Raw genomic sequence first — 72,089 nt, forward strand, 5'->3', positions numbered from 1 at the left:
AGTTTGAGTTGTACGACGTTTCGCTGGTAAATACATCCAGCATCATCGGGCAATTCGCCAGAATGGTAAAGCCCTCGCTTGCTCCCGGTTTTATATAGAGCAGCAGGGTGACGTCATCACTTAACTCATTATGAATAACTTAACTTATTATGAATAATATTGGTCGCGAAAGCCTACGTGTTAAACTGAGAAGGTGTGTACCGGATTCATTGCACTTGTGGCAAATTCTATGTTAGACAAACAGGAGAAATGATCAGCACTAGACTAAAATAACACCAAATAAATAGCAAATACTCCAAATACAACTGTCAGCAGTGGCAGAACACGTGTGCCAACAAGGACTCTCAATTGATTTTGATAATGTTGAAGTTAGTGAAAAGCTAGTTACTACTGGCCAAGACTAATTAAAGTATCTACCGAATTTTAGAGAAGTTAAAATATTTTTAACCCTTCGGATAGCTACAGACTTGGTGCTGCTTGGAAGCGAATCATCAAATAATACGTTGTTTAAATGTATGCCTATACAGGTCACCATGCTTCAATAGGGATGACCGTTGGTATGGCTATTTTAGCACACACAATCGACGGAAAGTACAAGAACAATTATTTGCATAATGTGCTTGTAAAATGTATGTTGATTACCTGATGAATTACCCAACCGGAAATGGATACCCATAGTCATTTATCTGCATTCATTAATCTCCTCCCACTTCTAGCAAGAAGTGAAACAAGTATTGCCATCACATGCACCCCTCTATATAAGGAACGAAACAGAAGGACTTCTCCACAAATCTGGCTGTTGCCTGATGAACCTGGTTGTAATTACTGGCGAAACGTCGTACTCAGATTGTAAATGTTGTCACTTTGTTCTTCAACACACGCAGAATGTAATTGATGTTGCCGTCCCATTTATACATTGGAGAACGAGGAGGTTACTTGGTGTTGAAGAGAGGGTCTGGCGACAGCAGAGTGCGCAGTGCCTGCCCTTGTTACCTTCTTGATGCTGTGCTCAAGCTGCTGACGTAGCATGCGGTCGTTTGGATCCCTTTGGTGTAGCTACATTCGCGTGGTGAAATTATCGAACAAAAAGTTGAAGGAGTCACTTTCCCGTACATGGACTGTGACATTGTTTGTACCAATTGGGACTGTCTCTGTTCTCCGATGCTGTTGCTAAATTGGTATTGATTCACACTGAAGAGTTGATTTTATGTTGCATTTATTAAGCATTCCCCGAGTTTAAATTTCAATTGTGGGAGGCATGTTCATGACGACCATGGTGTTTGGTTTCGATCATCCCCCCAAAATCACCCTTACGATATGGGGACTGCGAGAACAGAGTTCGCAGTCTCTGGCGAGCAGGAACAAGTCCACACGGGCAAGCTAGCCCCATAGCGTGGTTAGACTCGAGGGAGGATAAAATATTTTTTAAACCCAGAAATGTGTGCCGAATGGTCACGACTCACCTAAAAACGAATGAAAATATGGTTTCATACGTGACAAGTAAGAGTCACTTTTTGCGGAATATCTGTGGAAAATACGCGAGCATGACAAGTTAGAAGTTGGAGATCAGCCTGAACACAGGGCAAGGGTTACTCCTGGATAGCAGCGCCTCTGCACTGCCCTAGGATATGTGCTGTGGAATCTCAAAAACCAAAACATATTCGCAGGTCCTCCTTTATGCCCTGATAACAAACACACACACACACATATATAATGTGCAATTACCATTCAATAAGTGCAATCACAATTGTTTAAGGCACTTTAACATATAGGACACAATGACCAATATTTCGACTCATAATTTATTTTTTTGTCGATTATTGTTACAAAATATGTGTCATAAACCCTCCCTGCCTGACACCCCCATTTAATAGAGTTGTTACATGAACAATCTTACCAATTTATTATTGATTTAGCACAACTGCGTGGGAGAGCAATTCTCAAAGATTAACAACTGGGTTCCAGTGACATCATGGCCGAGTGAGTAGCGCTGAATGAACTGTTCATACGCCAACTCGTCTACTTAACGCTTTGTTTTCCCTCCAGAGTGATAGTTTACATGGTCGGTAGTTTATTTACTTATCCCTTCGGTCATAGAAGCCTGCCGGCAGCTTGAAAAAAACCGGGTTGCTTGTAAACGGAGCTCTAAACGGTGCTTAGCGTGCTCCCTAGGATTCGTGCCTAAGATTTGCAACTCGAGCTTGCCTCATAGCTTGGTTCAAGAAACCCCAAACCCTGCTTACTCGCTAGTAATGGATGGACAGGTCTCGCGGCAAGAGAGCTAAGTTTTCGTCTTCAATAAACTCCCTGGTTAAGGCTAGACCGGAGACATCAGTGGGAGGCAACGGGAACTTCGACACGCTGAAATGTGTTAAGTGGTGACTTTGCTTCACCACAACCTTTTGTAAGGGATGTCAGGACAGTGGAGCAGGAACAGTGGGAAGGGGAGGAGCAGGCGAGGAGATATGAGAGGGGGGCTGGGAGGGCACGGAGGGAGAGACTGGGGGGAAACGGATAAAGAAGGCTAGGGACGATTGTGGACTGGGGGAATCAATAAAAGATGAACCCCCTGCAACCTCGTGTCGGCTCTCCTTTACATCTGGTTGCAGCAATGGGATCGACAATGGCTACAAGGGCAACAAAGGGGCCTGCTCAATTGAGCAGAAGTAGGGTGTCCAGACCCCATGGAGCACCTCATGGAGAGGGGCTCACCAGTGCCGGAGACCCCCTCTCCCACTCGCACTACCAGAGGAGGCACCACGGGGCCTGGTGACCGACCAGCCGGCTGGGCATGAAACACAACTAGCGCTGTCACGCCAGCCACTGCCGCTCCTGCCAAGACCACCAGGGCTAGACACCAAATGGGGTGGGTGCAGGTGGCAGGATGGGCATGCCAGCTGGGGCCCGTCGAAAGATTCGTGGCTGAGGGAGGCACTAGGGAGGCGTTTGTCCGCCAATTCGAGGCTGCCTTCCACCCTCTCGAATGGTCAAACGAAGAGGCACTACGAGTGCTGCCATCCATTCTGGATTACGATGCACTCGCCTCTTACACCTCCCTTCCCACGCGCAACAAGACCGCGCTACAGGCAGCCCATGAAGCTTCGGGGGAAGTCTACTCTCCAGTTGAGGGTGCCTTCATACGGTTACAGGACCACCAGCGGGTGGCTAGAGAGTCGTTTTTAGACTACAGGGGGTGCACTGCTCGTTTTGTCAAAGAGGGCTTTCCCTCTCCTGGCCGATGAGGCGCTCGATGACCTCGTGGTCGAGCACCTCGTCGCCCTATGCTTGCCACGCTGCCGTTGTAATGCCGGTGGTGACACAGGCCAAGTGTATTCGCTGTGGGCTACCCGGATCCTGCAAGCCCATCAACAGGTCATGGGCCAGGTGCTATCAGTGGGTCAGGTGCTATCAGTGGGCCAGGTGGCTTGTGCTGCGGGGGGGGGGTGGGGGTAGCAGCCGGCCTGTTACAACAGTGCTACCAGGGTCAGCGACACCAATCGCCGGCCCTGCACCATGGCCACATGCTGTCTAAATGGCAGCTCAGAATGGACCTCCAGCAGCCATTGCTGTGGGAGGTCTACGCGGCGATCTGGGGGTCTGATGGACCAGAGAGACCAGGGGCGCGACCGGCCACCGCTCTGCTGGCAGGCGGCTCTACAACACCGCGCTGAGCCGCCCCAGACAAAACGCCCCATGGGGTCTGCCACCACTGTGGTCGAGAGGGGCACGTGGCAAGGGGGTGGCCCACATGGAGCCGAGGCGAAACACCAACAGGAAACCAGGCAAGCGACGCCGTCCCGACCTACTCGGCGCGCGAGTACATCGGGCTGGTCGGCCGGGCTGGCAGCTCACACTGCAGACACCGCGACCTTACCGGTGGCCCTCTCGGGGTTGGCGCCGTCGGTTGTCGGGCCCCGGGCGCCGCTGCCGCCGCCGCATTGGTCGGGTGAGGTGGGTCTCGTCGGGGTCAGGGTTCAAGTCCGGGCCGGGGACCGAGTCGCAACCGGACGTGTTGCCGCAGTTAGGAAGTGACGTCATGGTCGGCAGTGACATCGCCCGCGCTGGGTGATGTTGCTGTTTGCCGGCAATGCCGGTGGGTTGCCAGGGGCAGCGACCCCAGGCTGAGGCAATCGCCGGGTGTGCCGTGGAGCTGTCTCACGCACGTCACAAGGGGGAGGTGGGGTGGGGGGGGGGGGGTGGGAACCTTGCACTACATGTTGGAGCCCACCCCACGTAACAAGGGCGCATTAACCCTGCTGCAACCCACCCCAAGGCAGGGAACCACATCCCCGTGCCTATAACATCCAGGATAGCGAACTGCCGCCTGTGTTCACACCCAGCAACACAATGGAAGAAGCTGGTCGGTGCAATCACGGGAGTGTCGGCACGCACCCTGGGTGACACGGGGGCATCGGCCACGATCATCTCGAGCACCATGCACGAGATGCTGCCATATAAAAATCGGCCTTTATTCCCCATCAAGACAATGTTCGTCATGGCAAACGGAGGGAGTATGGGCTTCCTAGGCCAGGTTAAAGCCCAGATGCAGACTTGGCAGCTCTCCGTTGCAGGACCCATTCTTGTCTCCGCAACACTGCCCGTGCCCTGCCTGTTGGGGACGGACTTTCTAAGGCAACTGCCAATGAAAATCGATCCGGCTTATGAGTGGGTGGAAGTCCAGGGAACTCATCTCCATTTCCTGAAGGTGGAGGGGGCCAGTCGGGGGGGGGGGGGGTACCCTACATGCAGGCTCTGGTCAGTGAGTCTGGTCTCCATTCCCCCGGGAGCCCAGATGCTGATACAGCTGTGATATCGGTCCTCTCATGTGACAGCCCTGCCAGACTCACCCATCCGGGTGTCTCCGATGCAAGTCAACCACTGAGACTATTGTCCAGGGGGAAACTAGCATCTGTTCATTCAAGTGATGAACACCTCGAACAGAGCAGCGATGGTGCAGGTGAGAAAAAGGTTGTGGCCCACATCATTCCCTTGTCACTAGGAGTCCCTGGAATGGGGCCTGAGCTCGCGGGAAGCATCAGCAGGTCCAAGACCAGTTGGCGTAGCCTGAGCCGGATTTGCCCGCCGATCAGAAGCACAAGCTGCACTCATTACCGCAGGAGTTATCTGATGTGTTCAGCCGGGGACCGTTCGACCTAGTACGCACGCATATTATTGCAGCACCACATCAACACGGTGGACGCCACACCCCTGCTCCAAAACACCTTTTTGCATGAGCCCAAAGGAAAAAAAGGGCACATTCAACAAGCGGTGCAGGAGATGCTGTGGGCCGACATCATTTCCCCATCCTGAAATCCCTGGGGGGCACTGGTGATCCTACTCAAGAAGTCAGACAGTTCACTGAGATTCTGCGTGGACTTCTGTTGCATCAATGCTGCCACGCTTGCCAACGCATATCCCCTACCGTGTATCGACGACGCACTTGATGCACTGTCAGGAGAAAATGTTTTCAGTATGCTGGATTTGTTGTCTGGTTTCTGGCAGGTCCCACTGGACGCGGACTCCCAGCCCGAAACAGCATTCTGCACACCACAGGGCCTGTTTGAATTCAACAGCCTGCCTATGGGCCTCCAGATTGCACCGGCGATGTTGCAGTGCTTGATGGAGTTGGCCTTAGCAGGCCTATAATGGTATACATGCCTAATCTACCTGAAAACGTCATTGTCTTAAGCCAATCATTCGAGGAACACATTGGCCGATTACATCAGGTATTTCTGCAGTTCCGGAAGCTCAAGCGGTCGAAGTGCCAACTCATGCGGTCGTCAGTTCCGCTGCTTGGGCCACGTCATCAGTAAGTTTAAAGTGGCTACAGACCCGGAAAAGACGGCCTGCATGAGGGCCTGGGCCGTCTCTACGAGGGATCCAGGGGTACGCAGGTTTGTGGGTTTCGTGTCCTACTACCGCCGGTTTGTACCCAACTCTACAACCATTGCGAAGCCCTTGCACGTGTTGACGGCGAAGAACCAGAGGTTTTATTGGGGACCCCTGGAGGAGGAGGAATTCAAGCAGCTGCGCGCACGTCTGATGGATGCACCACCCTTGGCCTTTCCGGATTTCGGCCTCCCCTTTATCCTGGAAATAGACGCCAGCAATGTAAGCATCGGCAGTGTCTTGTTGCCAACCCAGCAGAGTCCAGAGGTGGTTATTGCCTGTGGCAGTCACGTGCTGTTACCAGCAGAGCAGCGGTACTGTGTCACACATAGGGAGCTCTTGGGGGTCATCCACTTCGTGCAGCAATTTTGACCCTACCTGTATGGTCGCAAATTTTTGGTCTGCACTGACCACGGAGCCTTGCAGTATTCGCTCCACATCGACCTGCCTTTGGGCCAGCTGGCCAGGTGGATAGACCACCTGCAAGTCTACAGGTACGAGGTGGTACATCACAAGGGGACAATATACGCCAACGTGGAAGCATTGTCCTGGTTGGCGCCCCAGGGCCCTTGTGCATGCACCGCAAACGCGGCACGCTGCAAGGAGGCAATGCCGGAGGGAACGGTTATCGCTCCCGTACACACGACAGAGGGCACACAGGGTGAGGTCCAGCTGACCGACCACGATCTAGGGCTAACCTTGGAGGATTGGAGATGTCTACAACAGGAGAAGGCCCCCTGCAAGCGCTGTGCACCTAAGCGGAGGAAGTGGGAAGGAGTATGTCGTATGGGAGGACCTCCTCATGATGGTTGGACCCAGTGGGATGCCAGTGATGCCTGGTGGTTCCGGATTCGCTGCGTCAACAATTAGTCATGGATGTGCACTGCCACCAGCTGCTACACCTGGCTGGGTGGAAGACACTGTCCACATTACAAGGTCGTTACTTCAGGCCAGGCATGACCACTGACGTGCACCGACGGGTTACAACCTGCGTCAAATGTGCACGGCGGAAGCCACAATTGCAGTAACCAGGGTCAACGAATTGGTCACGTTGGAGATCCTGGGACCGCTGACGGTCATGCCACAGGGAAATTAATACCTTTTCCTTGGAGTCGAGTACTGCATTAGGTGGCTCCTTATCAAACGGCACAGCGCCTCGATGATGCCTTGGTGGGGGGCTATGTTCTTGATAAGGGGGGCACCGGATCGGTTGCTCATGGATAAAGGCAGGAATTTCTCCTCGCAGCCACTAAAAGATGTCTGCTCTGGTGAAGATGACCGTTTGAGTTATGGTCGAAACGTCGTGAGAATTTTTTATTGTTTTATATATATTTTATTATTTTGTTGTTTCTCTTCAACGTGGTGACTTTACCGAAAAAACTAAGAATATGAGAACCACTCCGATTGGGACCTCCACATCCCATTGGTCTTAGCCGCGTACAGGGTGGCCCCGCACGCACCAACAGGATTCTCGACGTTTCCCGACGTACGGACGGGACCCCATCCCGACTATTGAGGTGCAGCTGATGGACATTCCCACACGAGCCAACGCATGGCCAAAGGCGCTAAAGGCCTCCCTCATTTATTTGAGGGAGGCCCGCCAAACGGCCGTGGCCACATAGCCCGACAACCAAGGGAAAGGACAGTGACAGCCAAGCCCTTTAAAGTCGGTGACTAGGCATGGCTACACTGTCCTCAGGTGCAGGTCGGCCTCTCATCAAAATGGCACCGACCCTGGAAAGGGCCGGTGAAGGTCGTAAAATAACTCCGACCTCAGTGCGTCCTGGTCCAACTGGGTTATTGACGATGGTTTGTGCACCCCATCTGCCTTAAGACATGCATCTCTCCACCTCCATCACCTACATCATCCTCTGCTGAGGAAATTCCATCGTCATCACCATCGTCACCGCCATCATCATCATCATCACCCCTACCCGGGGCCAAGGGTCGCCAGCCACTACTCCCCAACCTGCGGGGTCTTCAGTGCCCTGTGTTCCTTTGTCACCCACAGTGCCCCATGTGAGGCCTGACGGGGAGACAGCATGACCGGTGGTCGCAGGGGCCCGAGCGACAGCCGCACGGGACAATGAGACACCAGCGCCACCGACCCAAGGACCGTGATGAGAGGGGCTCTGACGGAGGTCATCTGTGGCCTGTGGATGTCCGGGCTGTTACGGTGCACTGGCTGGAGACCCGGGCAGACCCATTCAATTGATATTGTTGTTGTTGTTATATTATGTAATTGCTGGGGGTTAAGGGTTGTTGTTACTGTAAATGGGAGGGGGGGGGGGGGGGTGGTGGCTTATGGGGAGACTGAAATGTGATCTAAGGGATGTCAGGGGAAGGATTCCAGCCAAAAGGAGGGGGACAGTGGAGTGGGAACAGTGGAGAAGAGGAGGAGCAGGCGAGGAGATTTAGGAGGGGGGCTGGGGGGCAAGAAGGGAAAGACTGGTGGGAAATGGACAAAGAAGGCTGGGGACGAGTGTGGACTGGGAGAAGCAATAAAGGACGAACCCCCTGCAACCTCGTGTCGGCTCTCTTTTACATTTTTATCAAATACTATACACTGGATAAGTTGGTTTAGCAGTCCTGTCGACTTCAGTGGCTTATGCTACTGATTACTGATACACGGTACATGGACACTCACTTTCCATGATCAGTTAACACGGAGTGCTGTTGTATATGTGTGTTGAAATTTTAACGAAAATACAATTATAATGAAAAATACGAAAAATTATGTAATTAAGCAAATTTGTGTAATGATGTAAATCAGGTAAAAATTATACAATTATTAAATATGTGTGTAATTAATGTGAATTGATGTTAATCGTGAGTGTAATGGGATCAATCGTATGTGTGATTAGTTAAGTGTGAAATGTTACGTGAACATGTATGGGTATGATGTGTATTATCTATGTGTGTGTGAGTATGTGTATTATTAGTGTGTGTTTTTTTCATGATCAATAGGTGTGTGTAGTAAAGTGTATTATTATTATTGGCTCTTTCGTTGTCTACTGGGTGTATTCTGTGTGTGTGATGGTTTGTGATTAATGTGCGCGTGTGTAATGCTTAGCATCATTGTCGAGGGGTGTATTACCAATCGTAATAATACAATTGATCTCAGTTTAACTTTTGCTGATTATGATTCTGCGTAAACATTTACTGATTTTGATTTTAGCATAATTATGTCCGGTCTCAGGATTCAGATCTCGCCGCAGGATACAGTTTTAGTAATTAAGATAATTGCCCACGAACTCAGGATGGAAGCACTCAGACTCTTATGTATTAAGTAACTTTACTATCTATTAACACTCCAACTCACCTACCTACAAACTGGCCCGTTTTCTGTCTGATATATTGCTTCCATTCACTGACAAGACTACCTCAGCAGTACATAACTCCCCTCCTTTGGTCTCTCTAATCAAGGGCATTTCACTGTCCCCAGATGATTTTCTCGTCAGCTTTGATGTAGTTTCTCTGTTCACCAAGGTTCCTGTGCCTGACACCTTAGCAATAATTGAAGATTTAGTCCAACATGGACTGAACCCTGAGGTTCCTACTCGGGTTAGGCACTGTCTTACCAACACTTACTTCACCTGGAATGGTACTTTCTACAAACAAATTGAATGTACCCCCATGGGTTCCCCCTTATTACCAGTGATCGCGAATGTTTTCATGGATATATTTGAAACAGATGCCATCCAGACATCCGCCCTACGCCCTTCCGTGAGGAATAGATATGTAGATGACACTTTCGTCATTTGCCCACATGGCCTGCCAGCATTGAACCAATTTCTCAACCACATTAATTCCATACACCAATCCATCAAATTCACCATGGAAGTGGAGAAGGATGGTAAGCTACCATTCCTGGATGTTATGTTTGAGAATGTATCTGATGGCTCGTTGGGACACTGTCTACAAGAAAGCAACCCACGCAGATTGCTATCTGAAACCTGATTCCCACCACCATCCGGCACCGAAGAATTTCCTCATCAAAACACTACACCATAGGGCCCACTGCATTTCTGACCAACACCACATAACCAGCGAACTGGAACACGGACACCAGGCTCTTAAGATGAATGGGTACTCGGACCACATTATTCGCAAAGCTGTATCTCCAACCAGGGAGAAACAACCACCTGAGACACTGATCAAAACCATCACGTTACGATACCATAGCAGGCGTTACCAAAAATATTTCCAAAATCTTAAACAAACACAAGATCCAGGTCCGATTCAGTACAGTACACAAAGTCCGTGATCTAATCCCATGTGTGAAGGATGTCATTCCTGAAATGCAATATCCTGGAGTCTACAAACTAAGTTGCACCTGTGGTGGGTGTTACATTGGGGAAACGAAACGACATTTCTCGGACCGTGTTCACGAGCACAGGTCAGATCTGAAACAAGGCAGAACTAATACCTCCACCGTAGCTGACCATTGCTATAACGCTGTTTGCTCTCATTATATTGTTTTTATCCGAAACCAAGGTACTCTACAAACCTGCGGGCTACTATCAAAGGTTTATTCATGAAGCCATCCAGATATATAAACATAGACATAACTTCAACCGAGAAGATGGATACAAATTGAGCAATCATTAGAAGGATCTTATTAACCAGGTAAAACCTTAACTGCTTTATGGTGTTGCCTTCATATCCGCATCTCCAGTTTCTTCAGCCTCCCACTCCCAGCCCCGCCCACCTCCCCACCGATCCCCCCCCCCCCCCCCCCACAGGCATTTTGCTGTGCTCGCCCTTTAATCCCTCTAGCTAGCAGCACTCCACTCCCCCTACCCCACACGCCCCTCTTTATCTCTCCTCCCTGGGTCCTCCCCCCTCTTTTACCTATATAGCTTCTTGTTACAGCAGACGTTTTGTCCACTTCAGCAATTGTTTATTGCTGTGGTTGTCTCACACGATGACGGATGCTTGTGTTGTGCCTGAAACGTCGTGATTTAATTTATTTTCCTTTATACCTATGTGACTTTACCGAATTACCAAACAGTATGGATCCCTGCAGTCACAAAAAATTTAAATCTAGATAAAATGTTTAATCTCCCTCACCAGACTCTCACCATCTGACACTGTTTTAGCCCGATGTATGAGTGTCTTGATAAGAGAGGATTTATGAGCTGGGTGCTGATGTGAATCTGTATTCAGATAGGCATCAGTGTGCGTTTGCTTTCTGTAAACGCTGTGTGTTATTTTACTGTTTAGGCCATGTCCAAGCAAAATATCTAGGAATGGGAGTGTGTTATTCACCTCCATTTCCATGGTGAACTGGATGGCCGGGTTTTGTGCATTAAGATGATTTAGAAACTCATTAAGTGTATCTTTACCATGTGACCAGACAGCCAAAGTGTCATCAACGTCGTGATTGTTTTGTTTTAATATAATTTTATTGTATTTCTACATACGTGACTTTACCGAAAAAAACCAATGAGTAATTTTATGCAGTCACGAAAGTTTTAACACTTTATTGTCATCAACACATCTAAACCAAAAGGATGGTTTTAATGTCCTCAAGGCAAGTGCTCTTGTTTCAAAGTTTTCCACGTACAGATTTGCTATAGCATGAGATAAAGGAGAGCCCATTGCGGCTCCTTTTTGTTTAAAGAAATCCCCTCTCCATAAGAAGTAAGTGTTATTTAAACAATGGTCAGCTAGTTTCGGAATATTATTTGGTAAACCAGTATTCTTTACTAGTGTATAAATTAATTTAAGCGACTCGTTCACTGGAACCTTTGCGAATAGAACGGTCTGAGTATCCAAGATCTGTCTCCAACCATGGAGAGACAACCCCCTGAGACGCTGATCAAAACCATCACGTTACCATCCATACCAGGTGTTACCAAAAATATTTCCAAAATCTTAAACAAACACAAGATCAAGGTCCGATTCAATACAGTACACAAAATCCGTGATCTGATCCCATCTGTGAAGGAGGTCATTCCTGACATACAATACCCTACAAACTGAGCTGTACCTGTGGCAGCAGTTACACTGGAGAAACGAAACGACGTGTCTCGGACCATGTACGTTAACACAAGGCAGATTTGAAACACGGCAGAACCAATACCTCTGCCGTAGCTGACCATTGTTATAACGCAGTGGGCTCGCAATATATTGTTTTTTTCCGAGACCAAAGTGCTCTGCAAACCGCCGGGCTACCTTCAAAGATGTGTACATGAAGCTATCCAGATATATAAACACAGAGATAACGTCAACATAGAAGATGGGTACAAGCTGAGCAATAATTTGAAGGACGTTTTTAACCAGGTTGGTCGGAATTTGCTGTGATACTTCCATCCTTCCTGCCGTTTGTGATTTCCCACATTAACAGGGCGACCTCCCCATCCTCAACCTGTTCACCGATGACCCACCCCCTCTCACCCTCCCCCTTGCCTCCCCCCTTTCTTCCTTCTTTAGCTACAGTGAGGGAAAAAAAGTATTTGATCCCCTGCTGATTTTGTACGTTTGCCCACTGACAAAGAAATGGTAGGTTTATTTGAACAGTGAGAGACAGAATAACAACAACAAAATCCAGAAAAACGCATGTCAAAAATGTTATAAATTGATTTGCATTTCAATGAGGGAAATAAGTATTTGACCCCCTCTCAATGAGAAAGATTTCTGGCTCCAAGGTGTCTTTTATACAGGTAACAAGCTCAGATGAGGAGCACACTCTTAAAGGGAGTGCTCCTAATCTCAGCTTGTTAGCTGTATAAAAGACACCTGTCCACAGAAGCAATCAATCAATCAGATTGCAAATTCTCCACCATGGCCAAGACCAAAGAGCTCTCCAAGGATGTCAGGGACAAGATTGTAGACCTACACAAGGCTGGAATGGGCTACAAGACCATTGCCAAGCAGCTTGGTGAGAAGGTGACAACAATTGGTGTGATCGCAAATGGAAGAAACACAAAAGAACTGTCAATCTCCCTCGGCCTGGGGCACCATGCAAGACCTCACCTCGTGGAATTGCAATGATCATGAGAACGGTGAGGAATCAGCCCAGAACTACACGGGAGGATCTTGTCAATTATCTCAAGGCAGCTGGGACCATAGTCACCAAGAAAACAATTGGTAACACACTACGCTGTGAAGGACTGAAATCCTGCAGCGCCCGCAAGGTCCCCCTGCTCAAGAAAGCACATATACATGCCCGTCTGAAGTGTGCCAATGAACATCTGAATGATTCAGAGGAAAACTGGGTGAAAGTGTTGTGGTCAGATGAAACCAAAATAGAGCTCTTTGGCATCAACTCAACTCGCTGTGTTTGGAGGAGGAGGAATGCTGCCTATGACCCCAAGAACACCATCACACATGGAAGTGGAAACATTATGCTTTGGGGGTGTTTTTCTGCTAAGGGGACTATGGACGGGGCCAACTACCATCAAATCTTGGGTGAGAACCTCCTTCCCTCAGCCAGGGCATTGAAAATGGGTCGTGGATGGGTATTCTAGCATGACAATGACCCAAAACACACGGCCAAGGCAACAAAGGAGTGGCTCAAGAAGAAGCACATTAAGGTCCTGGAGTAGCCTAGCCAGTCTCCAGACCTTAATCCCATAGAAAATCTGTGGAGGGAGCTGAAGGTTCGAGTTGCCAAACGTCAGCCTCGAAACCTTAATGACTTGGAGAAGATCTGCAAAGAGGAGTGGGACAAAATCCCTCCTGAGATGTGTGCAAACCTGGTGGCAAACTGCAAGAAACGTCTGACCTCTGTGATTGCCAACAAGGGTTTTGCCACCAAGTACTAAGTCATGTTTTGCAGAGGGCTCAAATACTTATTTCCCTCATTAAAATGCAAATCAATTTATAAAATTTTTAACATGCGTTTTTCTGTTTTTTGTTGTTGTTATTTAGTCCCTCACTGTTCAAATAAACCTACCATTAAAATTATAGACTGATAATTTATTTGTCAGTGGGCAAACGTACAAAATCAGCAGGGGATCAAATACTTTTTTCCCTCACTGTACATGCTAATCTCTCACATTAATAGGGCGACCTCCTCCTGTCCTCATCACCTATGCCCACCCCCCTCTCACCCTCGCCTCTTGCCTCCCCCCTTTCTTCCTTCTCTAGCTCTGCCCACTTGCCCTTGAGTGGAGCCCACCAAAACCCTTTATAAACTGTTGTTGTCAGCAACTTTTTCTCCTATGTCAGCGGTTGTCCTGTTGTATCGGTGCCACCTGATGAAGGTCGCTTGTGTTGCCATCGAAACGTCATGCTTTATTTTATTTTATTTCTACTTACGTGACTTTACCGAAAGAACCAAAGAGTTCGGAATCCTGCAGTTATGAAAGCTTCAAATCAATACGATCACTACAGTAGTTTATAATGATTAACTAGTTTCTGCTCACTCAACAGTAGTATAAACTGACTATAGTAGTATTTACTAACTCGATAGTAGAATCTTCTGACTTGATAGCAGTATACACTGACTATAGTAGTATATACTAACTCTATAGTAGTGTCTTCTATCACTATAGTAATATCTTCTATCACTACAGTAGTATATACTGACGGTAGTAGTATCTACTATCACAGCAGTAGTATTTGCTGACTATAGCATTATCTACTTACTCTATAGTAGTATATATAATGAATATAGTATATACTGACTTTAGTCATATGCACCTTCTCTTTAATAGTATTCATCAACTCTATAGTGGTATCTGCTAACTCTTTAGCAGTATCTGCTATCACTACTGTAGAAAATGCTGACTATAGTAGTATACACTAATATACTAATTCGACAGTAGTATCTGCCTACTATAGAGTAGTGTCCACCGACTCTATCTTCGTATCTACCGACTCTATAAAAGTAGAAATAGATTATATAGCAGTATCTACTAACGCTACAAAGTGCTGTGGTGAGGCCAATTCCCATGGAGTGCCACCGGTCTTTCCCAGATTGCCCAGGTGGCAGAAGTGGCACCTTGGTAGGCTGGAGCTGGGCTGCTACCGCCCACCATCCCCCCGCCTCCTCTACAGTAGTAGTATCTATGGGCTATAGTAGTATTTACCATTTTTTTGGCATTTTGAACACCATTGAAAATCCTCCCCCGCTCCCCGTCCCCACCGATCGTGTGTGCATTGCTAGGGGCAAAGACCACGAGATAGCATATGCTGCACATGCATAGAGACGTGCTTTAAACTTGACGGATGAGAACATCGCTTTTTCGTCATGTGGCATATCGCGTGGTATCTGGGTACTTTTTTGATAAGTAAACCCCACAGTTTGTCAGTTAAAAGCGTCACAAGGGTGTGTACACACACAGACAGACAAAATTAACATTTATACTGTAGATATGATAGAATATTATTCATGTCAGCTGCAATGAGGAGAGTGAGATAGATTTTGCTAGCCCAATAGCACAGGTGTTGATGCAAAGCGATTGCTTAAACAGTAGCCAGTGAATAGTGAGGCAAGATTCTACGTCCATTTAGAATGATAAGCGGCGCATTTTTTCCGCAGTAATACTATATCTAATTGAAGAGGAGTTTAAATCCAGTTTTTCAAAATCAGGTTCCGGAGTAAATTATTCATGGCAATATAGTTGCTACCCAGAGCACGGACCACTTCCAGCCATCAGAACAATCTTCCACAAAGAAAGTAAGCAAAGGATGCATTCTTACCTGTCCAAGGTGCAAGATAAGGATACTCCTTCAATCTCTACTCTCACATTCGGCTTGGCCAATGGTTTTTCACTGCAAAAAAAAGGTCATTAGTAGCTTAAATTATCAAGAAATAACTAACATCACTTATATTTTACAGATAAAAAAAATACTACTTACCTAAAGTGCAATGTACAACATTCAGTTAGTCTGGCTGGTGCATATGGAGAAGGATTGCATGCAGCGGTCACATCACTTAAAAGTGAGTACAACTTGGTGCTACGCTGAGTGGAGCTCACGTCAAGGTGGGTTGCACTGCTGAAGGTAAGGTTGGGCTGCACACAATTTCTGCAACACACAATGTGGGTGCAGCTGCAAAACCTACGTTTGAAATAGTGGGCAGTGAGTTGAATTAAAAAACAATTGTATTCAGGTGTTCATGTGAAATCTGGCCTTTCGTGTCTGACCAAATTTAATCATTTGAGATTTCAAGAGTTTCGGTAATACACAGAGTATATATATTAAAGTAGTAAATTAATAAGCTCATTTTGTTTACGTGACAAACCTTACTGGCTGTGTCGGGAGGTGGAGGGTTACGGCACAGTTATACGTATGCGATCTTACCCAAAAAACTTTACTATGAAAATTGTTAGTGGCGAAATCCTACGTGTTAATTTGACTTTATTATGCATAACATGACTATATTATTACTATTACACTGATAAATTGGATTGCAGAATAAGTCATGAAAACAATTATTGCAATGACAATTACATGAATTATCATTTTCTACAAAATGAAAAGTTTAACGGTTTGTTCCATGTTCTAGTATGTCACCTGCAACCTGGCATTTAATTGGAACAAAGATACGTTATAAAACATGTCCGTACTGTATTAGTTTTGAAATTCGTGTTTCGATCAAATCGTTCATAATCATTTATAGAATGTAATGGGTCACAGCAATGCATTCCTATCGAGAAGACCCAACAAACAGTCACTGGCCATCAGAGTAATAATTCATGTCTCTGAGAATTATGGGGACAAAAAAAAAACACATCAGAAGGATAGAATCAATTCATACCAATATAGGATTCCTCGCAAATGACATCCATCCATCTCGATGGTCACTTCAATTTTGTTGCCACTCACTGTGTGGGCTGATGTCACTGGGGAAAAAGAGTAATGATTAATTTCAGTGATTTATGACGAATTAACTCATTTCAATTATATACATTTTAATACAGTTCTTACCTTGTGCAGCACAACAATATAATGTTACAAGTAAAGAAGATATTGTAAAAACTTCACGTGAAAACACGCATCTTATGACCCCGTCTTTCAAAATATGTGCTTGATGTAGAGGATTGTTCTTCCTTATTAGTGAGGGCCCAGGGATATGTGGAAGTCTTTCGACCACTCCACCAAACACGAACTCCAATGTAATAACTGGGCACGGGTTGATGATGGAGAAGCAGAAATTGTATTTATATGATTGGTATCATTTCCAAGGTATTAGAAATTATACAAGAAAAACTCAACAAATGTGAGTGATGGACAATTGAACGATATATCCTAATATATAAACACCCAGGTCTGTGATTCTGTCATTCTGTCATTATGTGATTAACGCGGCACGGATTGGTTGAAGTGAGTCACGTGACCGGGACCAAGCAGCCAACCAGAGGTGCGTCCCTCACAAACATGTACGCCCCCGAAACAGGCACGGGTAGGATGACGTCCCCGACGCGCACGTGATCACGCACGTATGGGCGGTGACGTCAGCTCTCTTTCACAACACCTCAGCCGCGTTCGTGTGTAATGACGGCATGCCTCCAGCCACGACAAGCGTACACACAGCCTGCGGTGGGCCTTCATCCAGCAGTGCATTTGAACACTAAAAAAAGTACAGCGCTCATGTACACTGCTGACTTTTTCCACTATGAAAGTTAAATTATGCAATAAACACACAGGTTAACGAGGAGTTTTACGGGCCGCCGTCATCAACAACAACGACAACAACATCCACAAGAACATCATTATCATCAACAACATCTACTAATAGGGGTTTCCCCTTTTTTTCTGGCAACAAAACTGACACCTTTTGCAAGGAATCATGTTTACATTAACCACAATACTTGCAGTCAGAATGCAAAAAAAAAAAACAGTACTCTGATAATTTATGCATTGTCCTTGTGCCTTTTGGCATCATCTGGTCAAACACCATATGAGACTAGGCTCCAAGGAAAGCTTTTTTCTGGTGTGGACCAATTAGTTTCAAGGACAATGCATAAATTATCAGAGTATTTCTAGATTTGAAGCTTTCGTGACTGCAAGGATTCATACTCTTTGGTTTTATTCGGTAAAGTCACGTAGGTAAAATGAAATAAAAGAAAACAATTGAATCACGACGTTTCGGAGGAAACACAAGCTTCCGTCTTCAGGTGGAATAGTCACAGCAGAATATCTGTGTCAAGTGCACAGCTCTGAGACGATCGGATTTATATATAGGTTAAGGGGGGGAGGAGCTAGAAAGGAACGTGGGTGGGTGGGAAGGCTGAGTTAAGCCGTTTTTGAAAACGAAAGAAGCAGCTAAAGTTTGGTATACCACCACTGAAAATTGCTGTACAATTAAAAGGCAGCTAACGTTTGACTTGATTTATGACATCTTTCCAATGGTTGCTTAATTTGAAACCATCCTCTCGGTTGAAGTTGTGTCTGTGTTTGTATATCTAGATGGCCTCGTGGACAAATGTCTGGTAATAACCAGGAGGTTTGCAGAGTACCTTGGTATCGGAGAAAACAATGTCATGATAACCCACAGTGTTGTAACAGTGATCAGCCACGGCAGAATAATTTGTTCTGCCGTGTTTTAAATCTAATTTGTGCTCGCGAATTCGGTCAGAGATATGTCGTTTCGTCTTCCCGATATAGCAGTCACCGCAGATACAACTCAATTTGTAAACACCGGGGTACTGTAAGTCAGGAATGACATCCTTTACGGATGGGATCAGATCACGAATTTTGTGTACTGTGTTGAACCGAACCTGGATCTTGTGTTTGTTTAAAATTTTGGAAATATTTTTAGTAACGCCTGCTATGTATGGTAACGTGATGATTTTGATCGGAGTATCAAGTGGTTGTTTCTGTATGGTGGGAGAAACAGCTTGGCGGATGGTACGGTCAGAGTATCCATTCTTCTTGAGGGCCAGATGTATATGTTTTAATTCAGAGGAGACAGCACAGGGCAGCCGGCTGTGTCGGGACCTAGCCCTGGACCCCGAACCCCTGGGAAGTTGTTCACGCCTTTGTATTGTTAAAGATTTGTAATAAACAATTGGCGGAAGCCCTTAACCTACCTCAGCCTCAGAGTGAGTCGTCGGGAACTTCTCAACTACTGGTGTCAGGAGTGGTTACGTTGCCGCCGCCATGCCTAAAACTGGCGGGCGGCGTGAGAATCCACCGGCGGGACGCCGGGAGAGTGCCGACGACGTTGGGGAGGCTCCGGCTGCGACCCCGGGGGGCAGTCCGGCGCCCCGGAGACGGACTGCCCCCCGTGGAGATGGACTCGGCGGGGCAGGAGGTGTCGGCTGCTGGGGGTCCCAGCGCATCACCGCCGCCGGTGGCGGGGGGTGGCGACGCCGAGGGGCGGTCGCAGCTGCTCCTGCGGGCGATGGAGCAGCTGCGACCGCCGACCCGTACCGAGGTGGAGGGAGCGCGGACGCGCCCACCCGGCCCACGCTCCGAGTGGCACCGCCGGATTCCCCCGCCGTCTCGCCGCCCGCCAATTTGGAAGTCGGCGGCCACGTTGGTGGGGGCGCCGCAAGCGGACGCAATTTCCGCTGCTGTACACGAGCCACCGCCCAGGGCACGCCTGGAGTTTTCGCTGCGGCGGCGGGAGGAGGGGGAGTCGCCATTGGCCTTCCGCCGCTCGCTCCTGGCCCTGGCACAGGGCAGGGCGCTGGACTCGATGGCCCTGGAACGGCTACTCGACCGACCTGGCACGTGAGCTGGGGATCGCTTTGTCCATCGGTAGCGATCGCCAGATCAACGTCGTTGGCGGTGGCCGAGAACATCCAGGCGCACCTCTCCCTCCGCCAACAGCCGCCGGATGGCGGCGTGCGCGGGGATCCCGGTGCCAGAAGGGGAGGCCGCCTCTCGGGGTGTGGACACCCTGAGAGGCCCTGGCGATCCCCGGTCGTCGCGGGAGGGGGGGGCGGGTGGTCGCCGTCCGGAGCAGCGGGGGCGGCCGGGACCTTCCCGCCCGCAGGACGCTGCCACGGTGACCTGCTTCCGCTGAGGTCAGCAGGGCCACATTGAGCAGGGGGTGTAGGAATGCCCCGGGGGCCTTCAGCAAGGGGGGCTCCAACTCCTCCCGGACTCTCGTCGGCATCGAGCCCAGGGCCCCAGGGCTCCAGGCGAGTCGCGACGCATCGCCCGCGCGGCCGCCCCCACTCACCTCATGCATCTAGCGGGGCTGGGGCCCATCGTCAGGGGGGGTTTGTCCTCGAGGGGTCGGGTGCACCACCATTGTCACCCACTGGATGGCCCAGGCGGACCCGCCACGCGGCCCTGCAATATTCGCCGAGGTGCTCCAGGAGTACCCCTGTGACGTTATCCACAGAAAGGGGGCACTGCATGGAAATGCGGATGGCTTGTCCAGATTTGCCGGCAGGCGGCGGGTGTGCTTGCACCCTGGGCTCTAGCCGTTGCAAGGCCCCAGGGGAGGTCGCGGCCCAGTTGGTCGCATCGGCCGAGACGGCCACCCCCCCCCCCCGGGTGTGGCGACGCTCCGCGGATTTCGGCCCGGGACTCCCCCGGGAGGTATGGTCCAGCTTGCAGTTGGAGGATTCCTCTCTGCTGAAGCTACGGCTCAGCTTCGTCGGCGGCCCCAGCGATCGCCGCGCATGACGGGACTCCTCATGCGTTGGGATGCCCGATTGGAACGCTATTGCGTGGTTGTGCCCACTAGCCTGCGTGGTAAATTAACCCGAGCCATTCACGAGAAGCTTATGCACCTTGGCTACCACAAGACCCTATTGACCCTTAAGCGGGACTATTACTGGCCAGGTGTGGAGGGTGACGTGGCACTGATTTTGAAGGGTAGCCACGACTGCGCGCGGAGCAAGGCCCCAGTTGTCCAGGACCGGGCCCTCGCTGCAGTCCATCCGGGTTTCTCGCTTTAATGAACTCGTGGCGCTCGACATCTTGGGCCCATTCCCTGCATCCCAACGGGGCCATGAATACCTCTCGGTGGGCGTTGAGTACCTCACACGTTGGCCTGTGGCGTGGCCTTTGGTCCATCAGTCGGCCTCTTCTACCACCGTGGCGTTCGTCCAGGGGTACACGTGTTGGACAAGGGCGCGCCGGAACAATTGTTGACGGATCAGGGGCGGAATTTCTCGTCTAAGCTGCTCAAGGAGGTGTGTGACCTCCTTGGCACCAAGAAAATCCGCACCTCGCGCTACCACCCCCAATCGGACGGGATGGTAGAGCGCTTGAACCGCACCCTCACTTCCATGCTGTGCCACCATGTGAACACGTCTCAATCGGACTGGGACCTGTTTGTCCCGGGGGTCTTGGCAGCGTATCGGTTGGCTCCTCACGCCTCAACGGGATTTTCGCCTTTTTATTTAATGTACGGGAGGGAGCCGGAGCCCCCCGGTGCACGTCCAACTGGACGTGGGATCCTCCAGGAAGGGGTCGGCTGTGCCGGTCCCTTTGAAAGTCGCACTTGACCGGCTGCGCGAGGCACGGCAGGCCGCTGCCGAGAATTCCGCCGGCCGGCAGGCGGCTAACGAGCGGCTGCCCAAACACCAGGCAGCGGGCCTCCCGTGGGTAGCGGGCCAGAAAGCGTGGCTGCATTGTTCCCCAAGGTCCCGGTTGGCACATCTGCCAAATTACACCGTCCCTTGGCAGGGTCCCGTTGAGGTCGTGGAAGTCCCCCGGCCGCAGTGCGTCCGGATTCGGTTCGGACGCCGGCGGTGGATAGTGCACCCGTCCCGGCTCAAACGCTATGCTCCATCTACCCTGGGGGATCCAACCCCAACTCCGGGGTGGCCGGCGGGCGATGCGTCCGTCGTGCCTGTCCGGCCGGGTCCTGTTGATGGGGGCGGCGTTTGCCCTGTTTGTGTGCCCCCAGGGCCCTTCCAAGTAGCGCCGGCGAGGACCCCCCGGCCACCGGAGGCTATGGCGGTGGGCCTGTTGCCTGCTGACAGCCCACCTGCACCGGCGGCGGACGCCACACGGGGAAGCGGGCCGGCAGCGCATGCCCGTTCAAGGGGGATGCGGCTCCGGTGATGGCCTGGGCAGCCGGTCGTAGGGCCCAGCCCCCGGCGCCCGCTCGGCACTGCCGGCCGGAAGAAGCCGTCTTACTTTTTCCCGTTCGTTTGGTTGTTGTTGTTGTTGTTGTTATTGTGATGCCTGGGATGCCGTGCTGCCCTAAGGTTGGGGTTTTCTAGCAGCCGGTTTTACCTTCGGGCACGTGCACGGTTAGTTGTTCGGCTTTCAATGGGGGGGTTGGGCCCCGCTGGCATGGTGGTTGCAGCCGGGTCGGCTGTCTGTGTGCACTGCTGTAGTGATTGCAGGTACCATCACAGTATACACTGCTGTAATCATAGCAGGTACCACCACAGTATGCACTGCTGTAATCATAGCAGGTTCCACCACAGTCAGTATGCACTGCTGTAATCATAGTAGGCACCACCATAGTCAGTTTGCACTGCTGTAATCATAGCAGGTACCACCACAGTCGGTATGCACTGCTGTAGTGATAGTAGATACTGCTATCAAGTTTGTAGATACGAAAACAGTCAGTATATACCACTACATTCAGTAAATACTGCTACAGTAAGTAGATACTAAAATACAGTCAGTAGATACTACTACGGTGAGTAGCTACTATAGTCAGTAGATACTACTATAGAGTCAGCAGATACTACTATACAGTTAGTCGTTGCTACTATAGAGTCGGTAGATACTACTGTAGGGCCAGTAAATACTACTACGGTCAGTAGTTGCTGCTACAATCAGAAAATACTACTACACAGTCAGTAGCTACTCCTGGCTCAGTAGATACTAACTATACAGTCAGTAAATACAACTACAAAGTCAATCGATACTATTTACTCTGTTGTATATAGGGTGTGTAGGTATATATACCTACGCGGGGGTAAATATTTTTTGACGGGGGGGGTTGAAAATTCTCACAAACCTTTTAGATCAGCCATTTACCCCCCACTTCTATAACCGGCTCACCGGGCTTTGACAATGCTGTACCTTAGTATCTGTGTATAAATATGTAGTGTTTTTTTAGAGAAGTTTTTAAATATATTTTTCGCGCAGGCAACGCCGGGGTACTTCCCGCTCGTACTCTATAAGCGCTGTAATATTAGTATCTACCGACCCTGTAGTAGTAAATGCACACAATGTGGTGGGGGAGTAGAGAAGACGACATGAAACTTTAATAAATTGACCTCAGCGTTGCGTATATATTTTTTTGCATTCTGAACACGAAGGAGAAATCACCCCACCCTCCACCGATGACGCACGTGCGTTGCCGATGGCAACTCCGGGCAGCTGTATCGGCTCGAGGAAATAATTAAATAATGCTGAATAGCACTAAATTGTTGATTAAACTACTTTTAAGTTCACGGATGGGAAAACGGAATAACCTATTCCCACCGCGGGGCTTAGGGCGTGCTGCCCAGCAACTTTTTTTCGACGTAAACCCCACCGTCCGAGAGCCAAATCCCTTGAAAGCGAGCATACGCAGGCAGACAGACAGACAAAAAATGCCTTTCATAGGTATGACAGATATCTAACTCAACAATGTCCACGTAGCACGTGGTCGTTTGGATCTCTTGGGTGTAGCTACATTCGTGTGGTGAAACTACCGAACAAAATGTTGCAGGAGTCACTTACCTGTATATAGACTCTGACATTATTTGTACCGTTTGGGATGGTCTCTGTTCTTAGTCGCTGCTGCTAAATTGGTATTGATTCACACTTAAGAGTTAATTATATTTCGATTTATTAAGGGAGGCGTGTTCATGATGAAAATTACCCCTACAATATGGGACCTTGAGAACAGAGTTCGCGTTCTCAGGCGAGTGGGAGCAGGTCAACACGTGTAAGCTCACACATGGCCTAGGCCCATAGTGTGGTGAGACGTAAGGGAGGCTGAGTAGGTGTCCTATTATCAATACAGCATATTCGTTTTAGATTTAATTTACCCAAAAATGTGTGTCAAATGGTCATGACTCACCAGTGCTAAAATTCCCCACTGAATGGCCTTGTCGTGAAGCCTTAGAGTCACTTTTTGCGAAAGATCTGTGGAAAACACGCGAGCATGACAAGTTAGAAGTTGGAGATCAGCATGAACACAGGGCAAGGGTTACTCCTGGATAGCAGCACCTCTGCACCGCCCTAGGATATGTGCTGTGGAATCTCAAAAATCGAAACATATTCGCAGGTCCTCCTTTACGCCCTGAAAACAAAAACACACATATATGTAATGTGGAATCACCATTGAATATGTGCAATTTTAATTTTTCGATTTAAAGCTTTCGTGACTGCAAGGATTCATCTTCTTTGGTTCTTTCGGTAAAGTCACGTAGAATGAGAATAAAATAATATCAGAGATTTGTCCACGAGGCAATTCAGATTTACAAACACAGACACAATTTCAACCGAGAGGATGGTTTCAAATTAAGCATTCATTGGAAAGATGTTCTAAATCAAACCAAACATTAAACTAATTTTCAATGCTACAGTATATTTTTTCAAGTAGTGGTATCCCAAACTTTCACAGCCACTTATTTCCCTTCACACCAACATTATGTAAACTCCTTCCCCCCCACCCCCACCGTGCCGGTCCTTTACATCATTGTTATGCTAATTCCTTTGTCAAGGCGTTTTCTGTTTCCTCCCACACAGCTTAAAGGACGCGACCTGGGCTTGGCTGTCTTCACTCCAACGCTGTCCTCTGGACAGTCCGGTCCCTTCACCTGATGAAGGCCACTTGTGTTGTGGCCGAAACGTCGTAATAATTTTATTGTGTTATTTTATTTTATTATTTTATTCTCATTCTACGTGACTTTACCGAAAGAACCAAAGAAGATGAATATGTGCAATCATTACTGTTTAAGGCACTTTAACATACAGGCCATCGCGACCATTATTTCAACTCATAATTGATCTTGTTTATAATTGTTTTCCAAAATGTGCATCACAAATCCTCCTCCACCTAACATTCCCAATTAATAAAGTTGCTACGTGAACAATGTTACCAATGTATTATTGATTTAGCACACAACTGTGTGGGAGAGACATTTTAATTGATTCTAGATTTGAAGCTTTCGTGATTGCAAGGACCATTACTCTTTGGCTCTATTCGGTAAAGTCACGTAGGTAAAAAAATAAAACAACAAAAATCACGACGTTTTAGCCACAACACAAGCGGCCTTCATCAGGTGAAGGGACCACCAGACTGTCTCGAGGACAGCGCTGGACTGAACACAGCCAAGCTCAGACCGCGACCTTTAAGCTGTGTGAGAGGAATCAAGGTGCCTTGACAAAGGAATTAGCATAAAAAAATAGCATTTAATTGGCGGACTTAGCATGATGAACGGTGTAGAGGGGGTGAATATGTGCAGGTCGGCGAGGGGGGGAGGTGTGAAAAGGAAAGCTGCGTAAGTTTTGGGTACCACTACTTGAAAAAAAAATATACTGTACCATTGAAAATTAGTTTAATGTTTGGTTCGATTTAGAACATCTTTCCAATGGTTGCTTAATTTGAAACCATCTTCTCGGTTGAAATTGTGTCTGTGTTTGTAAATCTGAATTGCCTCGTGGACAAATCTCTGATAAAAACCCGTAGGTTTGCAAAGAACCTTGGTATCGGAGAAAATTATATCGTGATCACCCACAGCGTTGTAACAGTGATCAGCCACGGCAGAAGAATTCGTTCTGCCGTGATTCAAATCTGATTTGTGCTCGCAAATTCGGTCAGAGACATGTCGCTTCGTCTCCCCGATATAGCAGTCACCGCAGGTACAACTCAATTTGTAAACTCCGGGGTACTGTAAGTCTGGAATGACATCCTTCACGGATGCGATCAGATCACGAATTTTGTGTACTGTATTGAACCGGATCTGGATCTTGTTTGTTTAGAATTTTGTAAATCTTTTTAGTAACGCCTGCTATATATGGTAGTGTGATGGTTTTGCCCGGAGTATCAACCACTTGATACTCCGGTTTTAATATAATTTTATTGTATTTCTACATATGTTACTTTACCGAAAAAAACAATGAGTAATTTTATGCAGTTACGAAAGCTTTAATTCTTTATTAACACACTTCTACGGGGAAGTTACCTTTGCAATTCTGTCCTAAATGTGCACCCCAAAGCCTACTCCTACCCCTTCCCCCCCCCCCCCCCCCCCGCTTCTGTTGATGTGCACGATGTGCTTATTTCAGCTGCTGCACCCTCTCTCTCTGGCCCCTGCCCCCAACTTTATTTCCTATTTAAGGCTTCTGTTCATCCCTCTGGCCCTCCTCTCTCTCTCTCTCCTTGCTTCTCTTTCCGTCTTTCCTCCCTCATTGCCCCTTGGTGGGCCTGTATATGTATTTCTGCTGACTTTGTACCTCGTATTTGTTCACTCTGTCTATGCTGGTATGTGCAATCCAAAGGTTGAACACGAAATGTAACACTCTTCTGAAATTCGTGGTCCGCCAGGAAGTGTCTAACTGTGTTGTTGGCCTGACTGGTTGTGCGTCACATAATTTTTCTTAGGTTTGTTGAATTCTCGTCTCTCATCTTCTTGTTGTATTTACCTCCATAATTTGTTCTTGACACCTGATGAAGATCGCTTGTGTTGTGATCGAAACGTCGTGATTGTTTTATTTTAATATAATTTTATTGTATTTCTACATACGTGACTTTACCGAAAAAAACAATGAGTATTTTTATGCAGTCACGAAAGCTTTAATTCTTTATTAAGGATTTTTAATCCAGTTTTTCAAAATCAGGTTCCAGAATAGATTATCCATGTAAATAGAATTACTACCCAGAGGACGGACCACCACCAGCCATCAGAACAATTTTCTCGAAAAAAAACATCAGCAAAGAACGCATTCTTACCCTTCCAAGGTGCCATTGAAGATACCTTCACCAATGTCTAATCTCACATTCACATTGTCAAAACTTGTTTGGTCCAATGGTTTGTCACTGCAACACAAATGGTCATTATCAGCTTGATCATCAATAAATATCTAACTTCAGTTATAATTTATAAAAAAAAAATACTTACCTTTTGAAACTAGACCGTATAATGCTTTCAGGTAAAGTGCATTGTTCAAAATTGAGTGAGTCCTGCTGGTGAGTGAGTCCAACTTGGTGCTATGATGAGGGGAGCTCACGCCAAGGTATAGTGCACTGCTGAAGGTAAGGTTCGGCTGCAAACAATTTCTGGACTTATAATGTGGGTGCAGCTGCAAAAGTTACGTATGAAAGAATGGGCAGTGAGTTGAATTTGAAACATTGTATTAATGTGTTCTTGTGATTATCTGGCCTTTCGTGTGTGAGCAAAGTTTATCATTTGAGATGGCAAGAGTTTCGGTGATACACAGAATTTATATTTTTGGAGAGTAAATTGTGGCTTTACCAACACACCTGCGGGCTGAAGTAGTAAACTTATTTGCACGCTTTGTTTACATGATGAACCTTACTGGCTGTATTGGGTGGTGGACGGTGAGGAAACATTCATAAATTTCGATTTAAAGCTTTCGTGACTGCAATGATTAATCTTCTTTGGTTCTTTCGGTAAAGTCACCACGTAGAATGAGAATAAAATAATAAATTGATAAAATATAATAACACAATAATATTCTCACGACGTTTTGGCCACAACACAAGCGGCCTTCATCAGGTGAAGGGACGAGACTGTATGGAGGACAGCGCTGGAGTGAAAAAGCCACGCTCAGATCGCGACCTTTAAGCTTAGAGTCGCGGCATACCGAAAGAGCTAAGACTATGAATCCATAAGATGCCTCTGAGAATGATGAGGACAAAAAAAACCCTTGAGAATGATTTGATAAATTCTTACCATTTCAATGTTCCACGAATATGAAATACATCCATCTCGATGGACACACTCAATTCGTTGCAACTCGTGGTGTGGGCTGTCATTGGAACAAAAAAAAAGTATAATGATTAATTTTAGTGATGTATGACGAATTGACTAATTTCAATTATGTATTTTTAATACAGAGCTTACATTTTGCAACGCAACAATATGATGTTTAAAGTAAAGAAGGCATTGTTTAAACTTCACGTAAAAACACGTTATCATGACCACGTTTTTTTTAAATTAACGCTTGATGTAGAGGATTGTTGCTCCTTATTAGTGAGGGCACAGAGATATGTGGAAGTCTTTCCACCACTCCACCACACAAGAACACAAATGTAATAACTGCGCACGGATTGATGGTTGGAGAAGTAGAAATGGTATTTATATGATTGGTATCATCTCCAAGACATAAGAAATTATAATAGCAAAACTAAATAAATGTGAGAGATGTACAATTAAACGATATATATGTGCCAAGGAGGGATGCATTTTAAACAAAAAAAACGTTAAATCAGGTGTTTGAAGAAGTTGTCGAGAATTTATTTATATTTTTTAATCTCTTTTTTTACATGTTGTAGTAATTTAAAATGTCTCGGTGCAAAGGACAGTGCGGTCAAAGGATGCCACGTGACATCACTTCTAGCGTACAGAGCGTTGGAGGGATGTCATTTCCCATTTCATCCACTCTCAATAGGCACCTTAATATAATGTATGTATGCCATCTACAATGCGACATTGCCTGGTGGTAAAATAAAAACGTAGACAATACAAATTTATCGCATGTAAAAAAATGCAAGAGTTGGCAGCGGCCAAGCTTATCATAAATAACAAGTTCGTTATTTAATTAAATACACTGATGTTAATTAGAAAACATCCATTATGTCATGGGAGAACTCAATCTAGTCATTGGCTTTATCATAGAATAAATATGTTTCTGCATTACAATCGACAACTATACATGTAAAAAAAAAAGGTTTTTTTGTCATTTTTCATTCTTCCAATGTAAGATTACTGTTGAAGACGCCGTTTTAGTTCAGTCGAAGGTCTCTTTATGATGTTAATTCTATTTGCATTTCAATTTGACTTTCTTGCATCCACTAGAAAAGATTTCTCGTTTGGCCTCCTGCCAGCACACAGTTTTCATGAGAAATTACAATGACATATCGTTTTGCTAATCACCTCATTTTTTTTTATACACCCATATTTATTAGTTAAATTTCAGAGCAGGACTCGAGAGAGGGACTCAATGATGTCCTGCAAACATTGTCATCAGAAAGGACTTCTTAACCCTGACAATCTGAACTTTGCAGCACAGAAATTATTTTTTTCCAAAAAAAGTTCAAAATTGTCAACATCAACATTCGCCATTTGCAAAGTAGATGATCATGTGGCTCCACAACAAATGCCCAAAATGAAACAAAATACAAGATTAATTGTCATTGACGTGGTGTTTGCTCTCGAACATCTCAGATAATTACCCCTACGATATGGGACCTTGAGAACAGAGTTCGTCTTTTGGCGTCTTCTGGTCCAACACCAATGGAGACTAGGCTCTAAGAAAAGCCGTCTCGGGTGTGGACCAATCAAATTCAAGGACAGTGCATATTATTATCAGAGTTGTCTTTTTTGTTTGCATTTTGACTACTTGTGTTGTGGTTATTGCAAACATGATCCCTTGTATAAAGGTGTCAGTTTTTGTGCCAGATAAAAGGGCAAAAACCTATTACTAGAGTTCGCATTCTCAGGCGAGTGGGAGCAGGTCAACACGAGTAAGCTCACAGATGGCCTAGGCCTATATTGTGGTCAGACGTAAAGGAGGCTGAGTAGGTGTCACATTATCAAATACAGCATATTCGTTTTAGATTTTATTTACCCAAAAATGGGTGTCAAATGGTCACGACTCACCAGTCTTAAAATTCCCCACTGAATGGCCTTGTCGTGAAGCCTTAGAGTCACTTTTTGCGAAAGATCTGTGGAAAATACACGAGCATAACAAGTTAGAAGTTGGAGATCAGCCTGAACACAGGGCAAGGGTTACTCCTGGATAGCAGTGCCTCTGCACTGCCCTAGGATATGTGCTGTGGAATCTCAAAAACCAAAACATATTCACAGGTCCTCCTTTATGCCTTGATAACAAACACACACGCACACACATGAAAAAATATTGTGCAATCACCAATGAATACATCCGACACGGCCAATCAGCAAAAAAAGTGTCACGTTGACAAAAAGACAAATAGTTCACTACTTTAGCCCACCGGTGTGTTGAAGAGTGAATCCACATTTACAGTTTGAGTACGACGTTTCGCTGGTAAATACATCCAGCATCATCGGGCAATTCGCCAGAATGGTAAAGCCCTCGCTTGCTCCCGGTTTTATATAGAGCAGAAGAGTGACGTCATCACTTAACTCATTTCAGGTGCAGTGATTAGAGGCGGAGGGGGGGGTATTGTAATTATATAATCGATTAGTAATCAGTCATTGGTTATGATTAGTAATGAGTTGTAGATTAGTAATTCTTTAAATCAAAATGTAATGTGTATTATTTAATAATACGCTTCCAGGCCGCACTAAGCCTGTAGCTGTCAGAGCTATTAAAGTTATTCTTGTTCCTCTCAATTTCAATGGATTCTCTAATTAGTCTTTGCCACTAATAATTAGTTTTACACACCACTGCAACATTGTCAAAATCAATTGAGTGTCCTTGTTGACAAGCATGTTCTGCCACTGCCGACAGTTGTGTTTGAGATAATTTAATATTTCTCTGATGTTCTTTTAGTCTTACACTGATGTTATGTCCCGTCTGCCCAATGTAGCAGCTGCCACATGAACAATTAATCCGATATACACCTTCTGTTGATAATTTAGTTTTTGAATTTTGTGTACTGTACCAAATCTTACTGTAATGTTTTGCTTTTGCAAAACACGGGCTAATTTGTCAGTTACTCCTGAGATATATATGAATTTTTATTGTTTTAACAATCTGGTCGCTTTCAGCAGTATTGCTTTGCGATCGTGATTTGGCATTCAGTGCTCTGTTAATTTGAGCATTATTGTAGCCATTCTGTCGTAGTGCGTCTTTAACATGTTTAATCTCTCTCACTAGACTCTCACCATCTGATACTGTTTTAGCCCGATGTATGAGCGTCTTGATAAGAGAGGATTTCAGAACATCTTGTGAATGTGATTAAAGATATTAAACTTACTCCTGATAATATTCTGGTAAGTTTTGATGTGATTTCTCTATTCACTAAGGTTCCAGTGGACGAATCGCTTAAATTACTTGATACACTAGTAAAGAATACCGGTTTACCAAAAGATATTCCGAAACTTGCTGGCCATTGTTTAAATAACACTTATTTCTTATGGAGAGGGGATTTCTTTAAACAAAAAGAAGGAGCAGCAATGGGCTCTCCTTTATCCCCTGCTATAGCAAATTTGTACGTGGAAAACTTTGAAATAAGAGCACTTGCCTCGAGCACATTAAAACCATCCTTTTGGTTTAGATATGTGGATGACACTTTGGTTGTCTGGCCACATGGTAAAGATACACTTAATGATTTTCTAAATCATCTCAATGCACAAAACCCGCCCATCCAGTTCACCATGGAAATGGAGGTGAATAACAAACTCCCATTCCTAGATATTTTGCTTGGACATGGCCTAAACGGTACAATAACACACAGCGTTTACAGAAAGCAAACGCACACTGATGCCTATCTGAATGCAGAATCACATCATCATCCAGCTCAGAAATCTTCTCTTATCAAGACGCTCATACATCGGGCTAAAACAGTGTCAGATGGTGAGAGTCTAGTGAGAGAGATTAAACACGTTAAAGACGCACTACGACAGAATGGCTACAATAATGCTCAAATTAACAGAGCACTGAATGCCAAATCACGATCGCAAAGCAATACTGCTGAAAGCGACCAGATTGTTAAAACAATAAAAATTCCATATATCTCAGGAGTAACTGACAAATTGGCCTGTGTTTTGCAAAAGCAAAACATTACAGTAAGATTTGGTACAGTACACAAAAGTCAAAAACTAGTATCTTGCACTAAAGACGCATTACCTAAATTATCAACGGAAGGTGTATATCGGATTAATTGTTTATGTGGCAGATGTTATATTGGACAGACGGGACGTAACATCAGCGTAAGACTAAAAGAACATCAGAGAAATATTAAATGATCTCAAACACAACTGTCGGCAGTGGCAGAACATGCTTGTCAACAAGGACACTCAATTGATTTTGACAATGTTGCAGTGTTGTGTAAAACTAATTATTACTGGCAAAGACTAATTAGAAAATCCATTGAAATTGAGAGGAATAAGAATAACTTTAATCGCTCTGACAGCTACAGGCATATTGCGGCCTGGAAGCGTATTATTAAATAATACACGTTACATTTTGATGTAAAGCTTTCGTGACTGCGGTGATTCATGTTCTTGGCTCTTTCGGTGGAGTCACGTTGGGGGGAAGCAATAGAATAATAGAATATATATGTTTGTTGTTTTGTTGTTTCACTTCGGCGTGGCTTTGCCGAGGGAGCTAAGAATATGAATGCACATTACAATTCCTTATAGGGGAAACACATACTAATTAACGGATTACTAACATAGCATATAATCACTAACACACATTACAACTAATCACTAATCTACAACTCATTACTAATTATAACCATTGACTGATTACTAATCGATTATATAATTACAACACCCCCCCCCTCCGCCTCTAATCACTGCACCTGATATGAGTTAAATGATGACGTCACCCTGCTGCTCTATATTAAACCGGGAGCAAGCGAGGGCTTTACCATTCTGGCGAATTGCCCGATGATGCTGGATGTATTTACCAGCGAAACGTCGTACTCAAACTGTAAATGTTGTGGATTCACTCTTCAACACACCGGTGGGCTAAATTAGTGAATTATTTGTCTTTTGTCAACGTGACACTTTTTTTGCTGAGTGGCCGTGTCGGGTGTTGGCGGGTTACGACACAATTATAAATAACGCGATCTAACCCAAAAACCTTTATTATGAATAATATTGGTCGCAAAAGCCTATGTGTTAAACTTATTATGAGCTTTGCATATTGTACGGTCAGAATATTCGTTCATCCTTAAGGCTTGGTGTACATGCTCTAGCTCACTGGCTAGGTGGTGCTGGTCGGAGATGCAACGGGCCCTATGGTGTAGTGTTTTGATGAGGGAATTCTTCTGGGCTGGATGGTGGTGGGAGTCAGGCTTTAGTTAGACATCCGTGTGGGTGGCTTTCCTGCAGACAGAATGTCCCAACGAGCCATCACGTCCCTTCTCGATCAAAACATCCAGGAATGGTAGCTTGCCATCCTCTTCCACTTCCATGGTGAATTTGATAGACGGGTGTATGGAGTTGATGTGGTTGAGAAATTGGTTCAGTGCTGGCAGGACATGTGGCCAGATGACGAACGTGTCATCTGCGTATCTCTTCCACAAGTAAGGAGGTAGGGTGGATGTCTGGATGGCATCTGTACCATCTGGATTCAGTCTCTGTTGGACCAAGTCTTCAATGATTGCAATGGTGTCAGGTACAGTTACCTTGGTGAACAGGGAGACTACATCTAAACTGACAAGAAAATCATCTGGAGACAGTGAGATGTCCCTTGATTCGAGAAACCAAGTGAGCTGAGTTAAGTACAGCTGAGGTGGTCTTGCCTCTGAAAGGAAGCAGGGTCTCAGACAGAAATCGGGCCAGTTTGTAGGTGGGTGACTTAATGGTGGAGACGATGGGACGGAGCGGGGTACCTGCTTTGTGGATTTTTGGAAGGCCATAAAATTTGCCAGATCACCCAAAGTTCCTGTGCCCAACACCATTGCAATTACTGAATATTTAGTCAAAAAAGGATTGAAAGCTGATGTACTGGCCCTGGTTAGATACTGCCTCACCAATACATACTTCACCTGGAATGGAACATGTAATAAACAAGTTGAAGGCACCCCAATGGATTCCCCTTATCTCTGGTTGTATCCAATTTTTTCATTAAAAATTTGAGAAAAATGCCATTCAGGCATCCACTCTACATCCGTCCTTGTGGGAGAGGTACGTAAATGACACGGTCGCCATCTGGCCACGTGGCCGACCAGCTCTGAACCAATTCCTCAACCACATTAATTCCATACACCCAGCCATCAAATTCACCATGGAGGTGCAAACTGATGACAAGCTACCGTATTTGGATGTTCTAATCGAAAAGAAACAAGATGGCTCAATAAGACACTGTCTACAGGAAAGCAACTCATTCGGATGCCTACCTAAAACCTGATTCCCACCACCATCCATCTCAGAAAAATTCCCTCAACAAAACAATCTTCGCCACTCATCCTGCCACGGCCCCCTCACAACTTTCGCTCGCCCATTCATGCTGCTCCGCGGTTCTTGTGCTCCGCCTACTACGTTCTAACAATTGGGCTACGCTCATTTTAAACCTTTATAAACAGTTGAATTTGGACGCTTACCCCCATTTTCTCTCCTCCTGATGACGACCACTTGTGTTGCAATAAAAACGTCGTAGTTTTAGTTGTTTGTTAATCTCTTTGAACCTATCTACATGACTTTACCGAAAGACCCAAAGAATATACATATATATGCGTGATATAAACGGCTCTTGGACTTATGTCCACCCTCTTCATCCATCAGACCCTCCCACACCCTGATCTACATTTTGCTCCACTCCTTGACACCTGGTTTACAGACTTCATCAGGTCCTTTACCACCCTAACTAAGCGTCTCCTGAATAAAACGAGTCAAGCAGATCGTTCAAGGACAGATGTTGCCGGATCCAATTAGCCAGAGGTCGCTTAAGGAGATTGGAGTTTGGACAGAAATTACCAAGAACTCTATATTGAGGCTTTGCTTCTTGCGATGGGGAGTTACAGATGCCACGTTAAGGGTGGAAGAAATAACACCCGTTCGAAGAGACCTGTTGAACAGATTGACCTATATTAGCGAAGTTCTCTTCAAGAAACCTAACTGGACAAGGGCCATGGGGCAAAATGTGGGTCAAGATTCAGAGATCAGTGCATAGCGTTGAAAAAGTAAAATCGTGTAGCTCAATGAATGATATACCCATATAAAACGGCAGAAGGAAGTCAGAATGCAAAGAAACATAGAACGATTAAGGAAACAAAAAATAAATAGCACCTACTTCATCATTGAAATAGTGTAAAATGAGTTGCACATATAAATCAAAACTGAGGAACTCGAATTGGAATGTGGCTCAGGAAATCTATAAATGATATAAAAAAAATATGCCAGCTGCAATGAGGATAGGGATATAGATTTCGCTTGCACAATAGTATAGTGGCAGATGCTTCAACAGCATCCAGTGAATAGTGAGGCCAGATTCCCTCTATGTCCATTCAGAATTATAAGCGGCACATTTTTTCCTCAGTAACACAACATCTTCATGAAAAGGATTTTTAATCCAGTTTTTTAAAATCAGGTTCCAGAATAAATTATTCATGGAAATATAATTACGACCCAGAGGACGGACCAACACCAGCCATCAGAACAATTTTCTCGAAAAAAAACAACGAATTCTTACCTCTCCAAGGTGCCAGAGAAGATATGTTCATCAATCTTTAAAGTCACATCCAGCTTGGGCAACGGTATGTCACTGCAAAAACATATCCAGACATAACTAACTTCGGTTATATTTTACAGATTTAAAAAATTACTAGCTACTTTCTGAAATAAGACCGTATAATGTTTTCAGATAAAGTGCATTGTTCAAAATTCAGTTAGTCTATCTGGTCCATTCGGAGAATCATAGCAGGTAGTGGTGACATCACTTAAACGTGAGTCCAACTTGGTGCTACGCTGAGTGGAGCTCAAGTCAAGGTGGAGTGCACTGCCGAAGGTAAGTTTGGGCTGCACACATTTTCTGCAACACACTATTGTATATATCCCCCTTTTCCAAAAAATGCGTATATATTAAGAATAAATATGCCAATTTTATTTTAAATAATGGATTGGGGCGTAGCTTGGGGCACAAAGGGGTGATTCGAACCCCTACTCCTCAAACAGCAGCTGCCTCTCACAAGCCGAATCAGGCAATGAAGTAGCCATGAAGGGTAAAACAAATAAACCACGGTGCAAGGAAGGGGGGGGGGAGAGGGCTGCTAATGAGATTCTGAGGAAATCTCTACCGGGCTTCAAAGACCACCGTAAAAAAACGGAGCAGGGACAATCGGACATTACAACTGGCGTTTTTGTACAACGGTAAAAGTTCTAAACTTAGCGACAAGAACAAATCAACATTATTGACTGCAATCTACATTAGTAGCTTTTATTATTAATTACGTTATTTCACCATCATTCAGCTCATATACTATTTCTTATTGTATCTTTCTATCTACGCGACTTAACTGAAAGAACCAAAGCACATGAATTCTAGCGGTCATGAAAGCTTAAGTCAAAACTTCGTTATATCTCCAACCTCAAAGACCACCGTAAAAAACGAATGCAGAGCAGGGACAATCGGACATTACAACTGGCGTTTTTGTACAACGGTAAAAGTTCTAAACTTAGCGACAAGAACAAATCAACATTATTGACTGCAATCTACATTAGTAGCTTTTATTATTAATTACGTTATTTCACCCTCATTCAGCTCATATACTATTTCTTATTGTATCTTTCTATCTACGTGACTTAACTGAAAGAACCAAAGCACATGAATTCTAGCGGTCATGAAAGCTTAAGTCAAAACTTCGTTATATCTCCAACCTCAAAGACCACCGTAAAAAACGAATGCAGAGCAGGGACAATCGGACATTACAACTGGCGTTTTTGTACAACGGTAAAAGTTCGAAACTTAGCGACAAGAACAAATCAACATTATTGACTGCAATCTACATTAGTAGCTTTTATTATTAATTACGTTATTTTACCCTCATTCAGCTCATATATTATTTCTTATTGTATCTTTCTATCTACGCGACTTAACTGAAAGAACCAAAGAACATGAATTCTAGCGGTCATGAAAGCTTAAGTGAAAACTTCGTTATATCTCCAACCTCAGGATGTCAAAATATAACTCGGGAATAAGCAGCATGGATCCCTGGCGACACAGATGGAGAACAAAGTACTCTGCTAATTTCCTCACGTTAGCGTCACTAACCCAGTTTCTCTCTACCTTCCATCTATTACCTGTGCCAAACTCCGCCCTCCTCCCACCTTCCTTGCCTCCGCCCTTTCTTCCTTCTCTAGCTCTGCCCACTTACCCCCTTGGGGTTGAGCCCACCAAAACTCTTTGTTGTATATATAGGCCTTTTTTCCAAAATTGATATTAATAATGATTTTGCCAAAAAAAATAATCGATCATGGTGTCACTTGGGGTAAAAGGGGATGATATGGAACACCCCTCCCCTCACACATAACAAGGCAACCAGAGGTAAGCCATACAAGGTAATAAAACTCAAACAAAAAGAAAGGTGGGGGGTGGGGGGGGGGAATTCCTAATGAGAGACTGAAAAATCCCTACATGGCTTCAAAGCCTCGCCATCTTCCAGGGCGGCGAAAACCAGACAGACAAGTTTTTGGTTACTTTAATTAACAGAAAGTCCCAAAAAACCTCAGCAACAAGAATAAGCTGACATTATAGGAATCTACACACTCACAACGATAAAAAATAGACTACAATCTACATAGTGGGTTATTACTTCTCATACATATTATTATACTAACGTTATTCACCTTAAATTATATTACATATTGCCATCTACGTGACTACAAACACCAAGGAATATGAATTCCAGCAGTCAAGAAGCTTAACTGAAACTTAGTTATACCCCTAAACTTCAGGACATTAAAAAAAATAACTCGAGCATAACAGCACGGATCCCCGGATACAGACAGGGGGACGAAAATTAATAAAACCCTAAGAAATACGTGATGATGATAATGTTAAATCACGAATTGTGGAAAACCTAAACCAAGTAATGATTACGTAAAGTTAAGCCATTGGTCATCCAGAGGAGATGAAGCGAGATGGGTCGATCACGTGACCAAGAGAAAAGGATTCAATAGAAAGAGCCTCCCAACCGTCTTTGTCTTCCCGCAGCACGGGATAGCAAAGAATGTAACGCCCAGAGCGAGGGAAAATGACTCTCACAGAGAGCTTTTATAGCAGGTTGGGCATCTGTTTTTTTTATGGCGGGATGGCTTGAGGAGGGCGACAGTAATCAAGCCAGGGAGAGACACAGATGGCTTAATAAATCAGAACACGCACACACACGGACACACGTACAACAACCCCCCCCCCCTCCCCACAACACAGGCTGAGAGCGAAATCAAAGAAAGTTCCGGTCCTTTGTGAGAAGGCGAGGCGAGGTGGGCAAAATTCCACATATAACCAGCGACACCACTCAACACAACAGCGAGGCAAAGGGCAGCTTGGAAGAGGACAGCAAGCCAGCTCCGGGGCATGGCCTCGAGATCAACAACGATGCGTGTGGTGCATCGCAGAGAAGAGGGGCGAGGTGATGCTCTGCGCTGAGTTCGGCATGGACCGACAGAGTATCGCTGAAAGTCATTCTCAGCGTCCAGCAATCAACCTCGAGAAAGGGCGGAGAGGGCCAAGCGTCGACCCAAGCCAGCATTGCAGAGAACCAGCTGCACGTGCAATCGGCACCGCCAGAGAGAGAGACGGAGCCGGAGAGAGCGCGCAGCTGCGTCACCGAGCGAAGGGGTGCCAGCTGCCAGCGGACAAGCGTTGTGCCTGCTCGGCCCATCCAGCAGGGGAAAGAGCCTCACCAGCCACCCGTGAGCGAGAGCGTCGGCGCCAGCGACCGCGCCGTGGGTTCGACCCACACACACACAGGCGCGCGCCGAGCGCCACCGGCTGGGAACCGAGACGAGAGTGAGGGACTGCAGCCAGCGGACGAGCTGCGGGCGATGTCTGACGACGGGATCATCGCGCACCCAGCTCATAAAAAAAAAGGTTTTTGGGTTAGATCGCGTTTATTTATAAATGTGTCGTAACCCTCCACCACCCGACACGGCCAATCAGCAAAAAAAAAGTGTCACGTTGACAAAAAGACAAAAAATAATAATTCACTACTTTAGCCCACCGGTGTGTTGAAGAGTGAATCCACAACATTTACAGTTTGAGTTGTACTGTGACGTTTCGCTGGTAAATACATCACCAGCATCATCATCGGGCAATTCGCCAGAATGGTAAAGCCCTCGCTTGCTCCCGGTTTTATATAGAGCCAGCAGCAGGGTGACGTCATCACTTAACTCAGCTGTGGACAGAAACTGTGGCCGCCCGTGTGAAAGAAGGGAGTGCCAAGCTGTCCGTATGATGCACACTCACACCCTCACAACCCTCACCGCTCCGCAGGGAACAAACATTTCTGATACAAGGGATGCCCAACCTCGGCGTATGCTTCACGCAAAGAAGACGCACACAACACGCATATCGGGACAAATAAGATTGTTACAAAAAGTTATCTTTGTGTGTTCAAGAAGGGTTGCCATTCCAAGGTGGTGCGTTAAATATCAGCTGATCGTGAAAAGCATTGCTGCCCGTCGAGTTACGTGAATACGATTGTTTAGAAGTATTTTACTCATCCGTTTTCGTTAATTGCACAATCTTGCCAATGAATTGATTGATAACTACTCTTGACTTCGGGACGTGCTTCTTTATTGCCTTCGTATGAATATCGTTGCCATGAATTTTTAAGGACTTTTTGTTCCTATCACCGTGTATGCCCGCGTACTCTGAGGAATAATCGATTGTTCTGTTACCCAGTTAACAAACGTGATCATTGAAGGTTAAATGTATGGATCAATGAGGGGAACATCTCCAGGAGTACTGTGTTGACAATTCCAAGTATAAGAGTTTGCATATTATAGTGTTAAGGTTTTGTTTAGAAATTAAAATTGCTTAACACAAGAAGTGTCTGGGTGGTGCCTTCCTAAGTTCATGCATAATTTTTTTAATAATAAGAACTGTATCCTGGCGGTGAGATTTGCATTTGGAGACCTGACATAAACACACTAATACATAATCCGTAAATGTTAAAGCAAGAACAATTGTATTATACCGATTGATAATATGACCCGAGATGACGAAGCAAAGTTTAATTTAGCATACTTACATCACACCTGCATAACTTCATACAATTAATTGTATGATCCCGATTGATAATACTACCCTCGACAACGAGGCAGGGCTTAATTATTATAATGGATTTCATTAGCATAATTGCATAGCTTAATACAATTACGCCTCCCCAATTAGCATAATTTATGCGCATAATTACGTAATTATCATAATTTCAGATAATTATTCATTTTCCACAATTTCATTTAATTCGTGTTATTTTCATTAAATTTTCATACCCGGCATATACAACGCCTTTATAAGCGCTTGTTTGCAGATATTTTTTTCTAAATCAGCAGTTGTCCTGCTGTATCGGTTCCGCCTGATGACGGTTGCTTGGGTTGCGATTGAAACGTCGTGATTTAATTTATTTCATTTTATACCCACGTGACTTTACCGACAGAACCAAAGACCACGCATGAATATTGTCACATTAATTTTTAAGGACTTTTTACCGTCGTATTGTATGGTCGCTTTACTCTTAGGAATTAGCCAATTGTTCTGTTACCCAGTTTAACAAACATAATCGTTGAGGCTTAAATGTACGGATCAATGATTATGACATCTCGAGGAGTAACGTGTTGACAATTTCGACCGTAAGTGTTCGCATGTTAGAACGTTTTAGTTATGAAAGTTGCTTAACACAGAAGAGTCCGAGTGGTGCCTTTCTAAGTTCATGCATAATAATTTTAATTATAAGAACTATTTCCTAAGGTGAGATCTGAATTTTGCGACCTGACATAAACACACTAAGACATAATCAGTAAAAGTTAGTGAGAATCATTGTATTATACCGATTGATAATACAACCCTAGACAACGAAGCCGAGCCTGAATTAGCACAATTACTTACACCAGCACAACTTAATACAATTAAACCTTCTTCATTATATCATCCCTATTGATAATACAACCCTCGACAACGAAGCCAAGCCTAATTATCATAACTGCATAGATTAGCATAATTGCATAAACTTGCATAACTTTATGCAATTACACATTCCTAATTAGCATAAATACATAAAATGTATGCTCGTCTGGGATCTCTGTTGTGTTAACTAGAGTATTTTGAACTAATATTGCCTTTTGATTGTAAACGTGCAAAAACAAAAACAAAACGCACTCTGAGGCAGAATACCAGAGTAGCATGTTATGACAAAGATAGTTCGATTATGATAATTTTATAGAGTCAAACTGACTGCATCAGAAGAAATACAGGTCAATCACACACGACCAAGAAAATATGTATTACATATAATCAGAGCCTCCCAACCACCTTTGTCTTCCAAACCACGATGTAAACACTGCTCAAAACATACCTTGAGTCACTTAAAGAGTCAACACCGCAAAAAGGGATACAGACTAAGATAACTTACAACCCATAAGAGTGGACGGAAAACATCAACAGATGGCATTTCTGTTTGTGAGAGACGGGAAAATGTGTAGTGTAGTAGAATTACACTACAGTGTTTGCTCGGTATAGGGGCTGTAGGTGGGTGTCACGGAGGTCGTGTCAGGCCGTGGCACTCTGAGTGATCCCAACAGGACACGTGACCGGATAAAGGGGGCCAGGGGCCCCAGGGGAGTCACGGGGTTGGGGGTTCGGGCCTTCCCGAAGGATCGGGAAGGGGGGTATTGCCTGGGGCGGAGCTGGCCACGCCGGAGTGGTGATAAGCGGGGAATAGACAGAGCGCTTGTCTGTTCTGCTGGTTCTACTCTGGGATGAAGACAACATCTACGATCCTTGGTCCCCGGTCTCCTCTAGTGGACCAGGCAGTGTGTTGAGCTGTCCTGGTCCAGTAATGTAGTATCCCCGTGTGTTAGATAAGTTAGGAACGGTGGCTACCACCTTAAGTCGTTATGCTAAGAGTTATCTTTTATGTTACTTAAAAAATAGTGTTGCCTCCAGGTTGGTGTCTGCCTAAATTTAACCCACTATAAATGTAACACCTCCAACCGTTAGTGAAGAGGGAGGAGAATGCAACTGGGCAAAAGGACCCCCCCCCCCCCTTCCAGATAATTATTGCAGAAATTTGAAAAACAAGAAAAACACACTTAGGGGCCATGCACTGCCGTTGGAATACCCAGATTTTACGAAGCGATTTATACTTGACACGGATGCCAGTGATACGGGCATAGGCGCGGTTTTGTCACAGATGGTTGAGGGCGTCGAGAGAGTGGTGGCATATGGCAGCCGGGTGTTATCGCCGGCGGAGCAAAAATACTGTGTGACGCGTAGAGAATTGTTGGCGATTGTCCATTTTGTTCGGCAGTACCGACCGTATCTGCACGGCAGGGAATTTTTGATCCGCACTGATCACGCGGCACTACAGTAGGCTCGCTGGCTTGAGACCCTCCAGGAGTACTCTTTCACGATCCAACATAGGAAAGGAACGCGCCATGTAAAGGCGGATGCCTTGTCGAGGTTGCCGCGACCGGCTGAGACGTGTCGGTGCACAGAGGGCTCGCTGCATTGCGGCCCGCGGCTGGAGGAGGTTCCGCAAACGGTCGCTGCAGCGGGTTCGGGAGTGCCAGGGATAATCCCTGGAGCAGAAATTGGATTGTTGGGGTTGTCATTGAAACGGTGGAAGCAACTGCAGGTCGAGGATTCCTCGCTGACCAGGATGAGGCTGCATGCCTATCGTTCAAGGGGATCGGAGGATCGCCCATTTTTGATGTTGACGGAGGGGTTGCTTGTTCGCTGGGATGTGGAAGCACAAAAATGTTGTATTGTTGTCCCGAGGGTGTTGCGGGGGAAACTCATTAACGAGATACATGATACATTGATGCATTTGGGGGAGAAGAAGACCTCGTTGACAGTGGGGAATGAATTTTACTGGCCGGGAATGTTTAATGATGTGGAACAGCATGTAAAAGCGTGCCAGGAATGTGCACAGAGGAAAGCGCCGGCACGGCCATATCGTGTCCCATTGCAATCGATTCAAGTTTCGAGAGTGAACGAAATTGTGGCACTAGATATTTTGGGTCCGTTCCCCGTCACCCCCCGAGGGTACGAAGATTTGCTCATCGGGGTGGAATACTTAAACTCGTTGGCCGATGGCATGGCCGCTAGTAGACCAGTCAGCGACGTCGATCGCTGAGGCTTTCTTGAAAGGGTACGTCTTACTTTTAGTTCTTTCGGTAAAGTCACGTTGAAGGGAAACAATGCGTCTTATCTAAGGGGGCCACGGAACAATTCCTTACTGACCAAGGCAGACATTTTTCATCGAAATTGATTAAAGACGTGTGTGACTCGCTGGGGACCAAAAAGATCCGGACGTCCCCGTACCACCCGCAGACTGACGGGATGGTGGAGCGGCTGCATAGGACGCTGACGTCCATGCTTTGTCACCAAGTAAACACCGCTCAAGATGATTGGGACCTGCATGTTGCAGCGACGCTGGCCGCGTATAGATTGGCCCCGCATGCCTCAACGGGGTACTCGCCATTTTTTTCTAATGTATGGACGGGAACCAGAAGCGCCGGCTATTGTTAAATTGGGAATTCGGAAGCGAGAGAAATCTACGACGGTGCCTGCTCCGATGCAGGTGGCTTTAGACCGTCTGAGGGAAGCCCGGGAGGCTGCATTCAAAAATACGGCACGACAACAAGCCGCTAACGAAAGATTGTACGGCAGGCAGCGGGCACGAGAGCCGTGGAGTGTTGGAGATAAAGCCTGGTTGCACTGCCCCATGGTGCCGGTGGGAACGTCCCCAAAGTTTCACCGCCCCTGGCAGTGGGCCCGTTGATATTGTGGAGGTTTTACGGGATCAGAGCGTGCGAATAAAAAATCGGTCGTCGGACATGGTTTGTTCACCCGTCGCGCCTGAAGAAATTTGTGTTACCGTATGACGCGTCATCCCTCATGCGAGAGCGGCCTGTATTGGATGTGTCCGACGAACCTGTGGGGAGGTCACAAGTGCGCGTGTCCCAGAGATCTGCCCCCGGTGTGCCTGCAGGATCGCCCCTTTTTGGGTAGAGTTGCTGACCGGACGCCGACTGAACGGCCACAGATCCGGACCAATGTCCGTCCCGACCGGGAACGACGGACATCCCCGCCAGCGGAGTGTCGCTGGGACAGGGATGGGCGTAGGGTGGAGCCCAGGAGAGCCCCTCGTGGGCGAGACGAGCGAGGCCCTCCCTTACCGCAGGGAGTCCCGCGCAGGGGAGATGGGCCGGCAGCGGGAACCCGTTCCAGGAGAAGTACACTACGTTGACTTTGGGGGGTTTGGGGATTCTGTATAAAGGTGTTGTGTGAGTGTCGTTGTGTGGTGCGTAGCGGGTGGTTGTACAAAATGTTTATGTGTTGCGAATGCGTTCTGTATATATGTTATCATCGTTCCGTCCGCTTCACTCCACTACTCCAACTCGAGTATAGCGTAGCCGGGGACGGCTAGGTTCTTTCATCACGGGGGAGGGTGATGTAGTGGAGTAGACAATACACATGGGTAAATTGGCCATATACAGTACATACAAACAGTGTGGGTCATGTAAGGTCGGGCAGGTGACGAAGTCAAGGGTGGCGTAAGCAAGCCAAAGTAATTAAGGGAGTCAAGGGACGAGGGCTGTGATTGGTCGAGAGGCCGTTAGCGTTAAGTGGCGGCGTCACGGAGTCTGGGCCGTTGGACAGGTGCGGAGCTTGCGGGAAAATGCCAACGAGGCACGTGGCAATTAATGAAGGCTGATTGGAAAGGGGATAAAACCGCTAGGTGATTTGGACGGCGGGGAGTTGTTGGCGAGAAGTGGGGACAGCAGCGGGTAGAGAGAGACGCGAAGAGTGGAAGCCGGTAAGTGTTAGTGGGAAATAGATTGAGAGCCGAACTCAGAGGACAATAAATAGCGACAGAGAGAGATAGCGTTAGCAGAGTGGGGATTACGGTATAGGTAGGTAGGGAGAGTTAGCAATAGATTAGTCACTGTGTGTGAAGAGATAGACAAGTCACTGTGTGAAGAGATAGACAAGTCACTGTGTGAAGAGATAGACAGAGTCACTGTGTATGAAGATATAGACAAGTCACTGTGTGTAAGGAGATAGACAAGTCACTGTGTGTGAAGAGATAGACAGAGTCACTGTGTGTGAAGAGATAGACAGAGTCACTGTGTGTGAAGAGATAGACAGAGTGACTGTGTGTGAGGAGATAGACAGGGTCACTGTGTGTGAGGAGATAGACAGGTCACTGTGTGTGAGGAGATAGACAGGTCACTGTGTGTGAAGAGATAGACAGGTCACTGTGTGTGAGGAGATAGACAGGTCACTGTGTGTGAAGAGATAGACAGAGTCACTGTGTGTGAAGAGATAGACAGGGTCACTGTGTGTGAGGAGATAGACAGGTCACTGTGTGTGAGGAGATAGACAGGGTCACTGTGTGTGAGGAGATAGACAGGTCACTGTGTGTGAAGAGATAGACAGAGTCACTGTGTGTGAAGAGATAGACAGAGTCACTGTGTGTGAAGAGATAGACAAGTCACTGTGTGTGAGGAGATAGACAGAGCCACTGTGTGTGAAGAGATAGACAGAGTCACTTTGTGAGGAGATAGACAGAGTCACTGTGTGTGAAGAGATAGACAGAGTCACTGTGTGTGAGGAGATAGACAAGTCACTGTGTGTGAAGAGATAGACAGAGTCACTGTGTGTGAAGAAATAGACAAGTCACTGTGTGTGAGGAGATAGACAGAGTCACTGTGTGTGAAGAGATAGACAGAGTCACTGTGTGTGAAGAGATAGACAGAGTCACTGTGTGTGAGGAGATAGACAGAGTCACTGTGTGTGAAGAGATAGACAGAGTCACTGTGTGTGAAGAGAGAGACAGAGTCACTGTGTGTGAAGAGATAGACAGAGCCACTGTGTGTGAAGAGATAGACAGAGCCACTGTGTGTGAAGAGATAGACAGAGACACTGTGTGTGAAGAGATAGACAAGTCACTGTGTGTGAGGAGATAGACAGGTCACTGTGTGTGAAGAGATAGACAGAGTCACTGTGTGTGAAGAGATAGACAGGTCACTGTGTGTAAGGAGATAGACAAGTCACTGTGTGTGAGGAGATAGACAGAGTCACTGTGTGTGAGGAGATAGACAGGTCACTGTGTGTGAAGAGATAGACAGAGTCACTGTGTGTGAGGAGATAGACAGGTCACTGTGTGTGAAGAGATAGACAGAGTCACTGTGTGTGAAGAGATAGACAAGTCACTGTGTGTGGAGAGATAGACAGAGTCACTGTGTGTGAAGAGATAGACAGAGTCACTGTGTGTGAAGAGATAGACAGAGTCACTGTGTGAAGAGATAGACAGAGTCACTGTGTGTGAAGAGATAGACAGGGTCACTGTGTGTGAGGAGATAGACAGGTCACTGTGTGTGAGGAGATAGACAGGGTCACTGTGTGTGAGGAGATAGACAGGTCACTGTGTGTGAAGAGATAGACAGAGTCACTGTGTGTGAAGAGATAGACAGAGTCACTGTGTGTGAAGAGATAGACAAGTCACTGTGTGTGAGGAGATAGACAGAGCCACTGTGTGTGAAGAGATAGACAGAGTCACTTTGTGAGGAGATAGACAGAGTCACTGTGTGTGAAGAGATAGACAGAGTCACTGTGTGTGAGGAGATAGACAAGTCACTGTGTGTGAAGAGATAGACAGAGTCACTGTGTGTGAAGAAATAGACAAGTCACTGTGTGTGAGGAGATAGACAGAGTCACTGTGTGTGAAGAGATAGACAGAGTCACTGTGTGTGAAGAGATAGACAGAGTCACTGTGTGTGAGGAGATAGACAGAGTCACTGTGTGTGAAGAGATAGACAGAGTCACTGTGTGTGAAGAGAGAGACAGAGTCACTGTGTGTGAAGAGATAGACAGAGCCACTGTGTGTGAAGAGATAGACAGAGCCACTGTGTGTGAAGAGATAGACAGAGACACTGTGTGTGAAGAGATAGACAAGTCACTGTGTGTGAGGAGATAGACAGGTCACTGTGTGTGAAGAGATAGACAGAGTCACTGTGTGTGAAGAGATAGACAGGTCACTGTGTGTAAGGAGATAGACAAGTCACTGTGTGTGAGGAGATAGACAGAGTCACTGTGTGTGAGGAGATAGACAGGTCACTGTGTGTGAAGAGATAGACAGAGTCACTGTGTGTGAGGAGATAGACAGGTCACTGTGTGTGAAGAGATAGACAGAGTCACTGTGTGTGAAGAGATAGACAAGTCACTGTGTGTGGAGAGATAGACAGAGTCACTGTGTGTGAAGAGATAGACAGAGTCACTGTGTGTGAAGAGATAGACAGAGTCACTGTGTGAAGAGATAGACAGAGTCACTGTGTGTGAAGAGATAGACAGAGTCACTGTGTGAGGAGATAGACAGAGTCACTGTGTGTGAAGAGATAGACAAGTCACTGCGTGTGGAGAGATAGACAGAGTCACTGTGTGTGAAGAGATAGACAGAGTCACTGTGTGTGAAGAGATAGACAGAGTCACTGTGTGTGAAGAGGTAGACAGAGTCACTGTGTGTGAGGAGATAGACAGAGCCACTGTGTGTGAAGAGATAGACAGAGTCACGGTGTGTGAAGAGATAGACAGAGTCACTGTGTGTGAAGAGATAGACAGAGCCACTGTGTGTGAGGAGATAGACAGAGTCACTGTGTGTGAAGAGATAGACAGAGTCACTGTGTGTGAGGAGATAGACAGAGTCACTGTGTGTGAAGAGATAGACAGAGTCACTGTGTGTGAAGAGATAGACAGAGTCACTGTGTGTGAAGAGATAGACAGAGTCACTGTGTGTGAAGAGATAGACAGAGTCACTGTGTGTGAAGAGATAGACAGAGTCACTGTGTGTGAAGAGATAGACAGAGTCACTGTGTGTGAGGAGATAGACAGTCACTGTGTGTGAAGAGATAGACAGAGCCACTGTGTGTGAAGAGATAGACAGAGTCACTGTGTGTGAGGAGATAGACAGAGTCACTGTGTGTGAGGAGATAGACAGAGTCACTGTGTGTTAAGAGATAGACAGAGTCACTGTGTGTGAGGAGATAGACAAGTCACTGTGTGTGAGGAGATAGACAGAGTCACTGTGTGTTAAGAGATAGACAGAGTCACTGTGTATGAAGAGATAGACAGAGTCACTGTGTGTGAGGAGATAGACAGGTCACTGTGTGTGAGGAGATAGACAGAGTCACTGTGTATGAAGAGATAGACAGAGTCACTGTGTGTGAAGAGATAGACAGAGTCACTGTGTGTGAAGAGATAGACAGAGTCACTGTGTGTGAAGAGATAGACAGAGTCACTGTGTGTGAAGAGATAGACAGAGTCACTGTGTGTGAGGAGATAGACAGAGTCACTGTGTGTGAGGAGATAGACAGAGTCACTGTGTGTGAGGAGATAGACGAGTCACTGTGTGTGAAGAGATAGACAGAGTCACTGTGTGTGAGGAGATAGACAGAGTCACTGTGTGTGAGGAGATAGACAGAGTCACTGTGTGTGAGGAGATAGACAGAGTCACTGTGTGTGAGGAGATAGACAGAGTCACTGTGTGTGAGGAGATAGACGAGTCACTGTGTGTGAGGAGATAGAGATAGAACCACTGTGTGTGCGGTGAAAGAAGAAGAGACTTTGTGTGGAGACAAGGAGTATGAGCGGACGGTGCTGATGGGGAATTCGAGTGTTCGAGTTGGCGGAGCGCTGAGAGGAGAAATTATATATAGTGTGTGTGAAATTATATATAGTGTGTGTGTGTGAAATTATATAGTGTGTGTGTGAAATTATATATAGTGTGTGTGTGTGTGTGAAATTATAGTGTGTGTGTGAAATTATATATAGTGTGTGTGTGTGTGAAATTATATATAGTGTGTGTGTGTGAAATTATATAGTGTGTGTGTGTGAAATTATATAATGTGTGTGTGTGAAACTATATAGTGTGTGTGTGAAATTATATATAGTGTGTGTGAAATTATAAATTGTGTGTGTGTGAAATTATATAGTGTGTGTGTGTGAAATTATATAGTGTGTGTGTGAAATTATATAGTGTGTGTGTGAAATTATATAGTATGTGTGTGTGTGTGGAATTATATAGTGTGTGTGTGTGAAATTATATAGTGTGTGTGTGTGAAATTATATAGTGTGTGTGTGTGTGAAATTATATAGTGTGTGTGTGAAATTATATAGTGTGTGTGTGTGAAATTATATAGTGTGTGTGTGTGAAATTATATAGTGTGTGTGAAATTATATAGTGTGTGTGTGAAATTATATAGTGTGTGTGGAATTATATAGTGTGTGTGTGTGGAATTATATAGTGTGTGTGTGTAATGATATAGTGTGTGTGTGAAATTATATATAGTGTGTGTGTGTAATGATATAGTGTGTGTGTGTGAAATTATATAGTGTGTGTGTGTGAAATTATATAGTGTGTGTGTGTAATGATATAGTGTGTGTGTGTGAAATTATATAGTGTGTGTGTGTGAAATTATATAGTGTGTGTGTGTGAAATTATATAGTGTGTGTGTGTGAAATTATATAGTGTGTGTGTGTGAAATTATATAGTGTGTGTGTGAAATTATATAGTGTGTGTGTAACTATATAGTGTGTGTGAAATTATATAGTGTGTGTGTGTGAAATTATATAGTGTGTGTGAAATTATACAGTGTGTGTGTGTGAAATTATAGTGTGTGTGTGAAATTATATATAGTGTGTGTGTGTGAAATTATATAGTGTGTGTGTGTGAAATTATATAGTGTGTGTGTGTGAAATTATATATATAGTGTGTGTGTGAAATTATATAGTGTGTGTGTGTGAAATTATATATATAGTGTGTGTGTGAAATTATATAGTGTGTGTGTGTGAAATTATATATAGTGTGTGTGTGTGAAATTATATAGTGTGTGTGAAATTATATAGTGTGTGTGTGTGAAATTATATAATGTGTGTGTGTGTGAAATTATATAGTGTGTGTGTGTGAAATTTTATAGTGTGTGTAATGATATAGTGTGTGTGTGAAATTATATAGTATGTGTGTGTGTGTGAAGTTATATATAGTGTGTGTGTGTGAAACTATAAAGTGTGTGTGTGTGGAACGATGGAAATAAAAATGACAGTGGAAGAAAGACGATTGTCGTCCGAGTGAATCCAAGGCACTACATATACACACACACTCTGAAGCGGAATGCCAGAATAGCTTACGTCACTCATGAGCTGCTAGGATTAAAATACATTTTTTTAAGTGGATGGCAGAATATTGGGAACTCGTATTAAAACATGCACTCGAGTCTGCTACAGAGTGGACAAGGCAGAGGGACACATGGGAGGGGACTGGATAAAATGTGACAAAAGTGAACACGATGTAAAAAAATTGCAGAAATAGCAAGACGAGACTCATACCTTCCCACAAAGCAGACAGACATAGATTTTTCTTCAATGAGGAAAGATTCTAAAAGAAAAATGTCGAGAAACTGTCCCCTAAACGACAAGGTAAGACGTCTTCACGCCCGGATAAACTCACACATAGACGTTGATTCACAGAACAAACACGGAAGTAGCAGTACACCACATCCTGGGTGTTCATATTCTTAGTTCTTTCGGTAAAGTCACCACGTTGAAGGGAAACAATAAAATAATAAAATATATATAAAACAATAAAAAAATTCTCACGACGTTTCGACCATAACTCAAACGGTCGTCTTCAGGTGTGTTGGTTCGCATAAATTTATTTTTAAACGGTGCATTTATTTATTTATTATAAAAAACGTTAGCGCCACGCGCAACGATTTGGCAGTTTATTTAGAAGGACGAGTCCATCTATGTTCTGAAAAGAGGAGGGGGGAGACGAAAAATTAATGTATGCTGTCTGAAAGCCACTGTAAGCGTGAACAATCAATTAAGACTTGAAATGGTTTATCAAATCTTTCCAATGATTGCTAAGCCAGAATCCATCTTCTCGGTTGAAATTGTCTCTGTGCTTGTATATGTGGATAGCCTCATGAACGAATCTCTCATGGTAGCCAGATGGCTTACAAAGAACCTCTGTCTTGGAAAAGTCAATGTCATGTGAGCCTACTGAATTATAACAATGATCTGCCACGGCCGAGATGTTGGTCCTACCGTGTTTAAGGTCTGCTTTGTGTTCACGAATGCGGTCCGAGACATGGCGTTTGGTTTCTCCAATGTAACTACTACCACAGAGGCAACTTAGTTTGTAGACACCAGGGTATTGTATGTCCGGAATCACATCTTTTACAGACGGAACCAGATCACGGATTTTATGTAATGTGTTGAAACGGACCTGGATCTTGTGTTTATTCAAGATTTTGGAGATCTTTTTTGTGATCCCCGCAATGTTTAAAAATAAATTTATGCAAACCAACACACCTGAAGACGACCGTTTGAGTTATGGTCGAAACGTCGTGAGAATTTTTATTGTTATATATATATTTTATTATTTTGTTGTTTCTCTTCAACGTGGTGACTTTACCGAAAAAACTAAGAATATGAATTACTGCAGTCACGAAAGCTTTAAATCAAAATGTAATCCTGGGGTTCGTGAACACGGTCTAGGAACAGACCGCACAAAAAAGTATGGCTTTCGATGAAAGTAGCTTTGACAAAGAAATACCATCGCAACTCGAGGGAATCGACAGAGAACTACAGACGCAGCAGAAAACAACTGGGGCTGACAAACCCCGGTGTCGGAGAGAGAGAGAGAGACACACACAGAATCCTAAAACAAAGTTGTTAGGATATGCTGTACGAGAGAGCGGCGCCAACAAGGGTGGAAGCTGGTCAACACGACGTGCACAGCGGGGACAGCTCACGGGAAAGGCACAGGACACGCAAGCATGGCCAACGTGGGACCTACAACAGGGGCCGCGACACGGTCGACGCACATCAGGCAAACACGACCGACACGGTCGACGCACATCAGGCAATAAGGCGCTGTAGGCGGCTCATGTAAAAATGGCAGCCCTCGGGACGATCGAGGCAGTACTCGGCCAACTCAAGCCGAAGACATCTGAAGATCCGCAGCCTGCACCAGCGACCCCGGTGACCCTCAACCGTGGCTCTCGTCAAGCCGGTTGTAGTCGCTCGGACCCACCCCCCTGGGACACTCCCCGAGGCTCTCGCTAAGCCGGGGTTGAAGCGGTCCAGGCGCGTCCCGTACCCTGGGTGGGTCGGTCCAGCCTTCCCCTAGCCGTCATCGCTAGAGGAGCGGCGTGTAGCGTAGCCCAGCGTGTGGAGGACACACTAGAAGGGAAGCTGTCTCTCCCTTAGGCCATCAGGTGAACGGGTCCGTAGCCCTACGTGATGCTGTAGTGTCAACAGTGTGAAGAGCTGTTATGATAAATGCATTGCCTCCAGCAGATGCCTCTGTATGGTTAGTTATAGGCCACAACACAGACAGCAGGCACAGCTCAGCGCACCACAGCCGACAGACACAGAGATCATGGCAGGCGCGAGGCACGAGACAGACATAAATCAAGCATCAGACAATAAGATTGGGACGCAGGCGCCTCACCTAGCAGACACCATACACAGAGTGGGCGGCTTGAGAGCCGCGCACAAAGACACTCACCACATAAGCACACAGGCCAAGGGGACAAAGCACACCAACCCATAAGCAAGGATCACAAGACCAACATAGGAAACATAAGGGAGACAAGCCACGGGACAGGCATGAATCACCAAGCGAAGTTGAACCACGTTACAGGCGCAAAATACTAATTTGCATTAATCCATAATTTGCATAATTACATTAATGAGCATAATTTCGGGAAATTTACACATTTTAATTTTTAATTTCATTTTTCTTATTTTTTTTTATAATTTTTCAAGACCGAATATATACAACAACAACACAATTTGGGTGCAGCTGCAAAGCTTACGTATGAAATAGTGGGCAGTGAGTTGAATTTTAAACATTGTATTCAGGTGTTCCTGTGATATCTGGCCTTTCGTGTCTGACAAAATTTCATCAATTGAGATTAGAGTTTCTTTGATACACAGAGTATATATTAAAGTAGTAAATTAATTAACGCGTGTTGTTTACCTGACAAGCCTTCCTGGTTGTGTCGGGAGGTGGAGGGTTACGGCACATTTATACTTTAGCGATCTTACCCGAAAAACTTTACTATGAAAAATATTAGAGGCGAAATCCTACGTGTTAATCTGACTTTATTTTGCACAACATGACTAAACTATTAACATTACACTGATAAATTGGAATGCATAAGTCATAAAAACAATGATTGCAATGACAATTACATGAATTATCATTATCTACAAAATGAAAAGTTGAATGGTTTGTTCCATGTTCTAGTATGTCGCCTGCAACCTGGCATTTAATTGGAACAAAGATACGTTATAAAACATGCCCGTACTGTATTAGCTTTTTTAAATTCGTGTTTCAATGAAATCGTTTATAATCATTTATAGAATGTAATGGGTCACAGCAATGCATTCCTATCGAGAAGACCGAAAAAACATACTCACTGGCCATTACAGTAATAATTCATCTCTCTGAGAATGATGGGGACAAAAACACCCATAAGAAGGATAGAATCAATTCTTACCAATTTATGATTCCACGCCATCCATCCATCTCGATGGTCACTTTCATTTTGTTGCCACTCATTGTGTGGGCTGATGTCACTGGGGAAAAAGAGTAATGATTAATTTCAGTGATTTATGACGAATTAACTCATTTCAATTATATATAAATACAGTTCTTACCTTGTGCAGCACAACAAAATAATGTTACAAGTAAAGAAGATATTGTAAAAACTTCGCGTGAAAACACGCATCTTATGATCCCGTCTTTCAAAATATATGCTTGATGTGGAGGATTGTTCTTCCTTATTAGTGAGGACCCAGGGATATGTGGAAGTCCTTCCATCACTCCTCCACACACGAACTCAAATTTAATAACTGGGTACGGGTTGATGCTTGGAGAGGCAGAAAACGTTTTTATATGATTGGTATCATCCCCAAGATATAAGAAATTATGAAAACAAAACTCAACAAACGTGAGTGATGGACAATTGAACGATATATATACCAAGGAGGGATGAGTTTTAAACAAAAAAGAACGTTAATTCCGGTGTTTGAGGAAGTTGTCGAATATTTATTTTGGTTTTTGAATGTTTTCCATTTTGTTGTAATTTAGAATGTCTCGGTGCACAGGACAGTGTGGTCAAATGATGCCACGTGACATCACTTCTCGTGTACAGAACGTAGGAGTAATGCCATTTCCCATTTATTCCACTTTCAATAGGCACCTTATTGTAAATCAGGTATTCCTTCTACAATGCGACATTGCCTGGTAATAAACTAAAAAGTACACAATACAAATTTATCGCATGTGAAAAAAATGCAAGAATTATCATAGCCCAAGCTTATCCTAAATCGCAAGTTATTTAATTAAATACACTGATGTTAGCCAGGAAAGCCTCCATTAGATCATGGGAGAACTCAATCTAGTCATTGCCTTTATCATAAAATAATTATGTTCCTGCATTATAATCGACATTTATATATATAAAAAGTTGTTTCGTCAATTTCCTATTCTACCAACGTAAGATAACAATTGAATAAGCAAGCTCTCTCTTTGATGTCAATTATATATGCATTTCAGTTTGACTTTCTTGCAACTACTAGACATGAAGCTGGTTTAGCATCCTGCTAATACACGGTTTCATGATAAATTCAAATTCCTTATCAGCCTGCTAATCGTTGAAATTTATATCTTTTTTTTTGATACGCTCATATTGATGAGAGTTAAATTTCAGAGCAGCACTTGAGGCAGTGACTCAGTGATGTCACGCACGTGTAATAAAGCGTCTCCGACGTGGGAGAACCTTTTAAATATATTATCAATGGCTTCGGTACAGCGCCGTCTCCCCTTGTCTCTCGCTGATATTTCGCTCGCATCTCTTCGGGGGGCGGCTGCGCTTGACCGGCGCCACGTGGCGCTCACCCACTCCCCGCCTGGCCACTGGCTGACGGCGCGTTGGGAAGCCGGTGAAGGATTGGGTGGTAGAGCCCGCCCACGTGGCCAATGGAGGTGGCGGGGCAGCGGCGGCGTTTAGCTCCTCTTGGTCCCTTCACCCACCGATCTCGAGCCTTTAGCTGCCCCCGCTTAGATTCTCCTCGAGCGAGGCTAGGTTCCGCCTTTGGCCACGCCCCTCTCAGAACCTTCCCGAAAGTTCCAGAGGCTTCCCGCTAGCTCCGCCCATTCAGCGTTCCCCTAGATAGATTCCCTTCTCTGATTGGACGTGGAACGGTATAGCAACGTGTCAGGCATACCCCTGGTTATACAGTAGATGGCACACTCTCATTACATAAGTAATGTCATCAGAAACGACGTCTTAACCCCGACAATCTGAACTTTGCAGCAGAGAAATTCATTTTTTTCCAAAAAAGTACTACTTTGTCAACAACGACACCTGCCATTTGTTTTTATTAGATGAACATATGGTGCAACATCAAATGTCTTAAGTCAAACTAAATCCAAGTTTCATTGTCATTGACAGTATTCTATATATTATCAGAAATCGATTAAAATAAAAACAAAAATAGCAACATACTACGTGCTAAAATAGGAAATAGGGCTTTGCTGCGTTGGATACTTTTTGTGTCAACAGGCATAACATTGATTTGAAGCTTTCGTGACTGCAGGAATCCATATTCTTTGGATCTTTTGGTAAAGTCACGTAGGTAGAAAATAAAATGAATAACGACGTTTCGGGTACAACAAAATCATCCGTCATCAGAAACGTGATTGATTTTATTTCATACCCACGTGACTTTACTGAAAGAACCCAAGAGTATAACTTTTACATGCTTCTCTCATCAAAATACATATGCTAATCCAACACGCTAATCCAAGTTCATTTCCTTTAACATGCCACGCTATTTATTGCCTTCACGCGAGTATACTACATTGACGCAACTTCGGCTACCTTTGTTCACAAAAAACGTATGTGAACTCTTGCCGGTAACAGCTTCTCTTCACGAGGCAGCAGACATCGTCTTGCTCGCAACAGACATCGCGGCTGTCGCGATTCTCACCTGAAGACGGGCCCTTGTGTTGCGTCCGAAACGTCGTGATTTATTTTACTTTATACCGACGTGACTTTAACCGAAAGAACCAAAGAGTAGGCACGACATGAACACACATTCAACGTCTGGGTATGTAATAGTTATGAATGTTTGATGGAACAGCACTTACAAATACAGAACCACTGCTGCACTTCCCAAGAGCCCTAGCTTTGCTTTAAGTGAACCTGGACTGGCAGCAGTATTATTATTATTATATCGTCAGCTTATGGACATTGTTTGGTCTTGTGGGAGCGATAGTTGAGGAAGATGCAACTTTCCTTTTATTTGGAAAACTATTTAGAGGATAAAATATGTTCAGATTATTCACTGCACCTGAAATGAGTTAAGTGATGACGTCACCCTGCTGCTGGCTCTATATAAAACCGGGAGCAAGCGAGGGCTTTACCATTCTGGCGAATTGCCCGATGATGCTGGTGATGTATTTACCAGCGAAACGTCGTACTCAAACTGTAAATGTGGATTCACTCTTCAACACACCGGTGGGCTAAAGTAGTTAATTATTTGTCTTTTGTCAACGTGACACTTTTTTTGCTGATTGGCCGTGTCGGGTGGTGGAGGGTTACGACACATTTATAAATAAACGCGATCTAACCCAAAAACCTTTATTATGAATAATATTTGTCGCGAAATCCTACGTGTTAAACTGGCCATTTCCTTTTCATCAGTGACAGAATCCGCGAGGGGGATTCCAAAGATTTTTGTTTTATTAACCTTTTTGTGATTTGTCAAAGTAAAATAAACTGTTCCATAGTTTGGCATTGTTGCGGTCTAAAATATTAAAATATAATTGGAAGGACGTCATTAACCAGGTAAAGTCTTAACTGACTGGGATGTTTCCATCACTATCTGCATGTGTCCAGCGGTTATTTCCAACTCTCTGTGTGTCTCTCTCTCTCTCTGTGCCGCTGTCTCATCATGTGTACCTGGGCCTTCCACAGTCCCCCTCTCCCAGCCCCCCGTCTCTCTCCCCCCTACCGCCGATCTCTCAGATCTTCCTCCCAGTGTACGTTGGCTGGACCTTCCACAGCCCCGACTTTCTGCCCGGCCCCTCTCCCCTTCTCTCTGCACCCAACCGCCGATCCCTATATAACCTCGTGTATCGACAGCCCGCTCGCTTACTTAAGCAGCTTTTTTTTTCTTGCTGTGGTTGTCTCACCTGATGACGATTGTTTGTGTTGCGATCGAAACGTCGTGATGTATTATTGTTTTTTTTTTATTCCTACTTGACTTTACCGAAAGAACCAAAGATTATAAAATATTAGTCTTACACATTGTTTGTGTAATTTGAGCAACAATTCAAACATGTATTTACAGATCCTGTTCATATTTATTATTGTAAGTTACACGTATATCATCATTATTTTAAGCGTCATAATAAGCAATATAAAGGATTTCGAAATTTGTATCAGAGATTTTCAATACTTGGCTCTATGTTATCCTGGAAACATTAACAATTTAACCATAAGGGTAATTTATTCATGTATTCCTAAGGCAGAATCAGGAAAGGAGAGTGAAGTATAAAGTGACAGGCTAGTGGAGTCAAGAGTGACAGGCTAGTGGAGTATTGAGTGACAGGCTAGTGGAGTATAGAGTGACAGGCTAGTGGAGTCAAGAGTGACAGGCTAGGGGAGTATAGAGTGACAGGCTAGTGAAGTATAGAGTGACAGACTAGTGGAGTATAGAGTGACAGGCTAGTGGAGTATAGAGTGACAGGCTAGTGGAGTATAGAGTGACAGGCTAGTGAAGTATAGAGTGACAGGCTAGTGGAGTATTGAGTGACAGGCTAGTGGAGTATTAAGTGACAGGCTAGTGGAGTATAGAGTGACAGGCTAGTGGAGTATAGAGTGACAGGCTAGTGAAGTATAGAGTGACAGGCTATTGGAGTATAGAGTGACAGGCTAGTGAAGTATAGAGTGACAGACTAGTGGAGTATTGAGTGACAGGCTAGTGAAGTATAGAGTGACAGGCTAGCGGAGTCAAGAGTGACTGGCTAGTGAAGTATAGAGTGACAGGCTAGTGGAGTATAGAGTGACAGGCTAGCAGAGTCAAGAGTGACAGGCTAGTGAAGTATAGAGTGACAGGCTAGTGGAGTATAGAGTGACAGGATAGTGGAGTATAGAGTGACAGACTAGTGGAGTATAGAGTGACAGACTAGTGGAGTATTGAGTGACAGGCTAGTGGAGTATAGAGTGACAGACTAGTGAAGTATAGAGTGACAGGCTAGTGGAGTATAGAGTGACGGACTAGTGGAGTATTGAGTGACAGGCTAGTGGAGTATAGAGTAACAGGCTAGTGAAGTATAGAGTGACTGGCTAGCAGAGTATTGAGTGACGGACTAGTGGAGTATAGAGTGACAGACTAGTGAAGTATAAAGTGACAGGCTAGTGGAGTCAAGAGTGACAGGCTAGGGGAGTATAGAGTGACAGGCTAGTGAAGTATAGAGTGACAGACTAGTGGAGTATAGAGTGACAGGCTAGTGGAGTATAGAGTGACAGGCTAGTGGAGTATAGAGTGACAGGCTAGTGAAGTATAGAGTGACAGGCTAGTGGAGTATTGAGTGACAGGCTAGTGGAGTATTAAGTGACAGGCTAGTGGAGTATAGAGTGACAGGCTAGTGGAGTATAGAGTGACAGGCTAGTGAAGTATAGAGTGACAGGCTATTGGAGTATAGAGTGACAGGCTAGTGAAGTATAGAGTGACAGACTAGTGGAGTATTGAGTGACAGGCTAGTGAAGTATAGAGTGACAGGCTAGCGGAGTCAAGAGTGACTGGCTAGTGAAGTATAGAGTGACAGGCTAGTGGAGTATAGAGTGACAGGCTAGCAGAGTCAAGAGTGACAGGCTAGTGAAGTATAGAGTGACAGGCTAGTGGAGTATAGAGTGACAGGATAGTGGAGTATAGAGTGACAGACTAGTGGAGTATAGAGTGACAGACTAGTGGAGTATTGAGTGACAGGCTAGTGGAGTATAGAGTGACAGACTAGTGGAGTATAGAGTGACAGACTAGTGCAGTATTGAGTGACAGGCTAGTGGAGTATAGAGTAACAGGCTAGTGAAGTATAGAGTGACTGGCTAGCAGAGTATTGAGTGACGGACTAGTGGAGTATAGAGTGACAGGCTAGTGGAGTATAGAGTGACAGGCTAGTGGAGTATAGAGTGACAGGCTAGTGGAGTATAGAGTGACAGGCTAGTGGAGTCAAGAGTGACAGGCTAGTGCAGTATAGAGTGACAGGCTAGTGGAGTATAGAGTGACAGGCTAGTGGAATATAGAGTAACAGGCTAGTGGAGTATAGAGTGACAGACTAGTGGAGTATAGAGTGACAGGCTAGTGGAGTATAGAGTGACAAACTAGTGGAGTATAGAGTAACAGGCTAGTGGAGTATAGAGTGACAGGAGAGTGGAGTAGTAAGTGACAGGCTAGTGGAGTATAGAGTGACAGGCTAGTGGAGTATAGAGTGACAGGCTAGTGGAGTATAGAGTGACATGCTAGTGGAGTATAGAGTGACAAGCTAGTGGAGTATAGAGTGACAGGCTAGTGGAGTATTGAGTGACAGACTAGTGGAGTATAGAGTGACAAGCTAGTGGAGTATAGAGTGACAGGCTAGTGGAGTATAGAGTGACAGGCTAGTGAAGTATAGAGTGACAGGCTATGGGAGTATAGAGTGACAGGCTAGTGAAGTATAGAGTGACAGGCTAGTGGAGTATAGAGTGACAGGCTAGTGGAGTATAGAGTAACAGGCTAGTGGAGTATAGAGTGACAGACTAGTGAAGTATAGAGTGACAGGCTAGTGGAGTATAGAGTGACAGGCTAGGGGAGTATAGAGTGACAGGCTTGTGAAGTATAGAGTGACAGGCTAGTGGAGTATATAGTAACAGGCTAGTGGAGTATAGATTGACAGGCTAGTGGAGTATAGAGTGACAGGCTAGCGGAGTATAGAGTGACAGGCTAGTGGAGTATAGAGTGACAGGCTAGTGGAGTATAGAGTGACAGGCTAGGGGAGTATAGAGTGAGAGACTAGTGAAGTATAGAGTGACAGGCTAGTGGAGTATAGAGTGACAGGCTTGTGAAGTATAGAGTGACAGGCTAGTGGAGTATATAGTAACAGGCTAGTGGAGTATAGAGTGACAGGCTAGTGGAGTATAGAGTGAGAGGCTAGTGGAGTATAGAGTGACAGGCTAGTGGAGTATAGAGTGACAGGCTAGTGGAGTATAGAGTGACAGGCTAGGGGAGTATAGAGTGAGAGACTAGTGAAGTATAGAGTGACAGGCTAGTGAAGTATAGAGTGACAGGCTATGGGAGTATAGAGTGACAGGCTAGTGAAGTATAGAGTGACAGGCTAGTGGAGTATAGAGTGACAGGCTAGTGGAGTATAGAGTAACAGGCTAGTGGAGTATAGAGTGACAGACTAGTGAAGTATAGAGTGACAGGCTAGTGGAGTATAGAGTGACAGGCTAGTGAAGTATAGAGTGACAGGCTAGTGGAGTATAGAGTGACAGGCTAGTGGAGTATAGAGTGACAGGCTAGCGGAGTCAAGAGTGACTGGCTAGTGAAGTATAGAGTGACAGGCTAGTGGAGTATAGAGTGACAGGCTAGCAGAGTCAAGAGTGACAGGCTAGTGAAGTATAGAGTGACAGGCTAGTGGAGTATAGAGTGACAGGATAGTGGAGTATAGAGTGACAGACTAGTGGAGTATAGAGTGACAGACTAGTGGAGTATTGAGTGACAGGCTAGTGGAGTATAGAGTGACAGACTAGTGGAGTATAGAGTGACAGACTAGTGCAGTATTGAGTGACAGGCTAGTGGAGTATAGAGTAACAGGCTAGTGAAGTATAGAGTGACTGGCTAGCAGAGTATTGAGTGACGGACTAGTGGAGTATAGAGTGACAGGCTAGTGGAGTATAGAGTGACAGGCTAGTGGAGTATAGAGTGACAGGCTAGTGGAGTATAGAGTGACAGGCTAGTGGAGTCAAGAGTGACAGGCTAGTGCAGTATAGAGTGACAGGCTAGTGGAGTATAGAGTGACAGGCTAGTGGAATATAGAGTAACAGGCTAGTGGAGTATAGAGTGACAGACTAGTGGAGTATAGAGTGACAGGCTAGTGGAGTATAGAGTGACAAACTAGTGGAGTATAGAGTAACAGGCTAGTGGAGTATAGAGTGACAGGAGAGTGGAGTAGTAAGTGACAGGCTAGTGGAGTATAGAGTGACAGGCTAGTGGAGTATAGAGTGACAGGCTAGTGGAGTATAGAGTGACATGCTAGTGGAGTATAGAGTGACAGACTAGTGAAGTATAGAGTGACAGGCTAGTGGAGTATAGAGTGACAGGCTAGTGAAGTATAGAGTGACAGGCTAGTGGAGTATAGAGTGACAGGCTAGGGGAGTATAGAGTGACAGGCTAGTGGAGTATAGAGTGACAGGCTTGTGAAGTATAGAGTGACAGGCTAGTGGAGTATATAGTAACAGGCTAGTGGAGTATAGAGTAACAGGCTAGTGGAGTATAGAGTGAGAGGCTAGTGGAGTATAGAGTGACAGGCTAGTGGAGTATAGAGTGACAGGCTAGTGAAGTATAGAGTGACAGGCTAGTGGAGTATAGAGTAACAGGCTAGTGGAGTATAGAGTGACAGGCTAGTGAAGTATAGAGTGACAGGCTAGTGGAGTATATAGTAACAGGCTAGTGGAGTATAGAGTGACAGGCTAGTGGAGTATAGAGTGACAGGCTAGTGAAGTATAGAGTGACAGGCTAGTGGAGTATAGAGTGACAGGCTAGTGGAGTATAGAGTGACAGGCTATGGGAGTATAGAGTGACAGGCTAGTGAAGTATAGAGTGACAGGCTAGCGGAGTATAGAGTGACAGGCTAGTGGAGTATAGAGTAACAGGCTAGTGGAGTATAGAGTGACAGACTAGTGAAGTATAGAGTGACAGGCTAGTGGAGTATAGAGTGACAGGCTAGTGAAGTATAGAGTGACAGGCTAGTGGAGTATAGAGTGACAGGCTAGTGGAGTATAGAGTGACAGGCTAGTGGAGTATAGAGTGACAGGCTAGTGGAGTATAGAGTGACAGGCTAGTGAAGTATAGAGTGACAGGCTATGGGAGTATAGAGTAACAGACTAGTGGAGTATAGAGTGACAGGCTAGTGAAGTATAGAGTGACAGACTAGTGGAGTATAGAGTGACAGGCTAGTGGAGTATTGAGTGACAGGCTAGTGAAGTATAGAGTGACAGGCTATGGGAGTATAGAGTGACAGGCTAGTGGAGTCAAGAGTGACAGGCTAGTGGAGTCAAGAGTGACTGGCTAGCGGAGTATTGAATGACAGGCTAGTGGAGTATAGAGTGACAGGCTAGTGGAGTATAGAGTGACAGGCTAGTGGAGTATAGAGTGACAGGCTAGTGGAGTATAGAGTGACACGCTAGTGGAGTATAGAGCGACAGGCTAGTGGAGTATAGAGTGACAGGCTAGTGGAGTATTGAGTGACAGGCTAACGGAGTCAAGAGTGACAGGCTAGCAGAGAATATAGAGAGTGGGAGAGTGGGATAGCGGGGCAGGGGTGGATTTCGCATCAAGGGTGTGTTGTGTTAGTGTGAGGAACATAAAGTGACACAGGGAAAAAGCTTAAATTGTCTGTGTGAATTAACCACCACCTATATATAACTCAACAATGTTTGCATATCACCATCAATCAAGTTGACAAAACACGATCCCAGACTTATCTTCCCAGGTAAAACCACAGTCATAGCGATACATATGTAGCTCCATATTGCCTCTTTATGTTCTTATCGATCTTAATGAAAAATCCCTATTCTTAAATATACATATTTCTATAATCGACTCACATGGCAAAACTTTTGCGTAACACGTCACCTTATGAAGCATTACTACGTACTCTGAAGGCAAGCACAGCCATGCCTTGCATTTCGTTGTTTATCTCGAGGTTGGGCTTGTCTCAAAGAGCTTTATTTGAGTCGAGGTAACCTTTTAAAGGCCCCAACACACATCACTGAATTGTCTTCCCATCAGAATTTTTGTGAACACAAATTATATTATTGATGGGGAAAACATTTTTTCAGGACCTCAAATACTAGTTAAACATTACATTTTCATGATTTCCCTTGCCCATTTTTGGATGCTCGTTCTTTTACATATTGCCCAGTCTACTTCGCTTCATGAGGATATCTCATATGTTGACGACTATCCGTCAGCCCATTGAATTTAACGATATTTTCGCAGATTTTTTTGTGAATGGCAGAATACAATACATGTTGGTCAAAGTAAATTTGATTTGACCAACGCTACAATGCCCGACTATCGGCAGATGACCATTAGAATCACCATGGGGGTACTGAACGACATTAACTGAAAGTATGAGAATATTGGGGAGTTGGGAATAAGCATACAAACTATATACCGAAGGCATAAAAAAAAACAGATGAAGCCAGATGGCCTACGTGAGAGGCCCTCTCCTGCATCCAGAAACCCCTACCTCTCACTCTCCGTAACTATGACTCCTTGGACTATCACACTCGATCGTAACAGCCTCAATAGTACAGGAGTACAGCATTGGCAGGAGGGAATACCGTACAGATATGGAAACCAACATCAAACCGAGACCCCATTTACATTGTTATAAAAGTGAAACTTACATTGCATAAGTTTCACTTTAACAACACTGATTTTTAAAAAAATATATATTTGTATTTAACTCTAAAATACATTATTGATATCAGGATGAGTATATATATAGAGATATATCAATTAGAGCAGTATTTACAATCCGTCTTCACTGACTCCACTACACACACAGATCACTAGATGTCTCTAGAGACTCGACAAATGTGTTACCTCTAGACAGGCACAGACTTCGTGCTCTTCAGCAGCCTAGGCACTTGGGATACAATTTTCAAACTTGGACGAGTGGAAGCTACAACAAATCTCATGAACATAAAAGTACCCTGAAATATTTCCCCCCATGGCACTGTGTTTATGAACTTAGGTTGCATGTGACAACAGTAAGTTAGGGGAAATTTGTGTTATTATTAATATCCAGGCCATAGCCTGCATGGAAGCAGCAACATTAATATCATTATCAACGGTAAATTAAAGTCACGTAGAAGGGAAACAATAAAATAATAAAACTAATATAATATAATCATCAATACCGTAATAACAAAATGAAGGCTATTTCCTCAGCATATCTTATGTTACTATCAGCAACATCATGCATATTATCCTCATCAACAATAACGTCAAGATTTACATTATTTCCATCGGCATGAACATCAACAGCATTAAAATCAACAACAACAACAATATTTATGGGGTCATTCAAAAAACAAACAATACCTTCATTATGCAAAATGCATGATCAAAGTTCATCACTGAAACAAAAACATTACATTTTGAAATATTCAAATTAAACTATCAAATATAATGCATAGTGCTAATAATAAATTCCATAAGTAAACACGCGCAGAATTATATGAAGGTATATTTACTTTAGAAGTGTCAGAATGTTGTTTCTGTATTTAAAAGCAAAGCCTCTTATATTTCAGAAAGTACGTGCGACCAAATTTTAACGAGGTTAGGCATACCAGACAGCTTTAAACTGCATTGCCAACGCCTTACACTTAAAGACTACTACAGCGTTAGAAAACATCTAAAAAATGTTTTGCTTAAACTGTAAAAAGTGTACTCTTCTCCACTATAAACTTAATGATTGTGTCCAGTTTGGTGATTTAAGATGCTTTACTCTGGGGCTCGATTGGTTCGAGTCATATCGTTCACCTTTGAAATAATAATAATAAAAATAATAATAAAAATACTACACAACAAATAACGATATTCGATAGCGTCCTTCCCTCATTAGGTACACTCACACAACACAAGTCACACTAAGCAGTAGCCAGTGAAGACAATTTAAAATATATTCGCAATTTCAAGTAATATAGAGCCACCTGTGGCTGCATAAAATTCCGGAAATTATAATAGTTCACATGTACACCAGTACACACGTGCACAAATGTATCTGCCTATTAACTCCACATTTTAATGCTTACGACAGGCGATACGTTCACACACACACACACGAACATCATGATATAAAGTCGACTGAAAACACGTCTGGGGTCATTTGACCCACTACCAAATGCGTTTGAGAAGCCTAACTTTGACGTTCTCATTACAAAGTCATGCCTGCAAATCCACAATGCTCACAGCATTCACGCATAATCTGGTAAAAAAAACTAAAAGGCAGAACAAAATGTAACGCATACGACGACATCATACCCTCTGAACATACGTGTAACACATTGTGTTGCAACACATGACATCAATCCGTCAAAGCAATCGCCCTTATATAGTAGATGTCATTGTCATTTTGTAACGTACCTGTTTCGAGTTCGAAGTATTGCAAAGCTGTTGGGTTTATGAAGTAGGCATAGTTCAAGTGGTGGCGTTTTGCACTGTTATCCGATAGGATAAGGGAATGTGGAATTTGACCATTGACGGTAAAACGTTCTTTGTGGGTGCGGCTATGACGAGAACACGCTAAAAATAAGGAACAATATTACTGCAAAAAAAGCTCTACAAAGTTCACATCATTTGCCCCAACAGTCTGTTAAGGAATTGTATTTGTGTAACAAACAGGTAATACTACACGATCAAAGTTCAATGCGTTGAGTTTAAACCTTTGAACCCCTTATCAGTGCCTATCTTATTCTTAGCTCTTTCGGTAAAGTCACGTTGAAGGGAAACAATATAAAATAATAAAATATATATAAAACAATAAAAAATTCTCACGACGTTTCGACCATGACGACCGTTTGTGTTATGGTCGAAACGTCGTGAGAATTTTTTATTGTTTTATATATATTTTTTAATATTATTTAGTTGTTTCCCTTCAACGTGACTTTACCGAAAGAGCTAAGAATATGAATTACTGCAGTCACGAAAGCTTTAAATCAAAATGTAGTGCCTATCTTATTACAGAACAATTCAGGCCTTATCGGTCACCGCTTTATTATGGGGAAACTTTCCTTGTTTGGTGTTCAAAGATAACAGCGCACAACGTTACATGCAAAAAGCCACGCTCCAGCTACACGAGCGTATTTCAGCAATCCATCTCCGCCGTGAATGTTATCTCAGGCACGTTCATTTTGTTCGTGGCCACTTAATCTTTAACCTTGAGCAAGGATCGTCTGTTGTAGCCATATCGTGCCCTACCCAAAGCTGGTTCATATTTGTAAGCACTGCCGTAGGTATGGACACTCTGTTCTGTTGTGTTCATGACAACCACCTCAGTGCCTTCAGTTGTGACCGTGTTGTTATAGGAGCCATTGCATAACTGAATTGGGTGAAAATGGCATTGGAGGGAATTAATCAAGATACATTATGAGACCTCCTTTGCCAGAAACAAGATATAGTAATAGGTTTTACCCTTTTAACTGGCACAAAAACTGACACCTTTATTCAAGGCATCATGTTTGCAAAAACCACAACACAAGCAGTCAGAATGCATATTATTATCAGAGTTGTCTTTTTTGTTTGCATTTTGACTGCTTGTGTTGTGGTTATTGCAAACATGATGCCTTGAATAAAGGTGTCAGTTTTTGTGCCAGTTAAAAGGGTAAAACCTATTCCTATAATCAAGATACATCAACAAAACTATAGAGTAGAGGAATTTTAAACATGAGAGAAAAAAAATGGGAGACCCAAGTTCCTTGTCAACGCAGAGGACACATGGTCATATCCTACAGATTAAAAAGATGACCATCGGGGAGATGGAGCTAAATTTGCAGTGCTTGATATTGCAGTAGCCTAAGGGATCGCATCAACGAGGACAGTCGGCTCCGGTACAGTTGTGATTCACACAAATCAGTGGCCTGCCCCTGAATGACCTTGAGCCACCACGTAGAGTCAACAAGTCACGCACTCAGATAGATAGGGATGCGTTTTCTTTAATGCCTGGGACATGTTAAGGAATCTGCTGAATGCATTGTTTTACCAAGTCTATAAATCTATGCAAAGGGCTGTGATCACGTAGGAATGCCTTTTTTGCCGAAAACTTATCTTGTTTGGCACACGGCATATTTTACAACTGCAGTCATTCACAACTACGTGGCGGTCTCGTCACCACGACGCTTGTGTTAGGCTTAGTGCACTTGAGCCCACGTGAAGTGTTAATGGTTGGCAGGTCACGGGAACAGACCGAGGTGCTACGGGTTGAAGAATTAAGATGATTGGCAGCTGCATCAGCTGTGTCAAACTGCTCCATTGAAATGTCTAGTGCTTCACTCGTTGTGAGCTTTGCTCCTCTGCTGTGTTTGGAGGGCGACTATCTGCACTGCCCAGTAAGCGTCCTTCACAAGCCTCCACCATAGAGGCCAATCTTGACACCCCTGGCCAGTCCACGTAACTTTACAATATCCTGCACTCCATCAGCCCATCTCTTCGCTAACCTGTGCTGCGCTTGATTAGCACCTCAATTCGGTCAAACAGCAGTGGCTGGGCAAGTGGGTACACGGTCCAGCCAATGCAGCCACGGATTTGAGCTCCTCACAATACAACCATTTGTTTTGCAGTTTCGTGACTGAGCGGAGGACGATTTGCCTCTATGATGGTAAATGGACCCAGTGAAAGCCCATCACATATCCGATATTCGTGATCCAGGCAGCGGTATTGGTCCTCAGGAATTGCAGACTCTCATTTCACGTGGTCAACCCACAAAAGTTGAATGTTTCTTGGAGCAATGTGACCAAGACGAGAACCGTCGGGTAGAGACGGTGCGGCGATGTGAGCTCGTATGCAAGAGCGAGATGGACCGTGGTGTCACGGGAGCGCCGGGGATGGCAGCGACTATGAGCGGCTGCGCGAAGTTGTTACCCACGCAAATGAGTTTCAACAATGAAATGACAGTCATTCTTACAAATGACTTGTTATTTCTTACTTTTAGTTTTTTTTTCGGTAAAGTCACGTAGAAACAATAAAACAAAATAAAAGAGAACAATTAAATAACGACGTTTCGGAGGCAACACAAGCTTCCGTCTTCAGGTGGAACAGTCACAGCAGAATATCTGTGTCAGGTGCACAGTTCCGAGACGACTTGGATTATATATAGGTCAGGGGGGTGGGGGAGGAAGAGCCAGAAGGGGACGTGGTGGGTGGGAGGGCTGAGTTAAGCCGCCATTTGTTAAACTGCACAAAAGCGGGTAAACAATCCTTTTGTTATGCTGCAGGGGGGTTTTGGGGGGGAGGCGATGCAAGACATCAAGTAAAGACCAATTTTTTGAAACCTAAAATGAAAACTACGAAAATGGCTGTAAAATTATGAGGTAGCTAAAGTTGGACATACAACCACTGAGAAGTGGAAATGGCTGTACAATTAAAAGGCAGCTAACGTTTGACTTGATTTATAACATCTTTCCAGTGGTTGCTCAATTTTAAACCATCCTCTCGGTTGAAGTTGTGTCTATGTTTGTATATCTGAATGGCTTCACGGACAAATCTCTGGTAATAACCGGGAGGTTTGCAGAGAACTTTGGTATCAGAGAAGACAATGTCATGAGAACCCACAGCGTTGTAACAGTGATCAGCCACGGCAGAAGAATTCGTACTGCCGTGTTTCAAATCTGATTTGTACTCGCGGATTCGGTCAGAAATATGTCGTTTCCTCTCCCCGATAAAGCAGTCACCGCAGGTACAACTCATTTTGTAAACACCGGGGTACTGTAAGTCAGGGATGACATCCTTCATGGAAGGGATCAGATCACGGATTTTCTGTACTGTATTGAACCGGACCTGGATCTTGTGTTTGTCAAGAATTTTGGAAATATTTTTAGTAACGCCTGCTATGTATGGTAACGTGATGATTTTGATCGGAGTCTCAAGTGGTTGTTTCTGTATGGTGGGAGAAACAGCTTGGCGGATGGTACGGTCAGAGTATCCGTTCATCTTGAGGGCCAGGTGTACATGTTTTAATTCACTGGCCAGGTGGTGTTGGTCCGAAATGCAACGGGCCCTATGGTATCAAGTTTTGATGAGAAAGTTCTTTTGAGTCGGGTGGTGGTGGGACTCAGGCTTCAAGTAGGAGTCTGTGTGGGTGGACTTCCTGTAAAAAGAATGTCCCAAAGATCCATCAGTTCTCCTCTCAAACAGAACATCCAAGAATGGCAGCTTGTTATAAATCAAGTTAAACGTTAGCTGCCTTTTAATTGTACAGCCATTTCCACTTCTCAGTGGTTGTATGCCAAACTTTAGCTACCTTATAATTTTACAGCCATTTTCTTAGTTTTCATTTTAGGTTTCAAAAAAATTGGTCTTTACTTGATGTCTTGCATCATCTCCCCCCCGAAACCCCCTGCAGCATAACAAAAGGATTGTTTACCCGCTTTTGTGCATTTAACAAAAGGCGGCTTAACTCAGCCCTCCCACCCACCACGTCCCCATCTGGCTCCTCCCCCCAACGCCCCTGACCTATATATAATCCAAGTCGTCTCGGAACTGTGCACCTGACACAGATATTCTGCTGTGACTGTTCCACCTGAAGACGGAAGCTTGTGTTGCCTCCGAAACGTCGTTATGTAATTGTTCTCTTTTATTTTGTTTTATTTTACCTACGTGACTTTATCGAGAAAAAAACCCCGAAAAGAATGAATCCTTGCAGTCTCCGAAAGCTTCAAATCTAGAATTGTTATTTCTTCTCAGTAACGTTCATTTTGGCCTTGCTCGGTTTTGCCATGTTGCACCTCGTTGCTATTAAACCAATAACGATTACAGCGACAGCTACAACAACAAAAAACGGTAACTCCAGCGACATAAAGCGTAACTACAGCAAGTGAAACTATCTACAGAAACAGTGGTTTAGGGAGGCACTGATAAGGAGTTTGACAGGTGTGAAATCGATACATTGAACTTTGGTCGTGTGGTGTTCCCTTTGATACCAGTCAACTTGCATTGTTTGGCGCTTCAAGATGACAGTGCACATCGTTACCCAAAGACGAAGCTTGAACAGACCGTTGCTGTTAGCGAGCACCTACAAAGGTCAGCACACGAGGGGGGAGGGTGGCCAACATCACGCCCGGCCGTCTTTGTCTCCCTAGTGGCAATGTTTTACACACCACACCTTTTGAGGCTGCATGGACCAAGAGAAAGCCCAGGACCTGTTCAAATAATCGTAACTGGTGGTAGCCATGAGTGGGAATCGAAACCGCATGTATGGGTTTCAAGCGCACAGTGCTAACATCTACAACATCCGCCATTCGCCACCATGTGCTTATGCCAAGCTATGTGCACGTTAAGGCCACGTGAAGTGTGACAAGGCCACTGGCAGGAGATCACGGGACAGACCCAGGTGCCTTGGGTCGACTGACTGAGATGACTGGCTGATGTATCACCTGTGACCCCTTCTGTTCTAACTTGCTGTGTTTTGTCCACCTGGTGCTCCGTTCCTTGTGTGAGTGTCGCTCCTTTGCCCTCCGCTATTGCGGGTGGGCAACTGCCTCGAACTGTCCAGTATAATTCCTTCTCTCGCCTCTTCCACAGGGTCCGATCTTTACACTGCTGGTACCAGTCATCGGCAAGTCCAATCAACCCCACATCCACTTGTACTACATCACTCCATCTCTTCTCTAGCCCTTGCAGCACCCGTCTATTCCCTTCTATCCGGCAGAACAAAAGTTGTTTAGGCGTGTGGTGAAATGGCATGCGGGCTTCATGACCCAGCCAATGCAGCCTTGCCTGCCAGCAGAGCTCACTCATGGGACTTTGTCCAGATCTTTCAAGGATTCGTGAGCTCCTTACAAAATCCAGACTCGCTAAATCTAGGTTAGATTATAGACAGGAATGCTTAAATTCTTCTAACTGGCAAAGATGTTTGGAGGTCCACGTTTCGCAAGCATAGAGAAGGGAGGGCATGACTATGGCCAAGAATATCTGAAGCTCCGTGTGGACCGACAGACCAGGTAGCTTCCACAGAGCATTTCGCAGCTGACAAAAAGATGATGCTGCTCGACTGATTCGGAGTGAGACTTCTGCTGTCAAACCGGAGCCTGTCATGATCGCACTGCACAGGTATGGAAAACTCTCCACTCGCTCAGCAACTACTCCATCACCTATTTGAAAGTTGTGGGGGTGGAGTGTCTGATGGCATAACATTCCCAAGCAAGTGCATAGTTGTGGTGGGATTGATAGTAAGGTACACTACAGGTTCAGCAACAGCACTTACAACTCATCCTCTGAGTGAACAGCAATCACCAGATCGTCAGCATACGTAACATTGTAGACCAATAGGGTGCCATCCCGTAGCCACACCCATGCATCGATCAGCCTTCCCATTGTATTTGAACCAGATGGAAATCCCTCCAGTACAGCCATCGAAAGCTTCACAAACTATGTGGTCGACATATAAGTTAATTAATGTGGGAGTCAGAGGACAACCCTATCACACACCCAAAGGTTAACAGGGAATGGCTCCTACTAGCTTGTCCACCATCATGAAGGTCCTTAATGATTGAGAACAGATAGTCAGAGACTCTGAAAGCACAAATAACAACCCGGAGCCTAGGCCTACTAATGGCATAATAGTTCATGACCGGGTGAATAATGCAGAGATAATGTCGTATTGGAATTACCTTCACATCTGCTGTAACAGACGGACAGAAAATACGGCATCTGTGCAGGACCACCCTGTCCTGAATCCACATCGGAGCTCTGCAAGCCTCTGCTCAGCTTGCGTGGCAAGGCGATGTTGAATTATCCTTGCAGGACATTTCCCGTCACTCTCAGGAGGGAGATGCCCCTGTAGTTTTTACAGTCTGTGCCGCCCCCCTTCTTAATGAGGGGGACCACCAGGACATCCTACCAACCCTGTGGAACCCGTCCAGTGATCTAGACTGTTATTATGATGTCATAAAGGGCAGTCTGCGCGTAAACACCACCCTCCCTCAGAATTTCGGTTGGGAGATTATCTCTGCTCAGTGCGTTTCCTGGTCTCAGACTCAATAAATTGCAATTCAGGCAGCCAATCACAGGGGGTCCCAACTGCTTACAATATTTGAGGCACCGCAGCCTAGGCAAGGTCATCCGCACTTTTCCCCATGATGTTTTCCAGGCTGAGGGATTTCTCCTCTCCCAAGACATCACAAAAATTATCAAAAAATCTTCAAACTGATTTCTGGAGGTCAGAGATCGGATTACTTATCTTT

The 72,089-nt window shown here is 44.9% G+C and overlaps 3 long non-coding RNA genes across 3 annotated transcripts; 1 reads left to right on the forward strand and 2 right to left on the reverse strand.

Annotated features, from left to right (window-relative positions):
• Nucleotides 1–611: 611 nt before the first annotated feature.
• On the reverse strand, nucleotides 612–16,689 carry LOC142907398 (uncharacterized). The gene is made up of 3 exons (XR_012930998.1): nucleotides 16,604–16,689; nucleotides 15,544–15,615; nucleotides 612–1,525 (listed from the first exon to the last, which is right to left on the reverse strand). It is a non-coding gene; the product is annotated as an uncharacterized LOC142907398 (long non-coding RNA).
• A 7,016-nt stretch (nucleotides 16,690–23,705) lies between these two features.
• LOC142907399 (uncharacterized) lies at nucleotides 23,706–35,317 on the reverse strand. Its single transcript, XR_012930999.1, has 5 exons — nucleotides 35,245–35,317; nucleotides 29,556–29,620; nucleotides 27,627–27,702; nucleotides 26,663–26,749; nucleotides 23,706–23,850 (listed from the first exon to the last, which is right to left on the reverse strand). It is a non-coding gene; the product is annotated as an uncharacterized LOC142907399 (long non-coding RNA).
• Nucleotides 35,318–45,332: 10,015 nt separating this feature from the next.
• Nucleotides 45,333–46,588, forward strand: LOC142907344 (uncharacterized). The gene is made up of 3 exons (XR_012930953.1): nucleotides 45,333–45,432; nucleotides 45,754–45,938; nucleotides 46,362–46,588. It is a non-coding gene; the product is annotated as an uncharacterized LOC142907344 (long non-coding RNA).
• Nucleotides 46,589–72,089: the final 25,501 nt, after the last annotated feature.

This window comes from Petromyzon marinus, chromosome 78 (genome assembly GCF_048934315.1).
Source record: "Petromyzon marinus isolate PM22_M1 ecotype Great Lakes invasive population chromosome 78, UKy_Petmar_22M1.pri1.0, whole genome shotgun sequence".
NCBI classification, from domain to species: domain Eukaryota; kingdom Metazoa; phylum Chordata; class Hyperoartia; order Petromyzontiformes; family Petromyzontidae; genus Petromyzon; species Petromyzon marinus.